Source organism: Nuphar pumila, chromosome 11 (genome assembly GCF_984573655.1).
Source record: "Nuphar pumila chromosome 11, dmNupPumi1.hap1.1, whole genome shotgun sequence".
Classification (NCBI taxonomy): Eukaryota; Viridiplantae; Streptophyta; class Magnoliopsida; order Nymphaeales; family Nymphaeaceae; genus Nuphar; species Nuphar pumila.
Genome location: NC_143259.1, coordinates 10680322 through 10752410, shown reverse-complemented (window position 1 = coordinate 10752410; position 72089 = coordinate 10680322). Strand labels below are relative to the sequence as shown.

Sequence of the window (72089 nt, the reverse complement as noted above, 5' to 3'; positions counted from 1 at the left end):
TAACTCAACACGGTTTTATCAACACTAATTGAGCTGGGCATTTTTTTTATGATGAGGAACCCTAGAACTCTGATCACTTGGTAAGCCTGCCCCCCTTAAGGTGAACCCCCAGTGCGGTTACCGACACTTAAAGTTTGGGGGACAACGGGGCTCCACCCGCCTCACCCCGTTTGGACCGAGGATGAATTGCATGAAACGGGGATGAAGGTTAAAATCTATCCTCGTGTGGGGATGAAGGCGAGGATGGACTTACGCTTTCCCCCGCCTTGCTCCGTCCCCGTCTCAATCCCCGCCTTTCCCCACCCCACCCCGTTCCCAATCCTTTAAGGAATAACTATAGACCAAGGGGAAACGGACTCCACCTCACCTCACCCCCATTTGGACCGGGGATGGAGGACATAAAATGGGGATGGAGGCGGGGGTGGAGGTTAAAATCCATCCTCCGTGCGGGGATGGAGGCAGGGATGAAGGTTCAGATTTTGAAATGGGACGGGGGTAGAGACCTTGTCTCCCGTCCCTGCCTCGGTCCACTGCCATCCCTAACTTAAACCCTTGCAAAGCTCACCAGTTAAAGAAACCCACACACCTGTGTGGTTGGGAGTCAAACTTGGGACGAAAGCGTCAGCACCTGTGCGGTTGGGAGTTGAATTGCTGCCCCGTTCTTTTAAATCCAAAAAAAATATATCAAAAATCAAGCTGAGTCAAGTCTGGCGTTTCACACACTGACAAGGGCAAGCTAGATCTAGACAAGGAGATCCACCACAAAAGTTTTGAACCGCCCTAAAACGGTTTCTCTCTGTTATGGGTTTCAATTTTCAAACCACTTGCGGTCAATCCAGCAATCGTGAATGGAAGTTTTTTTTTCAAGGAGGGACGGGGAAACCACCCCAGAAAAGTGTAAACCCGGGCGCACCCTTTGGCCCAAGAGAGCCACCAGGCTTACCCAAAGGGAATAACGCCCGTGAGAATCGAACCCCGACTGTCCGTTTAAATCGTGAACGGAACACCTTAGCGTTAATCTCTCCCTCACACACAGAGAGGGTTGTAACCGTGGACCATCAGCAACCTATGGGACAGAGATTTTAATATAATGCAGAAACTCCCGAGTCCGGATCGGGTGCAATATGAATTTGTGCATTAAGCACCTCATCACCCTCCACCAGGGGTCTTGGGTCCCACACCTGATAGGCCCTGGAGGGTGATCAGGTGCTTAATGCACAAATATTTGTGCAATCATATTGCACCAGATCTTTTCAGGCCCTTTGGTGCACGCAAAGGTAAGAGTCAGGCAGGAGGGTCCTACCAACCACGTTCCCGCCTGCTGGTTGCCCAGAAACACACGGCTGTTGGCCGCAGAATAGTAACCAAAGGGCTCATTTCCTTCTTCCTACCATGTTTCTGCTTCAACCAATTCGAGAATCTTAAGCTTAAAATATAGGCCAAGACATATCACAGGTGGAGACAGTGCTATCCGAGGGGCACCCCAAGGGTGGGAAGCGCGAACTCGCTTTTCGTAAAATAGAAAAGCATACCTTTCACTTTTCAATTGTATATTAATATATATATTATTATTTTTTAACTATAAAAAGCTTTCGCAATCATCTTATATTGTTTCTTACTTGCCTTTCACGTCATTTTCTGCTTGTTTCCGTGTCTTTTCATATTTGCTTCCTACGCACACATTTTTTTACGCTTTTCATGAACTTCTACAATCACTTCATAATCGCATCCCGCTTCGCACTTCGTGCTATTTTCCTTACACTTACTTTTCCACCCTCGGATTCACCGCATAACTTTCCGTATCCATTTCGTAGGTTAACTATAAATGGGCATATTGTGACAATATTGCTTTACCGCCACTTTTATGCTTCAAAAATGATCATAATCAGAGCTTGTGCCTACTGCAATTTTAAGCGTTCATACCGTCATGGCTTCCATTTATCCCAATCTAGTAGCAGACAAAACGCAGCCAACAACCATCCAAAGTTTTTATATTTATATTTGCCATGTTAATTTTCAAAGCAGTCTGTTCGGTAATAGAAAATAACTGGATAAAATTTCATTTCACACCCAATACTTTCCCGCCTCGTCATGGGACCACAGAGATATATATGTCATAGTAACAACAATAAAGCCAATCAACGAACCTCCTGTGGTCATTATTATCATTTTCCTCTCCCCGACTCTTTTGGTGCAGACAGGACAAAATTAGCTGAAGACCACACCTACTATTTACAGATTCCCATAAATCTCACCACTGATCACAAGACATACATAATTAACAAGCCAATTGATTCCTATAAGGTGTGATTTCTTCAAAGATGGGCAATCTCTTAGACCTCGTGGGAACCCAGTCGTTAGTTAGCATGTCTAACCCACCAAGAATGATCTCTTCTAGATGATCGAACCCGTCTTGATAATCACAGCAACCAAGATCACTCAAACCTCCTAATCTTCTCAATTCTTTTAGCAATTCTTCAGCCCGAACAATCGACTTGCCATCTTCTGCTCCGCCGTATCTTCCCTTCATGACATCTTCCAGGATCGCCCCTGCTTCTTCGTATCTTGCTTGCCTAATGAGGCAGAGGCTCAAGTTGCAGGCCTTGTTAGAATCCGGCTCGATCACTTGTGCCTTCCTGTATACTATCTCTGCAGCTACGTAGTTCATTTGCTGCATGTATGCCCACCCCAAATTACCCTGTAAAAGATACAAGTTTAAAACATGGTGATCCAAAAAATCATCACCAAAAGCTCCTAGTTTCACTGCCACAGCGGCCTTGAGCGCTACATCATAAGAACAGATTATAAGAGTGGCCAAGTAATGCATGGATTCAATTCAAGTGATATGGAACCACCAACCAGCCTAAAGAACCTACCCACAAGCCTAGTTCCGGCCGCACTCCTGAGAGGAAAGAAAACAGCGAAAACTCATGCCACTCAGACCTGAATTTCAACTATTCCCACATCCCCATCTACCCGGCAACAAGAATGGGCGAGAAATTTACCAGCACTCTGGAGGTCTCCTGTCTGATAGAGACCTGGAACTTTTTGCCATGAGAGCGTGCGGTTTTGGTTGGCTTCCCGTTGAAGGCCTCGCCTTGGTGTATCATACGAAGCTTCTGCTTCAGTAATTCTATCTGCTCCTCTACTCTTCCACATTTCTGTTCCCAACAGAATTTTTGAACAAAAGTCAGACTAACCAGGTTATTTGTCACACTGTCAAAATCCAACTGCAGTTTGTGAAATTCAATTCAACGTTCTCTCACCTTGTAGAGATCAATGAGGACGTTGTCAAGGGATTCCTGAGCTTGCCTTGAGCATAGATGTCTGAATGACTTGATCGCTTCAATGGCTTCCTCTGATCTGTCCTGCTGCTTCATCACAACAGCCATATCTTTCAGAGCACTGTCGATGCGGTCCCCTGCATTGATGGCCTTCCAGAACAGAACGATGGCAGCTTCTGGGTCTTTCTCAACCAGCTACAGATAAAGAAATTTATTTGGAATTTAGAACATCTCATTCAAACGCAGGCAGCCATGCATATAAGATACTCTGAAGAAAGCATGCTAGACAGTACAATAAAGCTCTCTCTCTCAAGATGGCTGAAGAATGCACTCTACAGAATACAGCAGATCAGTGTTTGGTGAGCCCATCCCTCCAACTGAGGCATAAACTACGATGAATATTCAGGAAGGTCCGGTTGAGAAAACCTCAACAATTCTATCATGCGTGCCATTTTTCAAATAATTTAAAAATCGAAAAAATGCACATCATGTCCGTGTGCATGAGGTCGTTGCATTTGGGCTTACTTTTTTTATAGGCCTCTCAAAGTTTACTTTTCAACAAAAACCCAAACTCTATCAAAGTAGGAATTTTGGTCAGTTATATTTTATTATTCTGAGGTCAGACGACCTATCAAAGTAGGAACTGAGGAGATGAAGAGCGAACAGAATTTGGTCAGTTATATTTTATTATTCCGAAAAGCTCAGCTGGAGAATGGCCTTTCTTCAGAACAATTTTCGTATGACTAGGCAGCAACGCTGTACTTTTTGTTCTGAACCGATTCGTTTTGTGCAGTTTCATGCTGAAGGGTTACGAAACTACTGACACCGTCAGTATTGGGTTCACACTTCCACACAGACCAAGTTAGACACGCCAACCAAGTTCTACAAACGTAAGTGGACAAAACAAAGCAAAATGAAAACCAGTTCACAAATAGCTAGTTTGCTGTGCGACACCTGTTCCTTTAGGAAATGGACATGGGCTGTACCCATCAATTCATACTCGATGTTTGGACTTTAGACAACCATAGATATGAACAAACGCCTCTCCACTTTTCCAAACTTTAAATTTTCTCCATAGGTTGATATCCACAGTTGAAAATCAAGTTTCAAAATGTGTCAGTGTGTGTGTGTGCAGCTTTCAAGATTTTTTTGGCAAGGAAATCTTAGGTTCCTAACTTTTAAAAAACATCATGGAAAACTTATGAAGAATATAAATAAGAAGAAATCTTAACAAAATTATCATAAAAAAAATCATGAAACCATGAAGGGATAGATCTAGCCTTTGCTGGACAGATCAGAACGAGCAAAATACTGAAGTACGGCGGTTTAGAACCATGATGGTGGATTCATTTTGTTTTCATAGCTCTCTCTCTCTAAAGTTTTAATAGGACCAATTTCACAGGATTTCTCATTAGAAAAAACATGGATGATTAATTTTTGCTTCATTCTTAATTGCACATTCCCAACTACTTTTCCTCTTAAACTTCATCTACGTTTCTCTTTTCATATTCCCAAAAGGGTAAATCTCAATCTACCATGTCCATGTGCCACTAATGCCTCAGGTCACTAATGTATAAAATGAATTGATGTAGAATACTAACACAAATAGAAAAGTACAGTAGAAATTGACACCACCTAGCTAGAATACTTTCCCAAATAAGGAGAAGCCACAGATACGCTTAATTAGGGGAAAGAACAAACACGGCCTGAAGAAAGGAAATCCCATCTAAGATCAGCCGCAAGATAGAACACAAAAGATCTAGATCTCTGAAATTGTAGGTCAATCACGCATAAACAAATCCTATAATCCATCATTGGACAGACAGAATCACATGAGCTTAAACATGGGCAGATAAAGTAGAAAGCCTAACGAAAAACTAGTAACATCATGTTTGGAGCAAGACCCGTTTGGTTATCCAAAAAAATTACGTCTTCTTCGGACTTTGGACAGCAAGAACGCTCAATTTGACTGTATATACTGCAAATGGTTGCATTAACAAACAAAAAAGATAGAAAGCGAATAGAAGAAAACATTATACGTGAACAGAGAGAAACACAAAGTTTCTCGAACAATATCCCAAAGGATAATATCCAAAAACAAGACGAGAAAACGAAAGTTCCAGGAACGAAATCTGCAAAGAAATCTCCAACATCACAAAATCAAACTCGATTTCCGAATAGAGAAGTTCAAAATTTCGAACAAGCTCGACAATCTACACAAAAAAAAATCCACAAATCCTCTCGAAAAACGACTGAGATGAAAGATTCACAAAAAAAGAAGGAAAGAAACGGCTTAAAAGCAGAAAATTTCACGCATCAGAATCCTTGCAAACACAAAGTCTACGCTTCGAAATCCCCTTAACGGTAGAAATCCACAGAAACGGATCCTTATAACGTCAGGTTTCCGATCAAACAAGGGGAAAAGAGGGAAAGTCGACCGACCTGTACGTGTTTGGCGCGGACATAGGGGCTATCGCCTGCCGGAACCTTGTGGATAACGTGGAAGAAGTCCTTCCGGCCGCCTCCGTCCGTCGGACTTGCCGGTCCGGCCACGGATTTCCTCGGAGACGGGAGTTTTCCGGCTGGTGCTCCGTTCATCTTCGCCTCGCGCAACAAGGAAAATGGGCATCTCCCGCCCCTTCCCTACCCCTCTAATAAATCCTCGGGGAGGATGAACTTAGACAGGAAAGCAGCCAGGTTCACGTTGGCTCGTTAGAGATAGTCATGAAGCCCTTTCCTTCTGTGCCACGTCATTACGGGGCGAAGGGTTCGGCGCCAGCCCCACGTCTGGAGTGGAACGGAAGCTCGGAAATGGACGAAAATGGACAACTTTTCTATGGACGATTTTGCCTTTGACGGTTACGAGGGCAACTTCGTCTCTCCTGGGGCGGAGAAACAGTGGGTGGGCTCCTCAGGTTTCTTTCTCATTGACTAAAATGGCCTTTTAAAATTTTGGAATGACGTTTGCTTGCTAGTTGCTAATGCTTGTAGACAGATGATTGGGAAGGTACTGTGAATTAATTCAGGGGCAAGTGAGTAATTTCGTGTGAATAAGACCATGGGATGGGGAGCGTGCCCAGAGCGGCCAGCCTACGTCTGACCCGGGTTTGATTGGACCCTGTATCACAAAATAACGGCGAATGTTTTCAAATCCGTTATATTGCCCAAAAATGCGATATTTAGAAAGTATCCTTTATTTTGAACGTATAACGTTTTTATTACGATATTAACACGATAAAGCACTTCTGATACATATTTTCAAAGGACTTATGAGATATGTATTTGCTGGCATTGCTGCAATCAATTGTACCTAACAATAGGCTTAGCAAATCTAACCTGATCTACATGCCCCGTTTCATAACCAGCTACTTTTGGATCATCGAGATCTTACCGAGATGCGCGCACTAAAATTTTCTGACTAAAAAAATGTTTTATCATTGAAAAAAAAGGGTGGTTGGTAGGAGCTGTCATTGCACGTCTCCTTGTAATTTGACATTACAGGTTCAAACCCTAGTGGTAATCTAAATAATAACTGTTATGCCTACCCCCAGCTTACCTTTCAAAAAAAAAGCTTGCATCCTGAGATCCCAACTACATATTGTGTACAATCTATTGAAACAAAAAATTATCATAACTTATGATTGCTAAATATTTACATACCAATGACTGTGCATGTGTCTGTACTTTGTAGCTTTCGAAGGTAGATCGATTACTTAAGGGAGGGTGGTCATTGGCCTCATTGGAAAGATTGTAGGGGCGAGCTATATATATATATATATATATATATATATATATATATATATATATATATATATATATATATATATATATATATATATAAGGAAGTCCGACCAAAGAGAGGTCCAAAATCTACAACTGATCGATTATCAGTAGTGTTTCTTCTCTAACCATGATCAAACAACACGGATTGAATTTTTATCATTCATTTAGTAATCGACACACTTTAGATTATGAATTTTTTATATTTAGATGTATTTTTGAAAGTGCTAAAAATCAATGGCACACAATACTTTTTATTGTAAAGTATTAAATGCATTGTGATCCGTTGTTTTTTCATGTTTTAAAAAATGTCTAAATCTCTTAAAGTCTTTGCATAAAGTATATATGTCTTAGTAAATAGATTATAAAAAACAAATATATAAGGTCCAATTGATGAAACACTCAAACATTGCAAAAGGTTAGCCGTCAGATCATAGTCATTAGTTGTAGATTTTGGACCAATATATATATATATATATATATATATATATATATATATATATATATATATATATAGAGAGAGAGAGAGAGAGAGAGAGAGAGAGAGAGAGATATGCTATGGTGCTCTCAGAGTACCTACTCCCACCTCCTAAAAATCATAGTTGTAGGTTGCATCTTCTCAATCAGACCTTATAGATATATTCAACAAAGTTTATTTGATAGGAATCATGATTTGGATAATGTTTTTTAGACATAAAAATAGGATTTTTTAAGTCATGAAATTTTGATACATTGTAAGCCCTTGATTTTTAAAGGTCTTAAAATACCTACTTGTATGCTATAATCATATGATTCAAAACTTGTTTTCCACTAAATAATGCTTGTAGATCATAACTATAGGGTCTGATTAACAAATAAAGTTCAAAAATTTTTGAAAACTAAAGCTTTTATTAGGTGAGAGGAGGTACTCTGGGAGCACTGTATCATTACTAATATATATATATATATATATATATATATATATATAATGACTTGTATGTGTGTTGTTTTTCATGAAACTAATCTTAATGTGATCTACATGCTTTGGGTAGTTAGAATTGACTTTTGAATCTCTAATTATGATACATAAATATAAGTTTATGAGCTTTGAAAAATAGATGGATTATATTATGCCATATTTTCTTGGATCATAAAATCTCTTTTTTTTTTCTTCAAAAAAACATGATCCAAAAAGACTATGTCGAACCCATTAATGAGGCCTGATTGGGTCAATAGGACTGGCTAGTATGATTTCTAGCTCATTTGGATGGTCAAGTCGCCGCAACGAAATATTACCATTATTTAATTAGTTAGTTAATTATATGTGACAAAAATTAATTAGTTAATTAAATGGTCCATGCTTTTCAAGATGCAGGATGAATGACCAACAAAAAATCACTCAGTCAATTGAGGAAGATGTATGTTTGCAATGACCACCGGATGAGTTTGGGTAACAATGAAAAAGGTAAATGGAGAAGGTAAACCAGATAGACAACTTAACTTTTTCAGGAAACTAAGGCTACTCAATGGAAGCCTCTCTCTTTCCTTCTCAGAACATAATCTTTTTGTTTTTTTTTAGGGAGGTATAGACCAATGTTGTCAGTATCGGTGCTTACCAGCAGAAAATCTACTTACCTGAATCAGCTATTTTTTAATAAATATAAAAAATAATTAAAAATTTAATATTATTTTAATATTACTTTAATGGTTTTAAGGCTAGTCACATTATGATTGACACAAAAATAGTTTTTAATTATTTCTTAGCTGATTCAGAATCGACTGATTCACCTGAATTGTTGGCCAAACTATTCAGGGCTGATACCGATACTGACAACATTGGTCTAGACCCACATAATGTATATATGGGTAACTAAAATAAGTTTACTTGTATGAATCAAGTTTTTTCATAGGTTTTTTTACCTTTTTCAAAAATTTTACTGTACAGATGTGATCTAGACGCCCGGGTTTATAGAAAAAGACCCTTGGATCATCCAATTAAGATGTATAAGAATGATCTTTTAAGGGTTAAAAATCATGGGCTTTGAATTCTGTAAATATTTAAGCATAAAATATCATATTTTTTTATCTGATTACAATGATCCAACTGTCAATTCTTAGCAAAATGGACCAGGTTGAATGCATGTTCAGGGTTAGATTTACAAAAAAACTTATGAAAATCTTGATTCGTTCCAGTAAACATATTTTAGTTTCCCATATATATGTTATACGCCCACATAAGCTTTAAAAATGTATTTTTTAATTTTTGAGGGGGGCAGAGTCCTTGCCTGCCCCCTCTTGGTTCTGCCCTTGGGCTGGTCCATTAAGTCACCAGAGAGGATTCTTCATTATAAAAAAAAGGAGAATTTAGACCATGAGAGCAGTAATTAGATCTGGTAACAAGACCAATGAACCAAATACAGCCTGTTTGGGCTCATCTCGTTTCCCCACTGGATCACACTTGAGCTCGGGTCTAGGTCGAGCCGAATCTCAGACCTTCTCCACAACAACTACACATACTGACTAGGGGTGTCAACGGGTTGGGTATGGTTCAGACTCTTGTGAAACCAGACTTGAACCAGATTTTCAGGTATGGTATTGGGTCCTAAACAGGTCCACTATAAGAAAAACCATACCAGGACCTGATAAGAACTACATGAACCAAACCGGACCATACCTGGTAAAACCATATTTTTTTTATCATTTTTTATTAAAAATTTGTGGATTTTAATAGGTGGTCTATGTTCAAACGCCATCGGCAACACTCCTTATGCAAGCCAAAGTTGGTGACTCCCTAAAAGAAAGGAACGACTACCTACCAGGTTCCTATGCATTCTTATCCTATCTACTTACCATGTTCACGTGTATTCTTGTCCTATCACATTTGTTGTATTCTGTTTAATAAAATCATAGAAAAGAGAACCAGCTGATGTCCTGATATAAAATCAAGAAAATCAAGATATCAAACGATATCACACGGTTACTAAAATTGAAGAATTGAGGAGCAACTGGAATCAAGGATGATATCACACGGTTACTAAACTTGAGGAAACGAGGATCAGCTGAAATAAAGGAATATCAAACTTTTTCTCTTTCAAGAATATCAACTCTCTCTTTTCAAGATAGTTTCTAACAATATATGTATTGTCCTCTACTCACTCTGCTTTTTTCGACTAAGTGAGAATAAAAATATTCATTCTCTCATAATTCTCGATTCAAATTTTTTTCATGGTATTAGAGCACTCAAGTGACATTTCGATACTCTGGATAACAGAAATGAATTGGCATCAAGCTAAAATCTTGAATAAATGGATAGCCCATTTTTCCTTTATCACTCAGACAACCCTGACATGTCGCTAGTATCACAACCATTAACAAGTAACAATTATACCAAATGGTGTCGTTCTATGATTATGGCACTCTCAAACAAAAATAAATTTGGATTCGTAGATGGATCCATCAAAAGGCCGACTTCTCCCATCAAATCTGTTACAACTTGGGAGCGCTGGAACAACATGATCCTATCATGGCTTCTCAATTCGTTGCATTCAGATTTGTCCTCAAGTGACATCTACGCTGAAACTGTTGCTTAAGTATGGGCCGAATTCCCTGATCAATTTTCTTAATCAAATGCCTCACACATTTATCAGATCCAACAAGATATCACAAATCTCAATCAAATGCAAACCTTCGTAATAGCTTATTATGCAAAAAATGAAGGGCCTATGGGATGAGCTATTCATATACATGACTAGTCCTCCGTGTACATGCAAAGTCATGAAGGTCGTTCATGAGCAGCAGAACCTGAAAAGACTAATGCAATTTCTAATGAGCCTAAATAAAAGTTATAGTGTCATAATGAGTCAAGTTCTCTTGATGATGCCATTACCGAATATATCAAAAGCATTTGCATTGCTAGTGTAGGAAGAAAGATAACGTGATCTTAGGGTCACGACTAACCAAGAACCAATGACATCAATCATAAATGGGTCAAATACTCAAATCAACATGGATCCAAGCAGAAATCAAAAAAATTGTATTTGTCCAAAATGTGATCACTGCAAAAACCTTGGTCATGTAAATGCCAAATGTTTCAATCTCTATGGGTTCCCAAATCGATCTGGTACACCCTCTAATGCTCGTCAAAGGAGTCAAGCTAGCGCTAACTCTGTATCTTCTGAAGGCAACAAATCTTGTCCCATTCAAACCTCCCAACGACTTACTGAGGAACAACTTAATCAAATAGTCATTGCGATAAATCTAGGTAATTCTAAACCAACACATGTGGTTAATCTAACATGTAATTTTGCTACTCCTTTTGTCGGTTTCACATCGTTCAAAAATTGGATCATAGACACAGATGTGACATACCACATTACAAAATCTTTTTCAAATATGATACTTTCAATTCCTATTTTTTTTCCTATTGGATTGCCAAACGAATTCTCTACACATGCTACTCACATAAGTAGTGTCTGATTGACACCAAATATTTTTCTTTTGAGTGTTCTTTTTGCTCCAGAATTTAGATTCAATTTTATTTTTTAGAGTAAATTAATTCAAGATCTGAAATGTGATGTTTTCTTTTATGATGATCATTGTGTTTTTCAGGACCATCTCTTTCGAAGAAGATTGAGGTGGGTAAGCAACACGGTGAACTTTATGTTTTTGAGATCGATGATAATCTTTCTTTAAATAGTTCATTTTATGATTCTAATATTTGACACTTGAGACTTGAACATCTCTCAAATTTTAGATTACAAACTCTCATAAATTGTAATAGATTACATGGTTGTATTCCTCACAATCATTGTGATATTTGTCATATGGTCAAACAAACTCGCCTTCCCTTCCCAAGCGGAACGATTTCTTCGTCAAAACCTTTTTAATTAATCTACTATGATATATGGGGCAGATATCAAACCCCTTCATTATCTATAGCACAATATTTCTTGACCATAGAGGACAATTATTTTAGAAATACATGGACCATAGTTGACGACTACTTTAGAACTGCATGGGTTTATCTCATGCAACATAAATTAGAAACCATAGTTCAGATCAATTTTTTTTCTTGCTAGTTGAAAACCAATTCAATAGCAAAATTCTAGGTCTCAGATCTGACAATGGTACTGAATTTTTCTCAAATGATATGCAATTTTTTTTAAAAGAAATGGGAGTTGAATACCAACATAGCTGTGTTGCGACCCCTCAACAAAACAAAGTGGTTGAGCGCAAACATAGAGATTTACTTAATGTTGCGCGGGCCTTGAGATTTCAAGCCTCTTTATCTATTAAGTTTTGGGAAGAATGCATTCTTACAACTGCATATATCATTAGTCACATTCCTTACAAACCTTTAATAGGCAAGACATCATATGAGTTACTTCATGGTAAGAACCCTATTTATGATCACTTTTATGTTTTTAGATGTTTTTGCTATGCTCATAACATTCATTATTCTCATAAATTTGATAACTATGCCTGCAAAAGAGTTTTCATCGGTACCCATATGGTCAAGTTGGTTATCGTGTGTATAATCCTGAAACAAAAAAGTTATTTGTTAGTCGGGATATAAAGTTTTATGAAAATGTGTTTCAATTTCAAGATCATAATATTCCGGATAAAGAGGAAGGGTGAGTCCTTTCCATATCCATATTCGAGCCTCAAACTTATGAGACCCAAGAACCTATTGATGTTTAAGAAAATGAGATTCATAATCCAAATCACCATGATCCAATTTCTGAACTTATTAATCATGAAACCATTGAACCCACTCAAGTCCACATCCGAAGATCTGAAAGAATTTGACAACTACCATCGCACCTTAAAAACTATAGTTGTTACATGGTTGCCCCCATACTACAATCAACTGACTCGAGAGAGAAGGTTCACAACATGGATCATGAGTTATCCCAAGCCATATGTTATGGCTTCAGAGATTAGGGCGTTGAAAGAGAACCATACTTGATCGATTATGGATCTACCTATGGATAAATACCCTATTGGTTGTAAATGATTATATAAAATTAAATATCACTATGATATCTCCATTGAAAGATATAAATCTTGTCTAGTGGAAAATGACTACACTCAGATTGAAGGCCTGGATTACAATGAGACATTTGCCCCCATTGTCAAGTTAGTAACCATGCGATGCTTGATAGTCATCGCATCAATAAAGATTTGACATCTATATCAAATAGACATCAATAATGCCTTTCTTCATGAAGACCTGGATGGAAATGTGTATATGGATTTACCACCAAGTTTTTCAATTTAGGAGGAGCGCAAAGTTTGCCGGTTATACAAGTCATTATACGACCTCAAACAATCTTCTAAAAGTTGGTTTGCCAAGTTGTCAACTCATCTACTTCAAGAAGGATTCTCACAATCTAAAGTTGATTATTCATTTTTTTCAAAAGGCATTAATGGGACACATATTTTTGTTCTAGTTTACGTGGATGACATTGTCATTGTAGGAGATGATGTTGCATACATAGAGCAACTTAAGTCCCATATCAATCAACAATTCTGATTGAAGGACCTTGAATGACTCAAATATTTTCTTGTCATTGAAGTTGTAAGATCCCAAACTGATTTTTTTTTTATCTCAATGAACATATGCTCTCAATATTCTACAGTATATGGGATACCTTGGGTCAAAGCCAAACCAATTTCTATGGAACCACATATCAAACTCAACAATAAAGATCGAGATTTGTTAGAAGATCCAGGGTCGTATCAACGCCTAGTAGGTCGACTACTATATTTGACTATAACCCGACCTGATATTGTATTCGCGGTCAACATTTTAAGCCAGTTCACTAGCAAGCCATGACAACCTCATATGGATGTTGTCATGAGAGTTTGTCGATATATCAAGAGTTCTCCAGGACAAGACATTCTAATGTCATCAACCAGCAAGATTCAAGTCATTGGTTATTGTGATTCAGATTAGGCTTTTTGCCCAATGACCTATAGATTTATATCCAGTGATTGGGGACAACTCTGTTTTCTGAAAAACAAAAAAATAATCTATGGTATCAAGATCATCAATCGAAGCTGAATATCGATCCATGACTACTGCATGTTATGAACTCATATGTATCAAATATCTGTTGTTAGACCTTAGAATTGATCATTCCCAACCAATGAGACTACATTGTGACAACTAAAGAATACTTCATATTGTCGTTAATCTAGCTCAAAAGCGTACCAAACATATCAAGATTGATTGTCATCTCGTGCGGGAGAAGATTGAAAACAGAGTAATTCAAACACAATTTGTTCCTATGCATTCACAATATAATTTTGTTTTTTACAAAGACGCTTGGTACTGATTACTTTTCTCGTCTCAAAACCAAGTTGGGCGTACTCAACCCTCACGCTCTAACTTGAGGGGAGTAAAGGAAAGGAATAACTACTTACCAGGTTCGTATGTATTCTTATTCTATCTACGTACCATGTTCATATGTATTCTTATCCTATCACATTTGTTGTATTCTGTTACTAAAATCATGAAAAAAGAGAACCAACTGATGTCAAGAATTAAAATCAAGGAAATGGTGATATCAAATGATATCACACGGTTACTAAAATTGAGGAAATGAAGATCATCTAAAATCAAGAAATATCGAGCTTCTCTCTTTCAAGAATATCAACTTTCTCTTTTCAAGATAATTTGTAACAATATATGTATAGTCCTGTACTCTTCTTTTTTTACCAAGTGAGAATAAAATGTTCATTCTCTCGATTCAATTTTCTTTCACTCCCTTAGGAGCAAGGGGTAAGCTCATTGAGTTTTGCGTTGCCCGAACAACAACCTTAAGTACGGTAGCCAAAGCTAGCACAACTAGGTCTTTGATATTGAGGGTGCAGTTGTTTTTTCATGTAAATAAAAAAAAGAAACGTAGCCTTGTTATCAGTACTCCTCCCATGTCCATGAAAAATGGTTTCGACCTTGCAATCAGGAACACACCTGTGGTATCTAACTTTGTAGGTCCTTTAATTTGGATGTCTAAGCTAACCCACCTAGCCAAGTGCATGGAAGGTTAGTTCATGTTAGTTGGCTCACAATTGGGCCCAATTGCCTCAATTCGTTGTCAGGCCATGGGCCCCAATTATTCAAATTAGAGGCATGTTTAGATCTAGCAGCAAAAGGTAAATGCCATTTTGGAGAGAAATCGTTGAAAGCTTTGCAGGTGGCAGACTGAGGAGACCGCCCTTTAGGAACTCACTCTATGATCATAGTTTTGATAAATTGCAAAAACTGTCCAACAACTTATCAGATACATATTACATTCAATCACCTGCTTTTGTTGATGCATTTTAAATGCTACAAGTTTGCAAAAAATGTATATTTTTTCATTGGTAAAATAGGCCATCTTATATTCTTTTGTTAAAGAAATAAATATTAAGGTTATTTAAACTAATTTTTGACTAAAAGATGGTTGCATGACTTTGAGATAAAGACTGAAACAGGTGAACTAGTGTAATAACCGAAAAGTTAGGTGACTTGGGTTGCCTTTTGTAATTTAGTCAATTATTAAAGTTCTCTTTTTTTTAAAGGCAAGATGGGGTTAGGCAGATGCCCACCAGTAAGGGTAGGCAACAGGCCGGCAGATGGGTCAAGCCTACCCACCCCGCTATGGGTCGGATTTAGGCCAAGGTTTTAGGTCCGGGCCTGTTAGGTATTGGGCCCAAACCCGACGCATTGAGTTATTTATTACTTGTTTAATAATATAAAAATAAAAATAAAAATATTAACTATTGATAGTAACTTGGTAACTATTACTATTTACCTAATTAATTACATTATGAAAACTAGACAAATAATTAATTGAGCACCTTGGTTTAAGTTTTTACCTGAAAAAATCAAGAACCATGTAAGTCTTGCTAAAAAAATCAGGCACCATGATTTGGACCAAATACACTTGATACCTAACCATCCAGCTACCTCATTGGGTTGGGTTGGGTTGGGTTGGGTTGGCTTGGCTTGGAAAGTAAGTTCTTTCTTTGAATGGTCCTTTTCTCAATAAAAGAAACATGGAGAGGGGAATGCAGTGTTATGTTTGATTATGCCAAGTAATCATGGTTTTTTTTTTCTTTTCGAAATAATAACTGTAGGTAAAAAATGGAAATACTGAAGGGCATTTTAGACATTTTAAGATATGTACCAAGTTCTAATCCTGCCCTTAACTGCAATTGCTCTGTGAAACAAACGAAAATGATTTAGCTGCACTTATTGAGCATAATAGGAAAAGATGAATGGAGAAGGGAAAGCAATTGGTATTTTTGATGTTTTAAGATATTAACTCATACACGTACAGGCCAACTGGATGCAGTGGGATATTATTTGGTAATGGCACTACTAGATTTTTTTTTTGAGTTTTACTCAGAAATCGCCCCAGGTGCATAGACCTAGCTGCGCTGGCTCAGCCTGCCTTAATAAGGTTCGGGTCCATGTTGGCGTAAAACTTTGAGGGCATACCCCTTGACCTTAGGGAGTCGCTAAGCTTCAGTTTATGCAGGGGGGTGACGTCCATGGGATTTGAACCTAGACTGCCCGTCTAACAGTCTAAGCCCCATCCCACTATGCCAAACCCCTTCTCTGGATCTCTATGGCGTGGATTGTTTTGATCAATGTTATGGTGCATATCAGCCTGCTGATACACATTGTATAGGCAGAAAACTGATAGGCTTCACTCCTATTTTTAAATAAATACAAAAAAAATTTAAAAAAAAAATTATTATTATTATTTTAATGGTTTCAACAGGTGTCACATTATGATTGACACAAATTTTTTATTTTTATTTTCTGGCTGATACAAAATGATTCACTTGAGCATCGGTATCAACCCGATACAGCTGAATCGGTTGCCCAACGATTCAGGGCCGATACCGATACTGACAACATTGGTTTTGACACAATCTGACCTCATGAATAGATTCAGCATGTTCAATGTAGTAGGAATAAGCTTTTGGTTCGTGTATTGCACATTGTAGTGTGTTGATTTTTGAAGCCTTATAAAAATATATCTACAAATTGTAATCAGAATCTAATAGCTGATTTCTACTAAGTAAAACATGTAGATCACATCTATGAAAATGAAAAAAAAAAGCATTTGTACCTCATGTCGACATTACCAAATGTTACCCCTGATGCAAATAAAGATATGACTTAAGGACAACTTTGACCTGAATCCAAGTGTAAGTAATTCATTTATATGATTCATGTCATATACTTCACTTAAAACTCAGAGGTGCACATCTTTTGCTGTGATGCCGAAGGTAAACTCCCTTGTGGGTAGTAAGGGAGACCCAGAGTTTTATGCAAATGAATTCGGTGAGTAAGGCAGTTTTTTCTTGACTATGGAAAAAAAAAACAGCTGATTGCCCATGGATCTTTTTTTAAGAGACAGAGAAAGCTGAGGTTAGGCAGACCCCTACCGGTTATACAAGCTGAGCCCCAGTTGTGAATGTCTATGGATCTTGTTACACACAAAAGTGGATACAATTTAATGACATAAAATAGTCCACTGGATCATATGGATGTGGTACAAAGCAGAAGTGGATGTGGTACAGGTTGACCAACAGCGGCGCTCCGAATGGTTGGTAGGAGCTGTCAGTATACGTTTCCTTGCGGTTGGACGTTGCAGGTTCAATCCCGGATGAATAATAACTGGTGGGGTCCCCTAACCCCAGCTTGCCTTTCAAAAAAAAAAAAAAAGTGGATACAGGTTGACCTTGATGATGTACTCTCCTCACAAGTAAACCATATCCACATCCACTTAGATTGATGTAGATGTGGACTAATGCCAAAGAGAACCATATCCACTTAGATTGATGTAGAAGGCAAATTTGAGACACCTGCATGTCCAGAGAAAGGCATAAACTGGGACATTCCATTGCATTGTGGTGTATTATTCCTTTATCCCTTCTTTTGCCAAAGTGGCTTTTGGAACAACCCCTTTAAAGTGTGTTCAGTCCAAGAGTGTATATGCTGGAGAATATGCTTCCCCAAGTAATATCCATGTTAGATGGAGAGGAATACTTATCACAAGGCTTTCCAAACCCTGGCATCCCTTTTGTGACAGGGTTTTCATCTTTTAATCTATAAGATAACTTATATTTATAGGTTGATTTGTTCTAAAGAATTGATCAATGAAGTGGAAATTTCCAAGCTTCCATCTCTGAGTCTGAACTTCAGTGTTCTACTAGTAGGTCAAATTCCTATTTTAACTCACAGATTGTGTTTTTCCATATACTTGAAAGAAGGTAAAGGCGAACTTTATGTTTTCAAAATTGTGGGAGCTGAGTGGAGTTCAAACTCATAGCAAGTCTGAGCTAAACAAACCCAGCATGATTTGGCTTCTTTTCAAAAAGAGAAAAAAAAAATAGAGCTAGAAGTAATAGAATTTCAAAAAAGTACATTGTTTCAGACTTAGAAGCAATAAGTTTTCTCTCTAAATTATCGTATTGCTTGCAAACCAACTTCTTCAACCATTTGTTGCATGCCACACTATGTGATGTCAAATATATTTATTACTACTTAACAAGCCTATACATACCAGCTGAGCCAAGCCAACAACTATTGTTCATGTTCGATCGAGCCTATTTTATGAGTTTGAACAAATTAGTTACGAGTCGGGTCGCGAGCAGCTCGTCTCATTTTCTAGCCCTAGGTAAGAGCAATGTCGATTGAAGACCTTAACAGGGTTCAATCTTTTTGAAAGAAAACTCTTCTTCACTAAATACTTCCCATCATTCAATTCAGAATTTAATAGTTTCGTGAGAGAAGAAACTAGTGGGAGAAGCATAGAGTGCTGTGATGATTCTGTATCAGCCTGGAAGAATAAAATAAAATAAAATAAAGGAATCCATCTTTTCTAGGTGAGTGGGTTTCCATATTTTCTTTGATAATTTATCACTACTTACCTCTGTTTTAGTTGGCTTATAATGCTTCCATTACAAACCCAGATCTATAGCATCAAAGGAGCATACCCTTGGTATTTCTCCCCCTTTATCTTGATAAGTTTTCTATGACAAAATCACCTTTTGTTATGTGATGTGACTTTTCCTCTTCACTTTCTTCTTTGTTTCTACACTTCTACTAGATGCCTATTCTCAGTCACATATAATGGGAGCAGTGGGACTTGGTGGCTTGTTAGTTCAATATTCTCAAACAACAGAGAACCTATGATGACATACAATGCACATTTTAACGACATTGTCCACCTTGGTAGTAGGAAGAGGAAAGCGTCCATCCACTTTTGGGAAATGCAGGAAAAGGAAAATTAAAGATGCCATATGTGTCAGAACAGGAGCAAAAAAAAATAAAAATCTTCCAATGCCAATGCTTTAGAACGTACTATCTTCTCATAGTTTATTTGCTTCTTTCAAAAAATGCTTAAAAACTTAATTCATGCCACACCACAGACACATTAGTTATCAATGTTATGAAATCATCACAAATAGCTAAAACAGATGCCAAGGAACAGAATTTCCATTGGTAACAAGACATCTTTTCCCACATTAACTAGATTATCTCCAAAAGGAATATTGATTAGGATGATGGTGCTGATTAGCAAGTTTTCCAAGATGCCAAGGTGACAATCCTTTGTAAATCCTCTTTTTAAGCAATAATGGTTATTAGGTGCACTTCAATGGATGGATTCTGTAACTTTTTCTCAGTGGAGATTACTAATTATCATTGTACTAACGTACTACTGACTTTGTAGTACCACCAAAGAGAATATATAGGGAAATTAATGGTTGGCGAGTGCAGATAGCAATCACTCAACATCAGCACCAAGCCAGCATATATATCTCTTATTAAGAATCAAATTGGGACAACTTTGTTAGTATACTAATTGCTTTGTCATCACATGATTTCTTTTCCCACTTGATTTTTGGCATTTGTATGTTGCTTATCTGTGACGTCACATTTGGGAAGCCAAGATTTTGTAAATAAGGATGCAACCCTGCATTCCCTGCTGTGGCATCTTTTATTTTAGTTGGGTCGCGTGAAATAACATGTAAACAACAAGGGGATGGTCCTGTCTCATTTTTTGTTAGAACCTTCCAAAAATCATACTTTCAAGTATTTTTTCTTGATCTGAACAATTAGATGTGTTTATTGTTGTTTACTCAATAGAGAACAAGTATTTGATTAAGATTTTTTTTATACTCAAGTGGGCCATCTAATAATTGGTATTTGGTGAGACTATTGCATTATACATACTAGAGAAAAGAAAGAAATCAACAAAGTTTTTCCTTTGAAAAAAAAATTTACTGATATTTTTTGGGTTGAAATCTATCAGGCCGTTACAATGCCATTTGTGTTTTGAATGGACGGCATCTCTGAATGGTTTAAAATGAACGGCTCACAATAAGCCTTATTCTCTGTTTGATGGGCACCATTCATTTTCAAGATGAACTGCATCTAAGAAGCCTATGACGATGTTACCCTCATAGGTGCCTCTAACCTGATCCTCTCTCTCTCTCTCTCTCTCTCTCTCTCTCTCTCTCTCTCTATATATATATATATATATATATATATATATATATATATATATAGTAATGGGTCAGTGCTAAATTCATTTGGTACTAAATTGTGTGCTAAATAGTTTTTTCAGGCTTTTTTCATTTTATTTTTAAATTCTGACCATACAGTTGTGATCTATGTACTTGATTTTATAGGGATCAGCTCTTGAAGCGTTTGATTCCAACACATGGGTGGGTTTTTATAAAGTTCAAAAAATCAACGATACAAAATCTTTGTAAAATTTTTAGGCTCCAAACATCATTTTTTTCATCGAAAAACACATGATTCATGTATGAATTCTTAGTAAATCGACTATGCCCAACACATTTATAGGGTCAGAACCGCATAAAAAGCACCGGAGAAGCTGAAAAACCCATTTAGCACATGGTTTAGCATCAAATAGTTTTACCACGAACCCATTACTCTCTCTCTCTCTCTCTCTCTCTCTCTATATATATATATATATATATATATATATATATAAGTTGAGTCATTGACGAGATACAGCTAAAGATGAGTCTTCAAAACTTTCATAAATAGACTGATAATTGAGCAAAGGGGCAAAGAAAATTGGTACATTTGGATGTTTGGAGAACCACGTAAATGCTTGCATGTTATAGGAAAACCGATGCTCGAGCAGAGCACAAGAAGAGGAAAAGAACATATACAGTATTAAAGAGGACCATATGCCCGGTGGCATAATGCTTTAACCAATTCAAGCTCGGAAGGGGGTGAATACATGGGCTTTCATTAAGTTTTTTTTTTTTTATATAACCTGAAGAAACCATACTCAACATGAAGACTTGGGCCACGCTGGCTCAGCCTACGGTCATCCTGCTGGCCATATAAATCCTAAGGCTAGGACCCCCGGGGCCTATGCTGGGCATCAGCTTGCGCAGAGGGGAGATGCCCATGGGAATTGAGCCTTAACCACCCGTCTAGTAGCCAGGGCCCCACCCCACTACACCAAGCTTTCATCAAGTTAATATACAAAGAGGGTGCTTAAATCTCAAAAACCAGTGGGTTTCCGCAGAAATGCACAGAAAATATCACATTTTTCATAAAGAAAGTTCAGCAGATTTCACCAACATTTTCTTGAAAATACAAAAGAATGCAAGAGAAGGATGAGTCAAATGGCCGGAAGGCATGTAAACTGACTCCATGGAATAGTGGAAGAAGGCTGCGCCAGGAGCCCTCTTTGGCAAGACTCAAACGCACCCTTACTGGACCTTGTGGTGCCTAAGGAAACCCATTCAGCTTGCAATGTTAGCAGTTGGTCTGGCTAGGTGGGTCTGCTTAAGGTGTTCATTTTTTTTAGGACGAGGAACCTTCACCGAGAACAGAGTGACTTAATGGACCTGAACCCCAGCAAGGCAAACCCTGGGTGGAGCTCTCCACTGCCTTACGTAGCCCACCTTCGAAAGCTATGGACACACCTAAGATGAGTGTCAGCTGGGTGGGTCGGATTAAGGTGTTCAAGTTTAAGACTATCAAGAGTTACCTACGATTGAGTGACCCTGACTTAAGCCTAGGCCCCCTTCCACTGCGCCAAACCCCACTTTGGGGCATGGACTTCGTTATTTTCATGGCACCATATGCATCCTATGACATGCATCTCAGAGGAGAAACAACATACATAGCATAAGATGCATGTCAAACTAAGCTCTCTCTCTCTCTAACAAAAAAAAACCAACTAAAGAATTGCACCATGAAGCGTGAAGATGTACCCCCCTTACAAACACTGCGGAAATGAAACAGCATTTCAAAAAACTATTCACTGCGAAAAATTGATATAAATACATGGCGCTGGGGGAAGTAGAGATCAGAACAAAAAAAGAGCATTACATAATGACCAATTTCTCAACCAGAAAGATAGCCTGCTGTTCATAATAACAGAGAATCACAAAAACTGCTCATCTCACATTTAAAGTTCACACATAATTCTCGCTAATAAAACCAAGCAAGCATTAAAGTACCATCTGCATTTGACGATCAATTCCCCCTTCCCCATCCACCCATCCTTCCCCGACCTCTAGCAAAACCCCGGCCCCCTCTTCCTCTTTCATACCCATAACCTCCACCGCCACCACCTCCACCTCCACCTGTCAATTTACAGACACAAAAACCAGTAACCATATAGAGCATAAAAGCATTAGTTTTGTCAACACAGAATTATCTTCAAGTGCATCAAATAAGCTGTCAACAATTACCACGGTATCCCCAACTTCGTCCACGTCCACCATGGCCCCAATTCCAGCCACCATTTTCTGTCATACAGAAGTATTATTGCATCACTTATAATAAATACACGACAAAAAATATAACAATAAGCAATGTACCTTGATTGCTGCTATAGCTTCTGCCCCAACCCCTTCCTCTCCCCCTACCCCGCCCACGTCCTCGCCCATATGAATCTGAACCTCGTCCATATGAATCTGCAGTTGAACATGGATATATAGCATTGACAAAAAGGGATTGACCAAACGATAAATTATCTTCACTCAATGTGGAACATGGATACACAACAAAGCTGCAGTTTATAGCATTGACAAAAAGGGCTGAAGCAAACAAATGAATTACCTTCTCCGGCAGGAGCAGTCATTGTGGATGCAGGTGCTTGCTTTTGTTGCTGCTGTGGCTGTTGTTGCTGCCTTTGTTGCTGTTGCCTATTCCCTAAGGATGCAGGAGCTTGATATCTACAAAGGCAAAAATAGATATCAGACATTACACTGACAACCACATGCTAAAAGCTATGTCACAAAAATTCATGGACACAAGGACAAGTGACGCGGATTTGACACGCAAGTTTGATTTTTTTTTTTTTTTTGAAAAATAGGACATGAGGACACCGAATTTTTTATTTTTTAATAAAAAAATTAATTTTTGATATTTTAATATTAAAAAATAGGGTTTTAATTTCATTAAAACAATACTTAAAATTATTTTAAAAATATTAAAAAAATATCCTGATCGTGTCATAGGGATGCCACCAAAATGACATGTCCCTGTGCCATAGGCTAAAAGTGATGCATGTATTTACCCTGGAGAATTCTTGTTCAGCTCTTTCGTTGAAAGTGTGATAGATATCATCGAGACATGCCGAGTCATCTCCAAACTGTGTCAGGCTTCCAAAGCATCAGCTAAAGCTTTTGCATTATGCAGGAGGGAAAATAAATCAAAAACTAAATAAATGATAATATGGATGGAACGTACGGCACAAGGCCCTCTTCAATTGGTTCCCAAACATCCGTTATGCTGGTGGAGCTGATAGCAGTATCTTGATCTAACCCAGGAATCCTTTTCTGAAGGTACAATTAAAACTCACAAGAATTAGCTGTAATAAGTTGAGAATAGATGAAAAAATAACATATTGATATATGTAATCAACCTTCATAATCTCTGCAATCGCCACAGTCTTGCTGATAGCCTGCCCCATGGCCTTCAACACAATCTCTTTAACCCTCTTATCCTGAATTCGTAAAATAAGACCAATTAGATACTCTTACCATTTCTCGGAGTTTGCCGCAAATGTGCACCCAATACAAACAAGCAAACTTGACCAACCAGAGAATGCTCTGAATGTTAAATATATTTCAATGTTGAGTACTTTCTTTCCCCTAGAATTTTTCACCAAAAGATCACAATCATGGACCTTGCAATGCAAATTGGACAGGACAAGGCTGTTTTGCATTGCAGATGACTAAGGTGACAAAAGTTGATCATCTCGACAAGAGTTGGCAGCATTCACCCAAGTGAATGCAAGTGACATCGACTTTGATATAATCCAGAGTAGACCATCCATAGTCCACAAACATTTACAATCACATTAATCCCACCTGCCAAGTTGACCTTCAGAAGGAGAATCAGATCTTCCTCCTTTTATTTCCCCTTCCAATTAAGGAAAAAAGGAAAAAGAACTTGCTGAAATGATATGCACGTCATACTTGAGTTTGACATTAAATACTTGGTTTCCCTTCCTATACATCTGCTTTTTGCTGGAAGAACGGCGTTTTAGGTTGCCAGCACTTGGAAATGATGTCTAGAGTCTAAACACATGGCTGCACACACACACAAGTTTTCTGTCTAGAGTTGCAGCATGCTTATGGTGCAACGCATGGCAGCTTTGAGAACAATTGGCACCAACACAGAATGAAACCTACACAGTTATGCAATAACCTACATGCAATTGAAGCATAATATTATAGCTTGAGAACATCTGTTGTTGGATATACCTACCCACTGTCATCCCACCGTGTTCATTGATCTTGCAATCAATCTTTCACATCATAAAAATGAAACAATAGCTAATGATCTAGGGCCTGGACACATTTTTTCCTATAAATTATGAAAAGGAAACATACTGCACATTTTCAGGCATCAAATCCATCCAAGCATGGCATGACAACAGCATGTTAAGAAAATTAATATTGCTCCCGAAACATACATTAGTGAAAGTCTAAACCTAAATAAGCAGAGTAGTTACACCACCTATCACTCAAAAGGAAAAGGATTAACAACAGTAATGTAATGTCCAGTAGTTTATCGGCTGCTCAATGAAAAGCTAACACCTAACATCTAACACATCCAAAAAGTGGACACCCACTAAGAAGCTACACTGCCTTTCCATCTCAAAAGAACACCTAACACCTCCAAAATACACCACTAGTATCAAATATCAACACCCTTGATTCTACATATATAGGTGACTTCCATTCAAGTGCATATGTAGATATTTCACAAGTGCATGACAAATGGAGCACTAAACTGACATCTTAATGAAAAAGTTGATCACTTGTGGGAAACCTAAAGAAAAAGGAAACAAACGGTAAACTAATAGCAACTAACATGCCCCTAAGGATTAAAATTGATAAGAAAGAAACAAGGGGTCTAGGATCAAATCATTAAGAAGTGTAAATATTGGCCAGATAATGATCAAGCTTTTGTTGGGAAGCTAACAGCAACCAATAAAGAACAAAGAAATTCTTCCCACACATTTGACAACAATATTGCAAGCTCTAAAATGCTTACTATGTGGCAAATATCATCTTACAATGGCTAAACATCACCAATGCCACCAGAAGGGAGGATCTTTTAAATAAATCAGTAAATTGATGCAAATAAATCATCACAAGAAATGTATAGCAAAAGCTAGCAGAATGCCTCATGCATTTGAAATGAAGCAACCATGTTCAGCTTCTCTCAATGGCTTCAGTTTGAAATCCTATCGTTGCACTTCATAACCAGTCCCCCATTTTTATTAAAAGATTCAAAAACTAAGATAAGTGGACATTAGTGGCATAAACAACTTGAAAAACATGATGAGTAAAAATGAATTAGCCTGAGTTCGTGCTCCACCGAATATCTACATTGACAATCAAATGTAAATGAGCAATGCAACACCGATAAAACCAAACAACAAGCACAGAAACACATCAGATTTGTGTGGTTTAGAAGTATGCCCACCCATGGTGAGATAAGAAGATTGCACTATCTATGGGAAATAAAACTGGAACACATGTCAACAGTACCTATGGGAAATAAAACTGGAACCCATGTCAACGGTATCTTTGAAAATAGGGCCAGATTATCATAGAAAAATAAATCCAGTAACGACCAGATTATCATAGAAAATTTTACATAACAAAGATCAAGAGAAAAAGAATTGATCACATTACCTTCACAACTAGTTTAATGATATGATGAACAGAGATGCACACAACTAACCAGCTTTCTTTTGATTTACATTAAAGTTCTTGTAAAACGAAAATAAAATTGTGCCATTTAACTGTGTTAGACTGGCATACAGTAAGAGGTTCATAGTTCCAGATAAAATGGATTATATTGTCATTTTTACAAGCCGGCTTTCTCTACCCTTTCTGTAAGCTTTCTTTTATTTGATATTCTTAGATTTGTATTCTTAAAACCCACCTAGATTCCCCCCAACCTCCCCTCCCCAAACAAACCCGCTACCCACCACCCCCACACCCCAACAAAAATAAAAAGAACCTTCTAAAGTATTCCATCTTATCCTTTTGCTGGGAAGTATCCTAAAGTAATTTTTATGACACAGATAAGCAGAAAATCGCCCCACATAACACGTAAAAATAGCTAGGTTTTAATAGATCTTGCTTAAGAAATTGGTGGTAATCCCACTGTACCTACCTCTCATCTTCTCTATGATGAATTCAGATAAATGACTACTTACCAAGAAGACCATAAGCAGAAGGCAGCATGGTATGCCAATTTAAATTGTAGACGATAAAAAAGAAACAGGCTAAAATTCTCAGTTAATAACAAAAACACAAGCCACAACCTAAAACATGCCAGACAAAGCTTGAAGAGAATACAAGCACCACTACTTTTTTTCTTTTCAAAGGCATTATAAAGTATAAAATCATAGCACCGATATCGCTGATATTATGAAAATATCTTGATATCTATGTCACATAGACTCTTAATAAGGGTCACCGCACCCACGTCAACGCGGGTGCGGCTACCATAAGAATCAGCAGCACCAAATGCTATCAACTCGCACCCAAGGTTAAAAATGTTCAGAAATGGACTCGGTCAGCTAATGCCGAGTTCATTTCAGTCCAAGTAAAAAAAATGAAATGTGTAACCCCCCCTCCTCCTCTGCCTCCCATCCCCACTCCTCTTCCTACGTCAGCGGTGGCAACACCGGTAAGCTTCTCTCTTCCTCTCTTCTTTCTCCTCTTCTGCCTCCTTTTCTCTTTCTTCTACTTCTACTTCTCCTTCTTCTGCCTCCTCCTCCCTTCTTTTCCTCCCTCCACCGCCTCTCTCTCTCTCTCTCTCTTCTACCTTCTCCTCTCCTCATTGTCGCAAGGGCCAAACCCAAGGTTGTGACGACTCCAGGGTTCAATTCTGTTGGGTTCAGTAAAACCTAAACCCATGGTTGCTGGGTTCATCTATGCTAAACCCAGGGTTAGTGGGTTCAACAGAACCTGAACCTAGATATGGGTTCGGCTTGTTAGGTTCAGAAAAACCGAACTAAGGCTTGCTGGGTTCGACAGAACCAGAACCCAGACCTAGGTTCAACATAACCGAAACCCAGACCTGGGTTTAGTAGAACCAAACCCAGCCTGAGCCTGGGTTCGGCAGAACTTGAACCCAGCATAGGTTCAATAGAACCGAATCCAAGTTTGGGTTGGATTTTATAATTCTATTCTAAATTTAGCCAGCTATTTTTAAGAATTGTATTTTAATAAAATATTATTTTTTTTAAGGATGAGAATGGCAGACAAAGGCAAAGGACTAGGGAACAAAATGAAAGGAATTGAGTAGTGCTAGTGTTGTTGGTAGTGGTAGTGTTGGTTCTCGTTCTTCAGTTGTATCATGTCATGATGGGCCACTAATGAGCACATGTGGAGAGACTTGAAAAAGCTGGAGAGGGTGGTGAAAATGCGAGTTTTCGATGCAATTTTTGTGAAGTAAGTTTTGTTGGGTCTTACACAAGAGTTAAGATTCATTTGTTGAAGATATCGGAACATGGGATTTATGGATGTAAAAGAGTTGCTGAGGGAATGCGAAGACAATACAAGATGAATATGAGAAAAATAAGACCATGACTAGATCTTGTGCAATCAATGTACCCTTTTTTAGTCGTCAAGAAGATGCTAAAAAAATGATTCTAAGAGGTAGATGAACAATACAAACATCATTCAATATACATGGAAGAGAGGAGATAGATAGAAAAGGAGGCACTTTTTTTCTAGTTCACTCTCCTTTAATGCAGCTAGAAATCCTTATTGGAAGGATTTGGTTACTTCTCTAGCAAATTGTAACTTGAGTGGATATATAGCTCCAAGTTCAGAAAAACTACGAACAACAATTATTGCAGAAGAAATGACAAATGTTGAGAGGTTGCTAGAGATTAAGAAATTTTCATGGAAATAAAATAAAGTTTCTATTGTTTCTGATGGGTGGACGGATATTCAAAGGTATCCCCTGATTAATTTTATTTTTTCTTCACTTAGTGGGTCAATATTTTTGAAAGAATTGATGCATCTAAAGAATATAAAAATGCTGAGTATTTGAAGGGGTTGTTTATAGAAGTAATAAAAGAAGTGGGTGATGACATAGTGCAAATCATCAGAGACAATACTCAAGTTTAGTGAAGTGCATCATTAAGTTTGGAAAGTGAGCATCATCATATTTTTTTTACTCCCTGTAACACATAGCTTGAATATGGACCTCAAGAGCATCTGCAACCCAAAAGAGGTAGAAGATTTGTCAACATATGCTCTATGTTCATAGATTGAGAAATTGGAACAAGATGTCAAAAATATTAAAAATTTTATTGTCAACCACCATCATGCTAATACCATATTTAATAGGCATTTTGATTTAAAATTGTTAAAGGTTGTTAAAACATGTTTTGCATTTACCATTGTGATGGTGAAAAGAATCACGAAAGTCAAGAATGCTTTAACTAACATGGTGATCGGTAATAATTGGATATTATATCGTGTTGATGATGTTGTCAATGCCCAAGAAATTAAAAAATACATTATTGATGATGAATTTTGGGATAAAATCATGTATTTGTTGGAGTTTACACAACCTATTTAGAAAATACTAAGAGAAGTTGACAAGGATGAGCCCATGCCTCACAAAGTTTATGAAATGTGGGATAATATGATAGAAAAAATTCAAGTTGCAGTTTTTAAGCATAAAAGAAAATGATCATGCATTGTATGAGTCTGAATTTTTTAATTATATACATTTAATTTTAGTTAAAAGATGAGATAAGAGCAACACTCCTTTGCATTGCATGTCACATTCTCTCAATCCCAAATATTATGCAAAGAAATGACAAGAAGGTGGTGTTGGTCGTGTCCTTAGTTGTCATAGGCGTTAGGCGGAGCCTAAGTAGTGAGACCCTAGAAAAGCCTAGGCGGGGGCCTAGGCGGTATCCCAAATAAAAAATAAAAATAAAAAAAAAACATAATAAGAAACATGTATACAACATAAAATCAATCAACAATAAGCAATAGACAAATACTATGTTGTTGAACACTCTAAAGCAATTATAATACATAACCTTAACTTGCTCAAACAAATTAAGAATAAATTAACAATTGAATAAACAAACAATACAACCAACAATGTGAAGAACAATACACAAAAAATAAAATCAAGTATACAAAAAATTAACAACAATAAACATAATACAAGCAATAGACAAATAATGTCTTCTTCTTCTTCTCAACAATAGCCGTCATACAAGCAATAGACAAATAATGTCTTCTTCTTCTTCTCAACAATATACATAATACAAGCAATGGACAAATAACATGTCTTCTCCTTCTTCTCTCTTCCTTGAAGACGAAAACAAATGATGTCTTAAAAAAAATCTTTAAAAAAAAAGCCTAGGCTCTAAAAAAAGCCTAGGTGGTATTATAGGGCCCCGGTGGGGCTGCGCCTAGGTCACCTAAGCACCACCTTTGACAACTAAGGTCATGTCCTTCCAAATTTAGATCCAGAGCTATCAAGGTATATAAATATGTATATGACAAGACTTTATCGAGAACCACATATTATAAAGCAAGTCACACAAGAGTTTAGAAAATTTAACTCTAGAAGGTTATATGAACAAGCATTACTAGCAAGAGATGAGGAGGATATAGATCCTATCACATGATGGTCAACATATGGATCAAAAACACTTTTTTTCCAATGTCTTACATTGAGATTGCCTGCTCCATCATTATGTTATGAAAGAAATTGAATCACATATGCCCAAATCCACAACATCAACAGAAACAAACTTGCCAACAAGCGTGAAGAAGATTTAGTCTTTGTTCATTCAAATCTTCGATTACTTTCATGAACCAATAAGAAATACAAGTACTATTTTTAAAAATTTCTCTTAGCTATATGACTATTCCGTAATTCCTTCATTTAAGCATGCATGTATTTAACATTTTAAAATTTTAATTGTAATGCAGACAAGGATCATCCAAATTTTGGGATGTAAACCCAGATGAATGTGACTTTGTGGGGGAGCATAATTTCAACATCGTAAACATGGACTTAACTGAGCTTGCTCTTCCTTCTTATGATAAAATTGATGAAGAAGAAAATTATTAGGATCATCACCTCATCATCATATACATTGTGTATGATATACTTTTGGTATGCAATTATGCATTGTTTGCTTCTTTTGTTAGTATAATTTTCTTATTTTCTGCTTGACTCGTTTGAATGGTATGCAAACAGCTTGACTTGACTTGTACTTCGTAGTTAATTTGATTTATTGCATGAATTTATGCATGATGAATTGATGATAATGATAATTATTTTATGATATGATAACTATTTTTATTTCATTAGTAATGCTAACTTAAAATTGTTAATATATATATATATACACCCTCCTCCTTTTAAAGTGTCGCATTGTCGTTCCACACCCGTATCTGCACCGACACCTATGTGACATAGCTTGATATTATCGGTATTTCAAGGTCAGTCTTGCTTAAGCAATTGGCGGTAATCCCACTGTATCTACTTCTTTGTGATGAATTCAGGAAAACGACTAGTTATTAAGAAGACCATAAGCACGTAGCATGGCATTGCAATTAAAATTCTACTTGATAAAAAGAAACAGGATAAAATTCCTGGTCTCAATACTCTCAGTTAATAACAAAAACACAACCCACAACCTAAAACATGACAAACAAAGCTTGAATAGAATACAAAAACCACTACTTTTTTTTCTTTTCAAAAGCAATATAAAGTATAGATCATAGCTAGTAACTGATATCCCTGAAATTATGAAAATATCTTGATATTATCGACATTTCAAGGTCAGCCAATATTTTCTTGATATATTCGAACATTGATATTATCACGATATTTTCCTGAGATTTTCAAGCAAATATCTTTTTTGTACATTTTAAGTACTTGTTTTCTGTTTTTGTTTCTTTTATATTTTTAAAAACTTTTTAAATTGTTTCCTTACATTTTTGCAAGAAAATAATATAAAACCTATTATTTCTTATCTTTTTTATTATTCTTTGTATTCTTTTTCTAATTTTAAACCTTTCATTATTTTCTCAAGACTTTTACAAGAAAAAAATTGAAAAAAAAAACGAGAAAAACATTGCTAAGAAAGTTATTGGTGACAATGGTATAAATATAAAAAATCACTTTAACATGAGACACATACTGTTACTAATTGCTGTTCATAATCAGGAAACTCCTCTTCAAGAATCATTGCCTTCTCCGTATAAATTTGCATGTAGGGACATAAAAAAAATGCAATCTTATCCAAACAGAAGAGTACAGAGAATAAGAACAGCACTCCTTGTGTTGACAGAAACCAAAAAAAAAAAAGAATAAACAAATAAATAAAAATTCTTAGACATTACATAATTTGAAGTCTCATTATGCAGCCAGAAAAGGCAAGGGAAAAAAATGAAACGAGTGACAGAATCACTTTTGGTCAAAGTTAAGCACTCTCATGAACATATAAAATTTGACAACAAATCAATTACGTGTTGATAAGCCAATAAAGGAATATGAATTCAATAGTTCATCCAGCTTAATATAAAGAAGAAGGTTTTATGCAGTATCCGTGAAACTTTCTCAAGCAGTCAATATAAACCAGTGCCAGGAACTCCAAACTAACAAAAACTCAAACTGACAAAATAAAAGAAGACAATAGGTTTCAAGCACTTAAATGTAGATTCAAGCAGTAATATTTACAGGGGCTGTTTTGCAATATTGTCACCTTGTGAATCTAAGTCAGACAACTAGCATCTAAAACATCGGTTAATATACAGAGGGAATTTGTGTGTGTGAGAAAGAGGACCCTAAACCTGATTCGAAGAATCGACGAGGCATGGAAAAATATCGAAAAAAAAACTACAAACAAGTGAAAAGGAAAAGAAGAAGAAGCAACTTCTAAAAGTCCATAGGATGGACATGCAAATGACAATGAGGCCCAAATTCTGAAGCCTGGGAAAAATGAGCACTGGAACACAACGAACACCATCCATCCACTAGCCCAACATAAAACCAAACGGAAAAAGAAAAAGAAAAAACGAAACATAAAAAAGGAGTACCCTTCTTAACATGATTAACAAAAAAGGCGCAATAGTAAGTCCCTAACAACATACACACAATTTTCACACAGATCCAACAACACCCAACTCCCCAAATCAAACAACCCCCAAAACAACAAACCACCCACAAAATTAGATTCAACCCCCCAAACACCCACATCCAAAATCACATAGAAAACCAATATAATAACGAAAAACAACGACTACCAACATCATATTTCCAAAAACCCACATTCAAAATCACATAGAAAACTAATATAACAACGAAAAACAACCGCTACCAACATCATATTTCAGAAAACCCAACAAGAACAACACAAAAGAAACGATGGAACCAACGAGTTCTCTACAGAAGCCACCTGCAGAAGACTCGTTGCATAGCTCGTGTAGTTCCTGATGAGGCCTTGGGTGGTAATCCTGATCTCATTCTCGCTGATGGCAGATTGGGTCCTAGGCTTCTCCACCCTTTGGTATCTGTCCATGGCTCCTCAAAGATTAGGGTTGCTCTTCCAGTCCCCACACGCCACTGCCCCTGCCTCCAAAACCCTTAGATAAACCCTAAAGTCGTTCCAGAAAGAACCTCTAAAATTAGGGGCACATTTAAACATCCTCAGCACCAAAATCCACACGACTTTAGACTAAATTACTACGGCTTGCATATTTGTTTCAGCAGTTACCCATATGGGAACAATCTAATTAAACATGGTCAACACCAAAACTGACATAGTTTGGGGCCTTGGGCCTAAAGATTACTATATGAGCATATTTTTAAAGCAGTGACCTATATGGGAATATTGGTCTATGCTAAAGAAAGGGCAGGACTGGACTCCAACAGATTAGCGGTTTTGGATCTCAACCTTTTACGAGATTATTTTTTAGTAGAAATGTGAATGGGTCGGATATGCGCATTATTGAACTGTGAAAACTAACCTTGTTGGATCCAACTTAACTGAATTTTGGGTCAGATGAAAAAAAAGAAAGATAATATCATATCCAAATTTGATTGTATAATCAGACATAGTTTTTCACTACAAGAAAATAGGTTGTTAGCGACGGACGTTAGCGACGGAAAGATTCCGTCGCTAGTTAGCGACGGATTGGCGAGCGACAAATATTCGTCGCTATTATCACTGAATCTTAAGAAAGTAGCGACGGAAGATAGTCCGTCGCCTAGTCCGTCGCTAATTAGCGACGGATGTTGCGACAGATTGTTTTGTCGGTACGATCGCACCATTTACCGACGACGTTAGCGACGGAAACTAGTCCGTCGCTAACTAGCGACGGATGTAGCGACAGAATATAATCCGTCGCTATTTTCGTGAATTTGATTTTACGTTGGCTTAGCGACGGAATTAATCCGTCGCTAAGCCGTCGCTAACTTTCGAATAACCCTAATCCCAACCAGGTTTTCCTTTTCTTCTTTCGCTGCTCCTGCGCCGGTCCCGCTCCCGCCGTTCGCCGGTCCCGCTCCCGCCGTTCGCCGGTCCCGCCGTTCGCCGGTCCCACCGTCCGCCGGTCCCACCGTCCGCTGGTCCCACCGTTCGCCGCCCGGAGAAAGGTAACGCCCTCCCCCTCCCGTTTCCGGCAAGGGGTTAACCCCCTGCGTGCCGTTTCCGGCAGGGGGTTAACCCCCTCCCGGTTCACACAGGGGGTTAACCCCCTGCCGTTTCCGGCAGGGGGTTAACCCCCGTTTTCACACAGGGGGTTAACCCCCTACCGTTTCTGGCAGGGGGTTAACCCCCTCCCGGTTCACATAGGGGGTTAACCCCCTGCCGTTTCCGGCAGGGGGTTAACCCCCATTTTCATGCAGAGGGTTAACCCCCTGCCGTTTCTGGCAGGGGGTTAACCTCCTCCCGGTTCACACAGGGGGTTAACCCCCTGTCGTTTCCGGCAGGGGGTTAACCCCCGTTTTGACGTAAGGGGTTAACCCCCTGCCGTTTTCGGCAGGGGGTTAACCCCCTTCCGGTTCACGCAGGGGGTTAACCCCCATTTTCACGCAGGGGGTTAACCCCCTGCCATTTCCGGCAGGGGGTTAACCCCCTCCCGGTTCACAGGGGGTTAACCCCCTCCCGTTTCCGGCAGGGGGTTAACCCCCTTCCGGAAAACGGAGGGGGTTAACCCCCGCGTTTTTCGGCAGAGGGTTAACCCCCGCGTTTTCCGGAAGGGGGTTAACCCCCTGCATTTTTCGGCAGAGGACCCTTGCCCCTTGCCTTTCCGGTAGGGGGTCGACCCGGGCAGGGGGTCGACCCCCTGTCGGAACAGCAGGGGAGTCGACCCCTTGTCAGAACAGTTTTTTTTCCGTGGTGACTTCATTTTAAAAAATTGTTTTTTTGTGCAGATTTCTCAACGGAACCAACTCGTGCTCGGCCACCTGTGGTAAGTAAATGACAAAAACAATGCAAATCGGGTAAATACCCGTGGTGAGTAAGTGATGCAAACGTATCACATGTTATTTAATTTATTGAATGCAGCACTTTATTGTTCACACACTCACTTAGTTGTTGATATCTAGGACTGCTTTGTTGGAGTTCGGAGATCATGCTGAGCATGATTTTAATGTAGAAATATGGAAGTGTTCTTATTTTTGGAGTACGGAGTCCATGCTAAGCATGGTAGTAGTTAGTGAGATATTGAAGTGTGTTTGCTGCAGGTACATGTTTGCCATTTATTTGATATGAATGATTATGATGTATTGCAATATTTGATGTAATTGTATCCATGCTTGCATGTAGTTACTTTCAATTTGATTTTGACTTCCATGTTAAATTTTATAATAAAAGCATGCTTCAAATGATTGTATCATGTCATTAATAGTTTGCACATGAAAATATTAAGTTATCAATGCATGCATCAAAATTCTTGTTATTGTTTGACATAGTATATTGCATGATAAATTTGATATTTTCTTCATCGTCGCATTCTGATTGTTTTTTTCTTAATTCGTTAGGATACTATTCGTAACATCATACGACAGAATGACTGCAAACCGTGAATGGATGTACCGTAGGATAGTGGACAATGAGTTATCGCATGAATATATGGATGGTGTCGATAGTTTTATTGAATTTGCAACGGCGAGTGTCAGTACGGTAGATCCCACAGGTCGGATTAGCTGTCCCTGCAAGATTTGTAAGAATAATCGATTTGTAGAACCTCATGGCGTTAGACATCACCTATACAGGAAGGGTTTTGTGAGTGATTATCAGAACTGGGCGTTTCATGGAGAAGAATTTAGAAACGATTTTGATGCACGGGTGAATGTGGTGCACGATAATCCATATACGAATTTGATATTTGATGCTGCAGGAACAGAACTGGGTTCTGCTATGAGTTCTAGTGATGTAAGAACTGTCGTAGATGAAGAATCACCAAACGATGCAGCTAGTAGATTTTATGATTTACTTAAAGATGCTGATGAGCCACTTTGGAACGGTTGTGAGAGTCACACTATCTTGTCTGCAGTTCTTCAACTAATGAATTTGAAGTCCGAGTATAATTTGAGTCAATCATGTTTTGACCGTTTGTGCATGATTGTGAAGAGTATGTTGCCTAAAGATGAGAAATTGCCACAAAATTTCTATCGTGCGAAAGTTATGGTCAACGCTCTAGGTATGGGTTACAAAAAGATTGATGCTTGTCCAAATCACTGCATGTTGTATTTTAAGGAGCAGGAAAACGACATATCATGCCCGTCATGTGGGCATCCTCGGTTCAAGCCAAAGACAAGAGGCAATGGTAGCACGAGATCAAAGGAAGTTTCATACAAGTCGCTCCGCTACTTTCCTATCACTCCTAGATTGCAGCGATTGTATATGTCTTCAAAGACAGCTAAACACATGAGATGGCATGCAAATAAAGTTCGACACGATGAAAACAAGATCACGCATCCTGTTGACGCTGAAGCTTGGAAGCACTTTGATCGTACTCATCAGAACTTCGCAATGGAAGTGCGAAATGTTAGACTCGGTCTATGTACAGATGGATTTAATCCATTTGGGGGTAGATCAACTCCATACTCATGCTGGCCAGTATTTGTAACTCCATACAACCTTCCACCAAGCTTGTGTATGAAACGTCCAAATCTTTTCTTGTCTCTGTTGATCCCTGGTCCGACCTCACCTGGCCAAAATCTTGATGTATATCTAAGGCCATTGATTGATGAATTAAAAGTACTGTGGGATGACGGTGTTACCACGTATGATGCCCACAAAAAACAAAATTTCAACATGAAGGCCGCTGTTCTATGGACAATCAGTGACTTCCCTGCATATGGTATGTTATCTGGTTGGAGCACACATGGGAGGTTGGCTTGTCCGTACTGCATGGAGGATTCCAAAGCTTTTAGATTGAGGCATGGAAGGAAGCCTTGCTGGTTTGATTGCCATCGTCGATTTCTACCCAGCGATCATCCGTTCCGACGTCAAAAGAATGCATTTACAGCAGGCACAACTGAAATGGAAGGTCCATCCTCAAGATTGTCTGGCATAGAGATTTTAAGAAGATTGCGATACTTTCCAAATGTATTAACAGATGTCCGCAGTCCTACACCCTTCCGTGGATTTGGGAAGGAACACAATTGGACGAAAAAATCTATTTTTTGGGAACTACCGTATTGGCCGACCCTATTGATACGACATAATTTGGATGTGATGCATGTAGAGAAAAATGTGTTTGATAATGTGTTCAATACAGTAATGAATATTAAAGGAAAAACGAAGGATAATCCGAAGGCCCTGTGCAATATCGATGGATGTACCCATTTGAAAGGTATATGTTTTTTTATATTTGTCTCTTTAATGACAGATATTTAAAATTTGAAATGTATATTCTTGTCAGATGCATGTTCGACCTAAAAAAAAAGGTTCGTAATAAAGCAAGAGTAGAAGGCTCTATTTGTGAGGCGTACACTTTAGAAGAGATTTCAAATTTCTCATCTATGTACTTCGAACCTCATATTTCAACACGTTACACATGCCCGCCCCGTAACGATGATGGAGAACAAGTAACTGTAGCTGACAAGCTGTCGATATTTCAACGACTTGGGCATGCATTTGGTAGTTGCCGATCAAGGCTATTGACAGATCGAGAGCAAGATGCAGCACACATCTATATTCTTTTTAATTGTTCAGCGATCGACCCATACATCGAGTAAGTATATGTATATGCAACTCAATTATAAATCCTTTTATGTTCTATATGTGGATACATGGCTCGGTAATATAAGTATTTGTGGTTTGCAGACGATTTGATCTGGAGTTGCAAAGCAAAGTTTCACATCTCACTAATGCAGAAGTACAAAAAGAACGTGAAACTAAGTTTGTGGAGTGGTTGAAACAGTTGGTAAAGAAGCTAACATAAATTTTGTACTTATAAACAACACTAAGTTACTTAATTGATCGTGATCACAATAATTGTTTATGTCTGTGCGTAGGTTCGCCATGGTGATGTTAAAGATCAAGGAATATGTGATTTAGAAAATGGTCCGACCAAAGTTGTGCAATGCTACAACGGGTATATCGTAAATGGTTATCGATTCCATACAAAAGACTACGGTATAAACAAATCAACGATAAATAGTGGCGTGTGTGTCAAGGGTAGCAGCTACGGTGAAAATGAACATGATTACTACGGTGTTATAGAGGAAATAATGGAGTTGACTTACTTAGGCATGAATAACAGGGTTACGGTATTCAAGTGTCATTGGTTTGATCCAACTGCAACAAGACTCGACAAAGCTTCAGGCATTGTGGAGGTGAATCATAAATCCAGGTTTGGAACATATGAACCATTCATATTAGCCTCGCAAGCTCAACAAGTTTATTATACTTCATATCCGAGTATAAAAAAGTCAGATAGAAATGAATGGTGGGCAGTTTGCAAGGTGAAATCCAAACTATACCCCGAGTATGATCAGTTACAAGAAGATGAGTTAGCTGAAGACAGTGATTACTATCAATCAGATGATGTCTGTGACTTCGCTTATGGTCACGATGTTGCGCATGATATGCATGTCATATCTCCATTGGCTGATGAAACATTCATAGAGGAATGTGATCCAAATGATGTACCAAGTGGATGGGCAAACAATGAAGAAGAAGAAGAAGAAGAAGAAGAAGAAGAAGAAGAAGAAGAAGAAGAAGAAGAAGAAGAAAGTCAAACTAGTGACGAGGAAGAATTCTCAAGCTAGTGAAAAAAATCTTATACTACAAACCTCTATTTAAATGCATTGTAATACTTGATGTGAGTTGTATTGCAATACTTGGTGTGAATGATTAAAAATTTTATTTCAATGTATTGTAATACTTGATACGAATGATTCGAATGCATTGTAATTTATCTGAATGTATTATAATTTATGCAATTAACGAATGATTTGAATTAGTGCAATACTTGATGTCAATGATTTGAATTATTTGAATGCATTGCAATGCTTGATGTGAATGACTTGAATGCATTGTAATACTTGATGTGAATTATTTGAATGTATTGTATGACATATGTTATTTGTTAGAATATGGTTCGTGGAGATTATAGTGGTCGCTCATCCAGTAGTAGCCAGGCTCAACCTTCATCTTCACGGGCTCCTGTGATAGGTATATCATATAACTAATTAGATGCTTGATTAGTTCAAATGCACATTCTGAGAACTTGGTGTGTATTTTTTTACAGATGATGTTGCGCCTGTATACGACCCACCTACACCAGTTGATCGCACAAGTCAACAGCCAACACAGGAAACAGGGTCTTCACAGGCTGGCACAAGAAGACTCATTCGAATAGTGTATATATCGATAATCGACCGTAAGTATTTTGTTTTCAATTATTGCATATCTTTTAAATATTTTATATTGATATTTACTGTGTAACAATTCATGTGCAGGACGAGGTTTGAGCCACAAGAAGTAGTACGGGAGATTAGGAATTCACTTCTTCAACATCTACCAGGACCAGTTGCTCAATGGAAAGAGTACCCAAAGGAGGTATTAGACAGATTGTGGTCCTCATTCATGGTATACAGTTGTTCCTCATAGTTAATGTGTTTCATATTTAATTTATTTAAGCAATGTCTACTAACTTTCTGAAAATATTTGTAGGCTTCGAATCGCTTTGCAACTACGGTGGAAGAAAATGATGCAAGGAAGGTGTGGCAGAAGGTGGCTGCCAATCGATTTGCAGACATGCTGCACACTATGAAGACTGCAGCAAAAAAAGCATCTGGCGTAGTAGATGATCCATTACTGTGGAAGGGCCATGGTCCTATTACTATCAGGAGAGATTACTGGGATGAAATGTGCGATATGTGGGCGGGAGATGCATTTAAAAATCGCTCTGCGAAGGCTTCACAAAATCGATCGAAGATGCCCGAAGCCCATCTACACACAGGTGGATCTAAGACATTTGGGAGCCACCTAAAGAAAATGGTAACTCATCAATATATAATATTAATTTTATAAGTATAGTTGCAAATTTGTGTACTAAATCTTTTGTCATTTAACTTCGCAGGAAGCAGAAAAAGGAGGCAGTGTACCATATAAGGATGTGTTTGTAGAAACACATAAACGGAAGACCACGGGAGTCTTCGTATCAGAGAAGGCGAGAACGACAACGGTATGTATTAATTCTATTAATAATCATTGCAATATATATGCAAGTCATCATAATGTTATCATTAATTATTAATGAATACTTTAAACATTATTTTGTAGGAGGCATATGAGCAACAAATGGTAGAGCGATATGGTGAAGACGCTACTCAGCATCCATCATTTGATCCTACAGCATGGGTGACTGCAGCAGGTGAACCCAAAAAAGGTCGCGTGTTCGGGTTTGGGAGTAATATGAACACTTCACCAGTTATTGGTTCTTCCAGTTACGGCTCACCAACTTCTTGCGCCGACATAAGCTCCAAGCAGCCGACTATTCTTTCCGGTGATGATGTACGCGAGATCATTAATGAATCACTGAATAACTACTTCCAATACACCGTCGCCCCCTTTCTCCGAAATGAGATCAAGGCCGCTGTTCAGGATAGGGGATCTTCGATTCCAGGTCCCTCTCAGGTATAATCACATATATAGTTTTTTTGACTATCTTAAAGCACATCTGAGCATGGTAGAATCACATATAGAGTTTTTCTAGATGCCTTAGAACACATATGAACATGCTATAATCACATATTCAATTTTTTTACTGCCTTAGCACACATATGAGCATGATAGAATCACATATATATATATTTAACTTTTTGTCTGTCTTAGAGCACATATGAGCATGATAGAATCACATATAAAGTTTTTTTGATTGCATTAGAACACATAAGCATGCTATAATCACATATTCAGTTTTTTTACTGCCTAAGAACACATATGAGCATATTATAATCACATATTCTGTTTTTTGACTGCCTTAGCACACATATGAACATGCTATAATAACATATAGAGTTTTTTAACTGCCTTAGAACACATATGAACATGTTATATATCATTTATGATAGAATCACATATAAAATTTTTGGCTTTGCCTGCCTTAGAGCACATATGAGCATGCTATATTCACATATTCAATTTTTTTACTGCCTTAGCACACATACGAGCATGATCGAATCACATATATAGTTTTTTGCTTGCCTTAAAGCACATCTGAGCATGGTAGAATCACATATAGAGTTTTTTTATATGCCTTAGAACACATATGAACATGCTATAATCACATATTCAATTTTTTGACTGCCTTAGCACACATATGAGCATGATAGAATCACATATAGAGTTTTTTTATTGCCTTAGATCACACATGAGCACATGATAGAATCACATATAGTGTGTAATTTATTTCATTATATTTTGTTTATCAATACTGACTGTTCTTTTCTTGTGTAGGCTGCTAGCGATAATCAGGGTAGTGGAGCTGAAGGGACAGATAAAGACAATGAACAAGAAGACGCACAAAATCTTGGCGATGATTAGAGGACTGTGTTGAAGAAGTTCTATTTTTTTTATTTTTCCTAATTGTAATTGTTGAATTGTAAATAATTAAACTTCTTAGTTTTAAGGTGGAACGATTAATTATTATAGATACTTGTTATATGAATTTTTTTGTGTGGTTTGTTTTTTATTTACAGGAAATATAAATTGTACAGGAAATATAAATTGTACAGTTCTCCGTAATTAATTTTTAAATAAATTTTTTTTGATTTTTTTTCGTTTTTGCGACGGATTAGCGACGGATGATTCCGTCGCTATTCATATTAATCTAGCGACGGCTTAGCGACGGAATTAAATCCGTCGCCACGCCGTGGTCGCCGTTTAGTACCGGCGGATTGGCGACGGAATATAGCGCTCGTTATTCCGTCGCAATTAGCGACGGACTTGGCGACGAAATAATTCCGTCGCCAGTTAGCGTCGAAATATTCGCGACGTAAGCATACTGTCGCCGCGTTGTCGCTAATCCGTCGCTAACATGGTTAGCGACGGATTAGCGACGAAAGGTGGTCGTCGCTAATCTACTACTCTGTTGTAGTGTTTATATAATCGGGTAAGATAACTTGTTGGATTCGAATGCAAATCTACATACTGAATCCAGATCCAATTATTGATCGATCTGATTTCTTTACTGAATCTAACTAATTGAATTTGGGTTCGATCAAATATTGGTTCCAAATCGGATCCATTTGTATCTTTGTTTAGTGGACTATTAGTCAAGTGTTTCCTATGATGAGTGCTCTTGGAGTTGGTTAAAGTTGGTCTAAGTGTTTGAGATTGCTATGCTTGTTGAGCTGCAGCTAAGGCTTCTGTTCTATTCTTACGAGATATGAGATTTGATTCCCATGTACTAAGAGACACTTATGGTTTTGGATAAAATAGTTGCATTAGTTATAACACCTACAAGGGAAGTGCTCCTATACTTCTCTATCAAACATTTCTCATTCTCGGCTAGACACCTTGCCAAACAAATTCTCACAGGCAAGAAACCTTTATCTTGATGGCGGTGGAGGAGACAACTGCAAAAAGGTAGCATCCAAAGGAGAGGAATGATCATGTGTAAGAACTTCATGGTTCACTCTTTTTAAGGTAGAGCATGAAGGACTATGGTGGAATCCACCATCTCCTGATCGGTATTAGCAGCATTATAACCTGGTATAAGGTCTGCCAACTTTTCTTTGGATCTCAGATAAAGGTTATTAATCCTCTTCTCCATGTTGATGGCTCAATGAGGCTCCCAACAAATGCTCTCTATCAAGGTCGGATGAAACCTGTTGGTTGGAAGGTATGAGAGACGACAATGAATAGAAAGTGAAAAGAGGTAAGTGGAAGTGAAACAAAATGTTCAGCCTTTCAGCACGTAATCAAACAGTTTTTTTCGACTCAAGCATCCAAGGGTGAAGTACAACATAAGGATCCTAACTATGTGTCTTTGCATCTTGACCGCTTATTGCTATGAGACTAGTAGGAGTGCCCTTTCTTCCAGTGAACTGGAATCTCCTATTGTCATATACCCCAATCCAATAAGGTGGCATCCTCCATGAATGTGGTATCTATATTGAAGAATGTGTTGTATGTATCAAGGAGTGAAAGTCCATGCCTCCCCACTAAGATGGAGGAGGCCACCGGGGTCGTACTTCATCTGTTCTTCTTCTCGCTGAAAAAACTCTTGGGCCCAACTTGAGTTAAAATCTCTCTAAAAGGTCAATAGAATAGCTTCAAAAAGTTTTTTTGCCGCTTTTTTCTGTAGTGCCTACAAGTGTTTACATAGAAAAAAGATTTGTTCATTCAGCATGGATTAACTCTGTATAATATAAAACATGCTCTAATTGTGTTCAATATTAGAGCTACTACATATTTGTGAGAACAAGAAGAAAAACCAATTAGTGGATGAATGCCTTTCCTCAAGTGGTGAAGAATGAATCACAAAGAATATACTTTTTTTCTAATACGATCAAAGAAAGACTCGGCTTAACCATAGAAAGAAAAGACTTTTACTTCTTATATAAAATGAAAAAGACATTTTTTCTACTTTCTATATGGAAATAGAAAGACAATACATTATTATTTCCTTTATCATAAAAAGAAACAAACTTTTCTTGACTCCATATGACCAAGAGATTCATATTGCATGTAGCATCAAAAGAAGGAAGATGATAGCTCCACCTATAGAACCATTTTAATTGAAAATAAAGGCCTATAGACTCGAATAAATTAAGTAAAGATCAGGCTACACAACACAAAGAAGAGAGCCCTTTCAAGCTAGTTATTACACCTTCCCACTAGCTATTCTTTTTTTCCCTCTTCCTAATAGTTTATTTCAAGAAAGCAAAAGTTCAAACTAGTACATGAAGACTGAACCAGAATCGATTAGAAGGCTTTATACATCATATTTGCTTTCTAGCTTTTGAACCTCAACTTTAATTACATCATGCAGGTCTTGTTTCTAGCTAACATGAGAAGCTTACAAGACTACATTTAGAAATGTTTAGGTGTTTTACAACTGGCATTCATAAAGATATGGAATCCACTAAAGCGAGAGTTTTTTTATGTATAGTAATCAGAGAACTTAATAAATGACATTTTGACGGTTTTCAAACATTTACTTTTGTTAATTAGCTCTTTTGCTTTTTTAATAAACATTGGTTCTTCGATCAACCTTTTAATGACTATAGTCTAATCGACATCATAGTGGCAACTGACCTGAGGAGAAGGTGTTGACCCCTTTGTCACAGGATAGACTCCCACCAAGCATTAGGGTGTCTTTAACTGGTGGATTCTTTCAATACATACATAATATGAATGCAAATGCATAAACAAAAAGTGTACCAAATAAACTAATACATTGTTTTGCATCTCGTGAAACAGACAAGACCACTTAGGTGTTGATTATTCTTCTATGTGTTTTAAATTTTTTTTAGTGTTTGACTGAGTCGAACTCATCCGTTCATGACAGAGAGAAGCTTCCTTAAAAATACAAACAAAAAATGATCGATCTTACACTTCTATAGAAGGACTGGACATACCTCCTAAGATACGTATTTGTAGTTTGGCCCCATAACTCCAAGGACTTCAGGATCAACCAAGTTATTGTCACTCGAAGCATTTTTTATAATTCAATGGTCCAAAGAGTTTGTACCACCTACACTTTTCAAGGTACACCTGGGACTTTTAGTACAACATACCCTTGTGAGGTATACTTGGAATCCCGAATTACGGTTATCTTTATTAGGCCATAGGTCAATGTGACTATTTCACAGGGATAGGTGATTGTATTAGTTTGTCATAGTTCTCATTTGGAACCTCAACTCAATATGCAATTATGAGCAAACATGTGCACATGTGACTTTCACACTCTAATGCACAAATACATACATGACATATTGTATTGGCAATGAACTGTAAGCATTATAACATGATTATATTATGGTCACATGCTGAACAATACAACACTATGTGCATTTATAATCACATTTGCATCTCATACGCACACAGTGCATGTCATAACATTATATGCATTATTACATTGTATTCATATCATAAACATGTTATACATCATGAGCACAAGTTATCTGAACATTAAATCATAAAAAGCATGCATACATGACAAAATATTTATAATCACATGCATATTCACAAAAAATCGGTTTATTGAAAAAACCAAAATTCTCATAAATTCATACACCCATGACAAGGCAACCGTGCATCATTGAAATCGATTCTAGACCTGGAAATTTTTTTGTAGTCACTTTTGTATGTCTCAAATTACTTCTCCAAATCTCAAATATTTAGGATTTACCATTTCGGAGAAACAACTCATTCATTCGGGTCATTCAGAATAAAGTATCCCAAAACCGCACAAAGATTCGCTAGGCTTCACTAGGCAAACTTAGGAATTCATCCATCAAATTCCAGATGTACAAACATCACATGTACGGTTTTAAGTTTACATTTAAGGGCATTTAACATGTTATTCAAAAAATAAATTCGGATCATAATATCAATGCAACACCTGAATTTACCTGTATTTGGCAAAGAAAACCAAATTTTTCAAAAGAATACATCCCTAAGCCAAAACGATTTCTCATTAATGGTTTACAGATGTTCAGTCATTCGTACCCCCATAAACATGAGTTTAAACATGAAATAAAAATCAATTCATGATATTCATAAAATAAATCTTAAATCACATAAACACTATTTTTTTTCAAAACAAGGCTTCCAAATACCAAATTTGGGTTTCACTAATTGGAACTTATTTTTGAATGTTATATCAGTCATGCTCATATGATATCAGACCTAATCTAAGCATAAATTAGTACAATAAAAACAAATCAATTTAACAAAAACATAAATAAAAGCATGTAATACGTTTTTCTCAAAAAAAACTCCTATAAACCCTAATCGATTTTAGCGAGCATGAACTTATTTATGTATATCTAACTCAACCATGATTATCAATATCAGATTAGATATGAATCTGATCCAAATCATATTATACATGAACCTCAACTCATGTCATAAAAGCATAAACCCATAAAAAACAAAAATCATTTTTCCAAAAAGAAACTCCAAACCCAAAAATTGTTTTTGCATGTTCAAGGTTTTATTTATTTATTTTTTTGAATATCTGTCAAGTGCGTACCACAACTATCAATTTTAACAAAATTCTAACATCATACATGCTAATCATGTTCACAATAACATCAATCATAAAGTTAGAATAATCAAACACAATTTTCACAAGACATAATTTAATTTGTAGGGTTTTCTCAAAGTAGTTTTTAACAAAATGTAATTGGAGTTTCTCGAAACCTCCAATCACAACATTATATCAATCCTTGCATAAAGCAAAGGCTGATAACACATAAATATCACTTTTGAAATCTTATCCAATAGACACATGCACGATAACTAGAGTGCAATTACCCCATACACAGACTTATTAAAAAAGAAATCACTAATATATGCATTAAATTAATTTTTTGATTAATCATATGCATACACATAACAATTAAGCATGTTGAGTTTATAAAACAATCTCATAACAGGGATTAATACATGATACACACCCCAAATCAATAATTTCATAAAACCTGATTTTCTAAAAATAAGCCTTTAAGAATCCAAAAATTGGTTTTGTGGCAAAACCATGTTTTAGAGATTGGATCAGGCATCCACTTCAGTTTAAACATTGATCTGATGTCAAAATACAGATCACACATGCATCAATGCATGTTAAATATACAACCCAAAACCAATTCCAAGAACAAGACATGAATCTCTCTAAAAACCATTTTTTTAAAAGCATTTTTAGAGATTTTTTATTTCAAGATCACTATGATATCATCCTCACCATTATGCATGATTGATGTTCGTATGTTGCTAAGCATCTGTAGACCATACCACAATATGCACATGCAACTTAATACCATATACACAAGCCATATTAAGTGTACCTACCTCGAAAAACCAAAAAAATATAACCAAACGAGATCTGTTGTCATGAAGAGTCTCTCCTCTTTGTTGCATACCTTCTTCTGATGTCTGCACCTCTATAGGAGCACCTTCAACCCATAGTCCAGGCCTCAGATGGGGCGTGAGATATAGAAGAAGAGAGAAAGAAAGCAAATAAATAAGAATGGGGGGGGGCATGAATGCCTCTTTTTATATGTTGTATGGGATTTTCAAGTCCTAACTTAAAATCCCAATTGGCTTAGGAAAGTCCCAGCCAATTGGAATTCCCAACCCCTTAGGATTATAAATAGGTATATCTTTTATTTATTTATTTTAATGGGTAGGTGGGGTCATACCACATCCTTTGGGATTTGGTTTACATATGGGTAGAGTCCATTCCATATGGACTCCCTCCTATGTAAGTGGGCCCACCTAAGGGAGCATCCCACCAAGGAGTCCAAATTCCATAAAAATGCTAAAACTCCTAATTACATAATCTCTCTCAAATAGGCAACTATTGACTTTTTATTCAAGATGGAACACTAGGTGAATTAGGAACTTAAAAAATAGAAAAATTCAACCAAGTAGGAGGGGTCCGCATGGGTATGGGGGCGCTTTCCACCCTCTTGGGATTCCTTCATACTTAATTAGCTTAATTAACTAATTCAATTTATATCAATTTCCTATTATAAATCTCAAATCCAATCTAGATCCAATTAAGTTCACATTTTAAATCTAAATCCATCTTACTTCTAAATTCATTTCATATCCAAATTCAAATGTTAAATCCATATTCATATCAAATTTTAATTTTTGTCTTAATTAAATCCAATTTCAATTTTAGGTTAAATTAAATCTAAACTCAATTCAAATTCTAAATTCATGTTGACAGTTAAATTCAATTGAAATTCAATTCACTTAAGATTCAAATGCAAATTAACATGCACATGAAATTCTAATTTATCAAATTAAATCCATATTTGAGACATAAAAAATTAATTTTATTAATTTAATAATTATAAAAAATTCACAAGTATTACAGTTGATCGCATGCATGACCAACAATGCAAAATATTTTTTTGCACAAAACAGACTTTTAGCGATGATTATAAACTTTGATAAAAAACCCTTTTTATTCAAGCTAGCCCAAAAGCAGGGTTCAAGTCAAACCAAGACCAAATTTAAGGTATAAGGCTCGGCCCATGGTGGGTTGGGCAGGGCCGGCCCGACCAACAAGCCGCCTGACCTATTGCCCACCTCTAATCTTTGACACTGAAAAAGCTTGTGGGACCCATCTAGGTGGAGACCTACCATTAGGTGGGTTTTTGGATATCATTCATCTTAGCAATGGATGAGAGATCCTTGTATCTTGGACATTTTTTCTCTCCTTGGATTTGATCCTCTCTCATGGTTCATTTTATCAAAACCACTCCTGCGAGGCAAATGAGGAGTTTTGGTATGAGCACGAGAGCATCTTGATGCTCCCGACGAAGAAATTTGCGGATTTGGTGGCGCTCATTGCCAGAAGGGAGATGGAGCAAAGCTTGGCCACAAAGTGGACCAGATTCGGGGTCACTGCAGCGGCCTCACTAAGTGCTCCTCCCTCATCTGCCTCCTCATCGCCACCCCTTCCTCTTAACCGCACAAGACCTCTCCTTGCTGCCCACGTCAGCAGTCTAGCGAAGGAGTCGCCAACAGTGATGGAGGTGCAAAAAATGAGGAGAAGATCATCAGTGAGATTGATGGTGGGTGGTGGTGGTAGTGGTGAGATGGGTGGTGGGGAATGGACCTGACCATTTTCTTTTGTTAGAAAACATTCTTTCACCTCCCTCAGGATAAATGTTTCTTATCAAAAAGTGTACTTTTTAGAAAAATTCTTTTAGAGAAAAATTCTCTCTTGTTTGAAAAGGTCAAAAAAACCATACGGGTTTCCATCTCACATCACTTTTCCTACATCTTTCTCACTTTCAAACATACCGTAAATGATAAAGGTAAATGGTAAATGGTGGTGGCAGGTGGGTTTAATCTATCTTATTTTGAATGAAGGCAACAATCATACATATGTGAATCACACCAAAGTATCTTAAAAAAAATTTAAATAACCTTCCAAACGAGAGAAATTTTTTCTCCGAGAGAGTTTTTCTAAAAAGTATACTTTTTGATATATAGGAAACATTCCTTCAGGAAGAGTGATGGTAGAATGTTTCATAACAAAAGAAAATTGTGATGTGCACTCCACACCACCCATCTCATCACCATCCACCTTCTCACCACCATCACCACCATCTATCTCCCACCCACCACCATCTCACCATCACCACCACCTACCATCTCACAACCACCCACCACCATCCATCTCACCACCCACCAACATCATCAAATGCTCCATCGATGACCTCACCTTCGACGAGCTGCCAGATCCGGCCACCCAACACCCATTGATGACCTTTGTCCTCTCCTCTAATGCCTTTGCTCTTTCTCCTTCTCCCCTATATTCTTCTATCATGGTTCACATCTCTAAGGATGGTGCGACCTCGATCTAGCGAACCCATAGACTCCAACACATTGTCTCACCATTCTCGATTGCACCACCTTTGGTATGCCATCATATTTGGTGACCCAACAGATCCCCTCTCATTTGTCCTCTCTCTGTCTTTCCCATATGTTTCAATCCTGCAACCCAACAAAGCCTATTCTGTGTTTAACACCCATACATTCACCCTACGACACCACAACCATTGTCTTTGAAGGTGTTGTTAGAGAACGATGCTTTGACCTATTAATCGATCAAGAAAAAACAACCACACACAAAATTGAGGATTTTACGTGGTTCAACAAAAATTGTCTGCGTTAGAGCCTTTTTTTTTATTGATTAAGATATACAATACAGAGGAGGATCTCTTCTTAAATAGGAGTCTACAAATTTTACATGGAATCTACTAGTATTGCTGGATACAACAAGAAGTCTAAGGTAAAACCACAAAACTACCTTAAAAAAAATCGCCTCAGGGATAACTTCCCCGAACCTCCACCTTACAAGCAAGGGGGCCAAACTCCATGCAAACCCCATCAACTTGCCGCGAAGTTAGATCTGCGAAAATTATGGATTTATGTTCAAGTAGGTAATAGGCTCCACAATCCAACAAGTGTCAAGTGTCACACACAGCCATTGCGAGCAAGAGGTGAGGGGTCAGGTAGAGGAAGAGTTTTTCTCGTACACAAACAAGTTAATTTTTTTTATTTTAGAAAAATTATCATATCAAAACTTCTCATAGGCACAATTTTCACTTCCTATCATATTTTTTCTCACTTACAAACGTGCCCTAAAGGTTGTTTATAAAAGGAAGGGAGCCCTAATTCCCCAGCTTTGTTATAAAAAAAAACTCAAGTTAAGGGTAGGTTTTGTATGATAAGATGATTTAACTACAATAATGGGGGGGGGGGGGGGTCTGCTCATCTGGGAGAAGCCGTGGCAGAGCTTGGTAGGGCCCACCCTAACCCAAAAAATCCCCTGGAGTTTGGGCCAGGGTGGGCGGTGCCCACCTTACCTAAAACGTTGTGCCTTGCATCTTGTTGTTGGGTAAAAATTTTGAGGGAGAGATGGAGTTTTTTTTTTGCCATTGACAGTAAAACATTGGTGTATATCAGAAAATCCATAAAAGTAGTAGCTGACATAAAATTCCAGGTAAAAGGTGGGCTTCATTTGTACCCACCCTAGCTCGACTATCGAGTAAAAGTAATCAGTACACATCACTATGTGATCGATGGGATGTCGCAAGTTCGAAACCTACTGGTATTAGGTGCTTGCAAACTGTTATGGAAAAGAGTAAGGAGGAAGCCTTAATTCCCCAAGCGCCGCTTATGCAAAAAAGAAAAAAGATCACTTTAACTGCCCTTGTTGCATGACAAAATAGCAAAAGCACACATTTTCACATCAAAGGTTAAAAATGCTATTTTTACCAATCTTACCCATTCTCATTGACTTTAGGTCTCTGTTTGAGAGTTTAGGTGAAAAGTTGGGTTGATAAAGTCTTTAGAAAAAACATGAGACCTTTGGAATATCAGAAGCAAAATGGTTTTTTGAATGGAAATGTTTCATTCTTTTTTTCCAAGTATAATATGTGCTCAACTTACCATCACATTAACTTTAGGTCCCTGTTTGAGAGCTTTGATGAAAAATTGGGTTGAGAAAGCCTTTAAGAAAACAAGAGTTGTTTTTGGAATATCAGGCGCGAAGTGGGTCTCTGAATGAAAATTTCCATTAATTTTTTTCCAAGCATAATCAATGTTCAACTTCTAAAAGTTGGCTGCCATTCAGCTGTGGCATAAATGCCTACTATGTTGAGAGAGAGAGAGAGAGAGAGAGAGATCAGTTGAGATTAAGAAATCCCTTAACTAATATGTTATGTGCTACCAATCACATGTTTGAATTTGGAGTGGGGGTATGAATGCAGTGTTGCCATTATCCTTGCGAATTGACGACTCGATTCAACTTATTTTTAAATAAATTTTAAAATTAGTTTTTAAAATTTTAATATATTTTTAATATTTTCTGACACGTGTCAGATAATTGTTAAAACCTTCCAATTCCACTGTTCAAAATCAGAATCAGCTGGTTCCCTGAGAATCGATCAAGGGTCCAAGACGATTGATTCTAACGACATTGGTTGTGGGACATACAAGTGATTGGTTGGTGCCACGTAAGTGATCAGTGAAGAGATCCATGGATCTCCTGTAGGGCTGTCAACGGGTCCAGTTTGTATCAGGTACCCAGATCGACTCGAATTTGAATTTTCGGGTATGAGCATGAAAAGTGCCCACCTGGATAATATTCGGGTTGACTTGAACCTGACTTGAGCAATATGAAGTTCGGGTTTGGGTCATGATTTTTGTTGGGTATCCGACCTGCTTGTTCGCAAGGTACCTGACCCGACCCAAGTAGCTTATATATGTTTTAAATAAAACTAAATTTTGATGGAATGGAAGAAATGCACAAACACTAAACAATAAAGAGCGGAACTTATTGCATTAAATCATAGCATGTGCACATATCCATTTCACAAAGATTAAGTTAGAAAAAAAATGTGTTGGTTGAACCGGTTTGGATTGAACCAGTTCATACCAACAAGTTCTGATTGAACCGGGTCAAGTGGAGTCGGTTCAGACCGAACCGGTCTGAACTGATCTGGATCAACCCGAGTCAGCCCGAACCAATTCAGTATGACTGGGTCTCAGTTCTTGTTTGGATCCAGTCTGATCTAGACCAAACCAAATTTGGATCTAGACTGACTGTTCTGGATCTGATTGGATCAGTCTTGGATTCATATCAGAACTGGGTCTGGATCCAGTCAGATTGTTCTGAATGCAGTCAAACTGTTCTGGATCCAGATGAGTAATGGATCTGGATTTAGTTAGACAATGTTAGTTCCAGATTATAAATAGATCTGGATTGGGTAATGAGTTAGTATCGAATTGTACATATATCTAAAATAACCAAAATACCCTTTTAGGTACCCGAGATCCAACTTGGTAAAATCAACATAACTTTGCACCCTAAACTTGGAATTGAGTGAAATTTAGTGCGTTGGACTCGTATTGTAGAGAAAAATCTACTGATCTATTGGTTTAAGCCAAATCAGTGATACCTAAATTGAGGTTTCATGAGTAAATTCAGGAGAAGTATTTTGGTAATTCTATAAGAGGTTTTGTGCATTAATGCGAGTATGTTTGTGTAATGACCAGATCATACAGTTAGAGCATCTTGAGACTTGATTTCGACTAGAGCATAATGCTCGCACTCAAGGTAAGGGATATTATGAGTAATTTTTAGATGTGATTAAATATTTTTATATTGCATGTTATTGTAATATTGTAAATGAATAGGATTAGCATGATAGTTTCGAGTGAGACCATAACATGCATAAAATTTCCATTCTTGACATTGTGAGTTGATTTCATATACTTGTTTAGTGTGATATGTTGTTAGTTATGGTATGTCATGCATATTAGAAAGAGATTATATTTGTGATAACATGTCTATGTGATTATCATGCATTATGATGAGTTTATGTAGATTAGAGTCTCATTTATTCTATTTATGTTGTGTGAATGAATATAATAAAATCAATATGCATAACTTCTTAAATCTTGAAAGTAGTGACCTATGACAAGGGCTACCTGGTTCGCGGCTAGAGTACAACCACCATAGAGAGTGAGCCGACGGTGATTTAAAGATGTAAAGACACTACATTATTGCGTGCTTAGTGAGAGATAGTGTGAGTCTTAATGTCATCATGAGATTAAAGAGAGATCTATCGTGATCAGTGTATGACATCACTCCTGAGAGAACGGGTGAATTATGAGTTTGAGAATATGGTTTAATGTGTTGAACTCAGTTATAACTTAGGTTACACTCACACAGGGTTTGAGACTCTAGAAGACCATGAATGTTTGATAACCATCATGGTTAGGATGTAGCATGAACCATACCGAGATTAAGAGTCTGACCTCCCGACTAGCTACCGGTGGGGTCCCCATGGTGGTTTCACGGTAGTGCCTGGTGGTTCGGAGACCATTGAGAGTGTATGATTTATTGTTTGACCAACATTGTAGAATTGGAGTGTTCTACGCAAGTTGCTATGCCCATAGATGACTATCGGTATAGCCGACCTAGTGATAGTTGGTTGTGAGAGAGTGTTTGAAATGTTAATGGGGGTAATTAAAATATACAAACTTGTGTGGTATGTCAAAAACTAAACTAAGACTAGGGGCTTAGAGCTCACTACAATTGTAGGTTTAAGTGTTTGTTTGCTTATAATTATTTCTTACTAGGTTGTAGACTCACCCTCAATGTTTAATTACAACTGTAAGTTGCAGGCCCACTAGCACGGGCAAGACTTGATCAACTCCTTCTTCGACAGAGCATTTGGTAGTTTTATTTTTATGTCATTGACAATAATGTATTGGTTATTTCCTTTTTGTTATAAATGATGAACATTATGGAAGAAAGTGAATTATTGAATAATAAAGAAGGAAAAAAAAATTAGCCATGTTTCTCTGTGTGAACTTTGAACTATTCCCTTTGAAAAGTAATACCAACCGAACTCAGACTCTCAAGGTTTTAGATCGGGGTGTTAAACAGCGACACAACTCAACCACTTCCAAAGCCTTGTCCATTACTACAATCAAAAGTAGAGCCATTACCTGCACAATTTCCTCCTCTTCCTCCTCCACCGCTACTACTACCACCACCGATGCCATTTCCACCTCCATTGTCGTAAGTTGAGCTGCTATTGGCCGTACACTGACCTCCTACTCCACCACCACCACTAAAAGCAGAAGGTGGTGGTGGTGATAAAGGTGGCAGTGGTGTTGATGGTGAAGGAGGTGATGATGATAATGGCGGCGGTGGTGGGCATGATGAAGATGGTCGCGCCCGCAATGGAAATGGCTTAAACTTGTTGCCCTGTGCGAGGGCTAGGAGAAGTGAGAAAAGCAAACGGAAGAGACGAGAGCAGCGAGCCATACCGAATGCCATGAGACTCGGTTGTATTGCAAAAGAAGATGGGTGCTGAGGGGTATTTATATAGGTTCATGAGGCATATACTGTGAATGCAAGCAAAGCTTTGGTGCCTGCTTATGCATGTGAATCCCTTCGATTAAATTGTTTGTTACCATTCAAAAATGCTCTCAAAAGAGGAGAATCTCTTCTAAAATGTGTAATCATATAAGAGCTATTAATATAGAGTGGTCTCTCACAAAGAAATTATTGAGAATGAGAATAGACAATAGTGGATGTAGATCTAACAATCAAACCATGTTAAACTCGTGTGTTCTTGGTGTGACTAGTACTTTCACATGGTATCAAAACCATCATCACCACCATCGAGTTTTTATTGTGAGATTGTTAAGAGGCTGTCATGGTGTCACCATAGAATCAGTCAGGCAAAACAACGATAAGTTCCCTTTTTTCATGATTACCAATTCCTAACACTTTCCAATATTTCCTGAGTATCAAACTTACTACTAAAAATTATTCGTTATGGGCCTCTTGTTGAGATAACATTAAGAAAAAAAAGTTTTTTTATCCTTCAATTATCTTCAACTCTTCAACAACAACGTCTCCATTCAATGTATGTCTGTACATTAGGAAGGATCGTTAATAACACATCCTTAAAATTTGGAAATTAGTTTTTTAGTATTATTTCTTAACTTAGCTTGTAATTCTAAATCTCACATAATATGCAATCTATTTATACATGTTGTATCTTATTGTATCTCAGAAAGTTATATGAGTGAAAAGTTTTCTCTCTACGCGAGTTTCCTCTTTTTGCTGCTCTGTTCTCTCACGGTATCATAGATAGAGGGGTTCCTCTGATTCACGTTGCTAAATTTGATCATCATCATCATTGTTTGGTTCATGTGTTGATCTTGGCTCAACTATCTGTTATCATGAGTTATATTGTTCTGTTGATCAAAGTAAGACTGATCATATTAATCAGTTTGCCTTTCCCATAAGCCCTTATTAGAGACAGTCATAGTTGCTATTGTCGAGCTTCTGATCTCTTAGTTCAGCTAGTGATAAGTTTGCTCATAGTTCTTATATATCATGGTCAGCTTCATCTTGATTACGTGTTCTCCCTCTGTTGCAGATTGCCATCTTGACAGCCAATGTTCTTGATCTCTCGTTCTTGCCTTATCCAACAGTGGTATCTCTGTAGCTTTTGTGTCATTTTAACTGTAGTTCTCAAGATATAGATTTAGACAAGTATTTAGTTAACTCCTATGATTATTTTTTAATGGTTGAATCGGGTTCAACCCCTTTGAGTTCTTCAAATGAAGGCATAAGTCCTTTTTTTATGCACCATTCTGATTGTTCCCTTGCGACTTACATTATACAGTTGTACATAGAGTCTGTTTTGCTTTTGTTGAGTCTGATGTAAGCTGCCCGGTTCAGGTGAATCAATACTCTGAAGGGGCAGCCCATATACTTGAACTGTAATCGCCTGCACGCAAAATTGTGAATGAAGTAAATGCGTTGAGCTTTCTTTTGTTCACCATCATTGTGATTGCAATTTCTCTTCCTCTATTCTCTCTTGCTCTCTTGCACTCTGATTACAAGCTTCTACGACCGGCAAGCGAGCTGACAAGTAAGCTTGCGACGGTGAGGAGAGGCTGTCGCACCACACTGGCCCATTGAAAGAAATAGGTCCATGACAAGTGGTACCAGAGCCCGTTCACGTGCTAGGGAAGGGACTCCAGAGTCGCTGTCGACAGACACGTCGACAGGCTACGACTTGTGAGCAAGACATCGTGCCACCTTATCAAAACTTGTGCAACACCAAAGGCAAGACAATTGTCGAAGCTGAGGAGATGAGTTCACCTCAGGGCCAAGAAGAGTTGACTGCAACTGTTAACAAGCTGGTGGAAGATGTGACTTTGTATGAGAAAGCGATTTCACGCGCATGTGAATCATTCAGTGGACTGAATGATGTGGTGGCGAGCCTGCAAGAGCAGATAAACTTACTAATGGGGCAGGTCACTTTGTTGATGACTACAGTGGCTGACTTGCAGACTGAAATAGGGGAGCTTCAGTTGAAGAACTGTATGTTGCAGCGGACAGTGACTCTAAATGGCGAAAATGATGAGAGGCCATCAAGGATTGATGTGACAAGACCCACGAAAGTCAATGGTTCTCGTGATAGCAAGGCCATTGAGAACTTCTTGTTCCAAGTAGAAGACTACTTGGATATCCAGAATGTGATCATTGAGGATCTGAGGATTAAGGCTGCAGCAGCCTTACTTGATGAAGATGCTATCGCTTGGTGGAGGCAGAAACACAATGACATGAAGAGAGTTCAATGTGTGATAAACACCTTTGACCACTTCAAAATAGAGTTGCACAACTATTTCATGCTAAGAAATGCACAGAGACAGGCATACCAGATGGTTCGTGAGCTCAAACACTCTGGTTCGTTGCAAGACTATGTCAGAACGTTCTATAAGCTTATGCTGGAGACACCTAACATGCTAGAAGACGACAAGCTCAACTGGTTCATTGTGGGACTTCAGCCATGGGCATAGTCTGAAGTGGAAAGGAGCAACCCCCGTATTTTGGAAGATGCATATGTGGCGGCCGAGCGCTTAGTTGACACTCAACGCAAGCCTTTCACTCCATCAACCAAAGTCGGAAAGAAGCCTGCCCATGGAGGCAAGAAGGACGAGCGGCGCTATGATAAGGTGAGGCATCAACACGCCATCAATCTGAAATGAAATAGAACTTCACAAAGCATAACAACAGCAACAAGGGTGCGGTTGTGACATGCTGGTTCTATGGCGATAGACATATCGCCAGGACCCAAAGCGCCTCGTGAAGGATAACGGGCAAGCCAATGCTGCACAAGAAGAATGCAACGATACTGAATGCAGTGACACTGAGATGATACAATCAAAGCTGGGGGCCATGCGATCGATTAACACAGCTAGAAGTTGCGCGACTAAAAACATATAGGTCAGTAAGGAACTTATGTACTTGAAAGTCATTATGAATAAAAAGTCTACTTCAGCAATGATAAACTCTGGGGCCATACACAACTTTGTCTCGTGGGAAGAGGCAGAGCGATTGAGCTTGAAGCCTAGGCCAAAGCAGAGGACCATCAAAATGGTAAACTCTGAGGCCAAACTCATCCTTGGTGAAGCAAGAGATGTGGCTATTCAAGTGGGGAGTTGGGTCGGTAAAGCCAACTTCTCTGTGGTGCCCATGAATGATTTCAAGGTGATTTTGGGTATGGAGTTTCTGCGAAGCCAAAATGTTCTGATACTACCAAAGGTTAACATGTTGACGATCATGGGGTCAGACCTGTCCCACACAGTGCAGTGCCTTATGCAGAAAGGCAAGTCTTCAGTGTTATCGACAATGCAGCTGAAGAAGGGTGTCAAGCATGTGGAACAGACATTCTTAGTTGCAGTGCGCGCAAAAGAAGAGAAGGTAGAAGCAACAATGCCGTCGACCCTAGCCCCACTATTGGAGGAGTTTCAGGGGGTGATGCCTCCGGAATTGCCGAAGTGTCTTCCACCAAGACGTGAGGTCCACCACAAGATTGAGTTGACCCCAGGAGCGAAGCCTCTCGCAATGGTTTCATACCATATGGGGCCAACTGAGCTGAAGAAGTTGCGCAGGCAGCTAGATGAGATATTGGATGCAGACATTGTTCGTCCATCGAAAGCTTCATTTGGCACCCCAGTCCCTTTTCAGATAAAACATGATGGCTCCAAACGGTTATGTGTGGATTACCGCACTTTGAACAAGGTCACAGTAAAGAATAAATACTCATTTTCCCTAATAGCAGACTTGTTCAATCAGTTGGACAATGCTCGATTCTTTTCAAAACTAGACTTGAGATCGGGTTATTGGCAGGTGAGGATTATAGATGGCGATGAGTCGAAGATAACTTGTGTCACCCGCTATGGTGCTTACGAGTTCTTAGTAATGCCATTCGGGTTGACGAATGCTCCAGCTATGTTTACGACCCTAATGAATCAGATTTTCTACCCGTATTTAGACAAGTTCGTGATAGTCTACTTGGATGACATCGTGATCTACAACAGCAACATGGAAGAACATGTCGGGCACTTGCAAACACTGTTTCAGGTGCTGAAGGAGAAAAACCTCTATGTTAAGCGAGAGAAGTGTCTCTTTAGGCAGGAAGAGACCAGCTTTCTTGGCCACATTGTGGGGCGTGGTGTGCTGCGCATGGATGGGCAAAAGATAAGAGCCATCCAAGAATGGGTTCCGCCTTGCAAAGTACCAGAGTTGTGGTAATTTCTTGGTTTGGCAAACTACTATCGGTGTTTCATCGAAGGCTATTCCCTCATTGTTGCGCCCCTCATCGATTTGCTAAAGAAGAATCATGTATGACTCTGGACAGAAGCGTGCCAAGATGCTTTCAACGACTTAAAGAAAGCTTTAGTGAGGGAGCCAGTGCTGTGACTGACTGATCATTTGAGACTCTTCGAAGTCCACACAAATGCATCAGACTTTGTCATTGGCAGAGTTATTATGCAAGATGGTCATCCAATTGCATATGAGAGTCGTAAGCTAAAGGATGCAGAAAGACATTACACGGTGCATGAATGTGAGATGATAACCATCGTGTATTGCCTTAGGACTTGACGGCACTATCTTCTGGGTGCCAAGTTCATCGTCAAGACAGACAATGTGGCCATGAGCTATTTTTAGACACAAAAGAAGCTGACACCTAAACAAGCTTGGTGGCAGATGTTTTTGGCTGAGTTCGACTTTGCCCTAGAGTACAAGGTTTGAAAGACCAACGTTGTGGCGGATGCCTTGAGCCGCAAGGCTGAATTGGCAGCTGCACATGTGGAGCCTTCTGAAGTGCATTTGGAGGGCACATTGCTGAGCCGCATCAGCGAAGGTATGTAGCAGGATCCGACAGCATAACACCTTGTTTCTCTGACACAAGCAGGGAAGACTCGATGATTTTGGCTACAGGATGGCCTCCTCGTGACAAAAGGGGGACACATCTTCGTGCTGCGGTGGGGAAGCCTCCGTTGAGAATTGCTTAAAGAGTGCCATGATACACTATGAGCTGACCATCCTAGTCATGAGCGGACCTTAGCACTCCTTGAGTGCGGTTACTATTGGTTGCAGATGAGGGACGACGTGGAGGGGTATGTGCGAACATACCTCATCTGTCAACAAGATAAGGAGACAAACCAGAAGGTTGCAGGTCTCCTTGAGCCTCTACCAATTCCAAAACGACCTTAGGATAGCATCTCCATGGACTTTATTGTTAGTCTGCCAAAGGTAGAGAGCCTCAGTTCCATCCTAGTTGTGGTGGATCATTTTTCAAAGTATGCCACCTTCATCCCAGCTTCGAAGGAGTTCCCTGCAGAGAAGACTGCAAAGTTGTTTGTAAAGCATGTGGTGAAGCACTGGGGCATACCAAAGAGCATTTTGAGTGATCACAATGTTCGCTTCATGGGCAAGTTTTGGTGTGAAGTATTTCTACTACTTGGCTCTGATTTACTATTTTCAACAAGCTTCCGTCCGTAGACAGATCTGCAAACAGAGCGCATCAACAGGATACTTGAGCAGTACCTTAGGCACTTTGTTAGTGTCAATCAATAAAATTGGGTAAAGCTCCTTGACATGACATAATTTTGTTATAATCTGCAAAAGAGCGAGTCTTTAGGCTACAACCCGTTTGAGATAGCCATGTGGCAGCAACCACTGACCCTGCACACTCTTTCCACACAAGAAAAGGGAAGACCATCCTTTGCCTATCAGTTTGTTCGCGACTGGCACGAGCAAAATGAGTTGGCAAAGACATTCTTATACAAGGCCACAAAGAGAATGAAGAAATGGGTGGACAAGCATCGTCGGCCCGCAGGGTTCCAAGTTGGGACCAAGTGTTGGTGAAGCTATATCTTGGTCGCACAGGCATCCTCCATGGGCGGCACCACAGACTGCTCAAAAATTATGAAGGACCCTTCACTATCACAAAGAAGGTGGGCAAGCTGGTATACAAGCTGGAGTTGCCTCCAGACTTCAAGGTGTACCTAGTGTTCCACGTGTGCAACCTCAAGCAGTTCCATCCAGATGATGGAGACCAAGAACGTAGTGTGCCACAGCGCGCTTCTATCATGCAGAGGGCCCCGACAGCACAACGGGCCAAAAAGCACCTTAGTCAGATCCTTCGCCACAAGGTCAACTACTTGGGTGAAGCAAAAAAATACTTGGTGCAGTGGGAGAAAACAACGAAACCAACGTGAGAGCCTACATTTCGAATGAACAGTCGCTACCCGGCTAAAGCCAGGGCTTACCACGAAGCAGATGGCACCGAGGATGGCACATGATTTGAAGGGGGGGGGGGGGGGGGCATGTTCCCTTACAACTTACATTGCACAGTTGCACTTAGAGTCTATTTTGCTTTTGTTGAGTCTGATATAAGTTGCCCAGTTCAGGTGAATCAATACCCCGAAGGGGCAGCCCATATACTTGAACTGTAATCGTTTGCGGGCAAAATTGTGAATGAAGTAAATGCGTCGAGCTTTCTTTTGTTCACCCTCATTGTGATTGCCTTTTGTGATTGCAATTTCTCTCCCTCTATTCTCTCTTGCTCTCTTGCACTCTGATTACAAGCTTCCGCGACCGGCAAGCGAGCTGACAAGTAGGCTTGCGACAGTGAGGAGGGATCATCGCGTCGTGCTGGCCCATTGAAGAAAATAGGCCCGTGACACTGACAACCCAGGCACTAACTTTTGGATGGTGACAATTATGCCACTTGGAGTCGGGCCATGATTATGGCCCTTAGTGTTAAGAATAAAATCAATTGATGGATTAGTCCCAAAACCCCACATTGGGTCATCAGATTATCCAAAGTAAGTAAGATGTAACAACATGATCTTGTCATGGTTGTTAAATTCAATCTTTCGAGACTTAGCCAACATGTCATTTATGCTACAATTGCTTATGAAATATTTTTAGACTTGCATGAGTGTTTTTCGCAAAGTGTTGCTCCTTGAATCTATCAAATTCAATGTGCCATTGTCCAACTTTGTCAGGATACTATATTTGTAGCTTCATACTTTTTTAAGCTTAAAGGTTTTTGAGATGAATTGTCATCATATAGCGCTTTACTCACATGCACATGTGGTGCAACCAAACTGTTAAAAGAACAAAAAGAGTGCGAGAGAAAGTTTTAATTTCTCATGGGCCTTAATGACTCATATGATACTTTAATGGGTCAGATCCTCCTTAAGGATTCTCTACCATCGGTTGAGAAGATATATGGTCTTGTAATTCAGGATGAACAAAGCAGAGAAGCCCGAGCCATACCGATGATGAGTCCTAACAAATCGGCTTTGTGTTCAAATTCAATTCATGTTAATAGGTCAGACTCATTCGTAAATGCAATTGGATTTGGTGCAAATAATCAGAATAAGAGCTTCAGGCGAGAACACCCCTCATGTTCACATTGTGGCAAAGCTAGATACACTAAAGAAAAATGTTTTAAACTTCACGAGTACCCATCAAGACACCAGTTACATAAAGGAGGATAAAGCAGTTCTACTCTATCGATCAATGCAACTTCATCTCATGGAAGTGAGGCAAAAGGAGGAGCAGATGAGTTTATTGCGCTCACTCGAAGTGAGTACAATCAGCTCATGTCATTCATTAAAGGAAAATCTTCAGTAGCCAACTTTATAGGTCTGTTTTGTCATTCTCCTTCTCACACATCCTAGATCATTAACTTAGGAGCCAGTGATCACATAGTTTTTTCCTCTAATGTTTTTTAAAAATCTAAAAAATCTAACATCCATGTTAAACATCCAAATAGGTCATTCGTGGGTGCATCACATCAAAGTTTGGTTCAAATTTCAGATAATCTCCTTAAAAAATGTCTTGGTATTCCGTCATTTAAATTCAATTTCATATTTGTTAGTCAGTTGACTGAGTTCTTAAATTTCTCAGTTACATTCTTTCCTAACTCTTGCATTATTTAGGACTTTGCATCAAAGATGAAGATTGGAGTGGGTAAAGAAAAAGATGGGTTGTACATGTTAGACGTCTCACAACCCATTGTTGCATCCCTAACTTCTCCTGTAGACCGTCCTAGTATATGGTACAAGCATCTTGGTCACCCTTCATCAAATTGTATGAAACTTTTTATGAAATATGACTCAAATAATTGCTGAAAATTTATGTCATTGTGATTTGTGTCATCAATCTAAACAAACTAAATTGTCGTTTGGTTCTAGTGAAATTTCTACTTTCAATATTTTTTATTTGGTTCATGTTGATATTTGAGGACCTTATTCTCAAAGTTCCTTAAGCTGAGCTCATTACTTTCTCACTTTGGTAGATGATTTTTCTAGGTGTGTTTGGGTTTATCTGATGTGACATAAAAATGAAGTAAAATACCTTATTCAATTTTTTTTCATATGGTTAGAAATTAGTTTCAACATCAAGTGAAGTCCATTAGATCTAACAATGGATCTGAATTTTTCTCTCATGAAGTACAAAGTTTTTTTTTGAAAATAATAATATACATTATCAACACAACTGTGTGTACACACCCCAACAAAATGGTGTAGTTGAGGAAGTGGCACAATCTCTAATGTTTCAAGCTAATCTACCGTTCAAATTTTGAAGAGATTGTGTTCTAACAACTGCCTACTTGATAAATAGAACTCCTATTTCTCGACTTGAAGGGAAAACACCATGTGAGATTCTATTCAATAAAAAACCAACATATAACACCTTAAAGTTTTGGATGTATGTGCTATGCTACTAACACGGTTTAAAGTAAATCTAGATTTGATCCAAGAGCTAAGACATGCATTTTTATTGGTTATCTATTCGAGCAAAAAATATATAAAGTTTATGATTTAGAATCTCATGAATGTTTTGTGAGTCGTGATATCATTTTTCATGAATCTATATTCCCATTCCATACGATAAATAAGGGTGATAATGATGCAATGTTGCCAATCCCTTCGCCCATGTGTGACTCTTCTATTAAAGTTGAACCTATCCATCATGCAACCTCAACACCTACCCCTCTCGAAAATAACATTGTGTCTTTCGTTCCCGAAGCATCAGTTGTTGAAAATGATTGTAGAAGATCTAGTCGAGAAAAATGACCCTCCGTTATGTTCAGAGATTTTTACTATATAGCCACTTAATCTGAATCTGCTCCACTCATCTCTTTCAGCAAGGGATCAAAAGGTACACAATTCCCGTTGGTTAACCGTGTCTCTTTCAATAAATTCTCTCCATCACAAAAAAAACTTGCTAGCCATCTCTTCTATAGGTGAACCTCAATTGTTCTATCAGGCTGTTTAGGACACTTGTTGGAGTGATGCTATGAGTGTAAAAATACAAGCTCTGGATGAGAACAACACCTGGTTTGTTACTCCTTTTCTAGATAGAGTAAAATCTGTGGGATATAAATGAATCTATAAGGTGAAGAATGGTTCTGATGGGTTTGTCGAGCGATACAAGACCACATTAGTAGCTAAAGGTTACTCTCAACAGGAGGGATTAGACTACCATGAAACTTTTTCTCTAATTGCCAAGTTGGTTTCAGTTAGATTTCTTCTTGCCATTATTGCTGTAAAAAACTAGACCCTCCATCAAATGGATATCCACAATGTTTTCTTACATGGCGATTTGGATGAAGAAGTTTACATGAAAATGCCTCCTGGGATTGGCATACAGGGAGAAAATATGGTATGTAAACTCAACAAGTCTCTCTATGGTCACAGGCTCCCAAAAATTGGTTTTCAAAATTGTTGACACATTGATTTAATATGGTTTTATCCAATCCAAGGCATACTATTCTTTATTCACATATTTCAAGAATAATGCATTTGTGGCCATTTTAGTATATGTGGATGATCTGATGATTGCTTTGATGAGCTAAAAGATTGTTTAAGTAAGAATTTTTGTATGAAAGACTTGGGTCCACTGAAATATTTTTTGGGTATAGAGGTCTCTAGATCCAAAACTAGGATATGTCTAACCCAAAGAAAGTATGCCCTGTACATTCTAAATGAAACATGATTGTTAGAGGCCAAGCCAGCAGATTTTTTATTGGATTAAAAGTTGTCATTGACTTCTTCTGATGGAGAGGACCTTTAAGATTTGTCCTTATATCATAGGTTAGTTGGGCATCTAATATACTTAACCATCATTCGCCCGAATATCATTTAAGTAGTTCATATCCAGTCACCAAGGAAACCTCATCTAGAAGCTGCCCTACGAGTGATACATTACTTGAAAAAAAGCCCAGGTCATGGTATTGTCCTTTTAGCTACATTTGAACTTCGTATTAATGTTTACTATAACTCAGACTGGGTAGGGTGTTGGGAGTCTCGAAAGTCAATCATTGGCTATTGCATATTTTTAGGTAAAAGCCCAATATCATGGAAGACCAAGAAGCAAGACATGGTTTTAAGATCATCTGCAGAAGCATAATACCATGCTATGGCAAATGCAACTGAAAATGGCTCTGTTTGAAAAAGAAAGGCATGATTGTTTAGCCAAAAAACAAATTGAGCATATTCTATCAAATTTGCAAGAATTCAATTTATTAGAATTAATGAGATACTGAAAATGGAAACTTGAAATATGCTTGAATCACCAAAGACGAGCAAGGCTGAAATTAGAAAGAGCGACTTCACTCTGGATTTCAATATTATAAAGTCCATTTTGCATCTTACCCACTCCATTCGTCTGTTTTGAGCAACAACCTTGAAAAGTACAAGATTTATTAGTGAAAACAATATCCCATTGTAAATCTTTGTTCAATTTGCTAACAAATATCAAATTATATTTAAAACTAAGAACACATAAGACATCAATGAGGGATATTTGTTAAATTATGTTTGTACTGCCAATGTGAGTGATTGGAGTAGATAGTCCAGTGAGTAATCCCATTGGTGGACAAACAATGGATTGTGGAGAATGTAATAAATCCAGGCTAGAAGTTATGAGGTCAGTAGACCCAGTGTCTATTATCCAATAGGAAGAGTAAGAAAAAAAGCTAAAGTTTTACTTGCTAAATTGACTTGGAGTTCTAATTTTCCTTGTGATATAAGGGTTATAAGATGTTTATATTGTTCACGTGTGATATGTGATAAGGCAACCCCCTCACTTGCCTTGGTCGAATTCACCCTTTCATTTGTATTGCTTGAATTAGGGTAACCATGAAGTTGGTAGCATTTAGCCTTGACGTGACCCAACTTACTACAATGGTCACACTTGGGCCTTGGGCGATTTGGACATGATCTTGATTAAGAAAATCTTGGATTCATGCCCTTATCGTCTTTACGCTCAATAGTGGTAGCCAACATTTTGTGTTCATTTGATAACGGCGGAAGAACTCGCATCTCATTTTGCCTCTCTTCCTAAATGATGAGGGCATATGATTTCAAGACAAAAGAAATTGGTTCGATCAATAGGATCTGACTTTAGATAGAGCTATAACTATCATTAAGCTCCAACAAAAATTGCATCAGACAGTCTCTTTGTTGCATGTCTTGGATTGCTTTTACTGCTCTATAAGTGCAATTCATATATGAGGCATACAAAACTAACTTATCCCACATTCCTTAAAGCTTTATATAATAAACGATGATGGACGAATGGTGTTGCTTATGATTGATTATATCAAATTGGAATTGATAAATGTGTAGTGTATTTGATTGAGAGAATCACTCGTGAAGCTCATTCCAAACATCAAATGCAATTTTAGAATATATAACACTTGAAGATATGTTCTTATAAATCGAGTTCAAGATCCATAAAAGAACCTTGTCATTGCATCTTTGCCATCCTACAAATGAGGTAGAGTTTTGGAACCGTTCCATCAATGAAATTGAGCTTATTCTTGGCACTTACGGCCATGCACATAGTCTGTTTCCACGTAAAATAATTTTCTTCAGTTAAAACTTGGGATACCATCATCGTACCTAGGTTGTCAGAGCGATGTAAAAAATATGGGCTAATGATAGACACCATCGACAAATCCCCTTCTGTGTTGGTGGATTTTGCGGGTTATGCAACCATGGGTATTGTGCAAAAGTTGATTTAGGTGGCAAGAAGGTGCGTGCTGATTGGAATGTATGGACTGTGGATCTGATATGGATAGAAGCGGCAATCCGCCTGGCCTGCCTAACCTAACTGACACAGCAGACCGATTTCGGCCACGTTAGTGAGCACAGAAAGTATGCGTGTAGCAACATACGTTGGGAGTCTGATGAAGAGCAGAACCTAACGTTTGTGAGCACAGAAAGTGTGTGTGCAGCAGACATTGAGAACAACAAAGGGCATCGGCAGGATATCAGACATCGAGCAAACGTTAAGGATCTGTTAACAGCAAAGGGCGTCGGAGAAGCTAAGCGGCTGATGAAGAAGACCGAGCTTGGTCTCGATCTGCACAAGCATAGGCATTGAATGCGGTGAAAAAAAAAAAAACTAAGTCGATCAGGATATCGACTACTCTGATGCCATATTAAGAATATGGTCACGCAGGCTGAGAACAACGACTGAGAAAAAGGGTTTACACAGATTGAGAAATAGAATTCTATTTTCTGAATACTTTCACAAATACACAGGTGATATATATATATATATATATATATATATATATATATATATATATATATATATATATATATATATATATATATATATATATATATATATATATATATATATATATAAAAGATAAGATACACGTCTTGTGTATCTCCACCAAAATAGTTGGGATATAACGATAAGGTTATCGTTATCCCAAGCTGTCACACTAATCTGTGATCTGCTACAATATCGCTCTAACATTAATCTCTATCGTGATTTGCTACAATATCACTCTAACACCACCCGATCTTCCCTTGTCACTTTTGATTGTATATGATCCATTTACAGCCTTGTAGCATTATGTCCCTTCAACTTGGTGAGACACCTACCAGATGAGCGGAGCTCCCATGACACTCTTTTATTTTACCTAATAGGTCAAACTTTATGCAATAATTCTGTATTATGTTATCACCCCTTGCTAATCAATCACAAAGTCAGCATTTGGTTACTTTTTTTTTTTGTCAACAGCTAAAGCATAACACTGTGGGATTTGAACTCGGAGCTCCTCCATTAGTGCGACCTCACCTTCCATCTATCACGTTCGAACCATCCTTCTTCCTTTAAAATTATTTACTAAGAGCAGATCAATCGCTATGGTATATAACTGATTCATGATTTATATCTAATCCCACCACACATCTCACTTGATGGAGATCTGAGGGGGGGGCATTGATGGAGTTCTCAAGTGATGCATGACTCCTAAGTGAGATGTGCTGAGGATTGAGTACAACCAGTGATAGGTCGTATACATGTTTGACCTCATCGCTTGTCATTAGGAGACACCTGCTATATGCTTTATGTTGAGTAAGAGAGAGATAGGCAGCTGAATAAAACACTGAAACCAGTGATATATATTTTTTTGCAATGTTGTCAGTATGTATCGGCCAATACGATACATATCAGCAGAAAATTGATACATTTCATTCCTGAATCGGCTATTTTTAATAAATAAATAAAATACTTAAAATTATTTTTTAATATTATTTTAATGGATTTAACACGTGTCACATTTTGATTGACACATAATATTTTTTAATTATTGTTTGGCCGATTCACAATGGCACTTGAGTACCAGTATTGGTCGATTCACCTGAATCTTTGGCCAAACGATACAGGGCATATACTGATACAACATTTTTTTTTACTCTACCTAGAAATGCAAATGGGTGAGATCCATAATGAGGGTTTTGCAAGTTTTGACTGTCCCTTATGTTAGACAATCACGGCTCATCATGGGTCCCCAGAAAAAGGCGGAGACACATTGAGGTTAGGGTAAGCATGTGGCCATCCTGACCCAAAATTTCCTAGTAAGGGGGTCCACACTGCCCACCCTAACCCATTTGGGTGGGTAGTTGGTGCCCACCCTAACTCTGTGTGGTCGGGGCAGGGTGAGCACCCTAGACATGACCCATGTCCTCCTCCATATCCTTGATCCCAAGTCCCAACCTCTCTCTCTCTCTCTCTCTCTCTCTCTCTCTCTCTCTCTCTCTCTCTCTCTCTCTCTCTCTCTCTCTGTATGTCAGACATTCTGGTGGCCCATCCGTTGTTCGACGACATCATCAACGGGTAACACAACCCCAAGGTTTTTTTTCTCTCCCTCTCTCTCAATTTGGTCAGCGGCACGACCCTAACCTTCCTAGCTGAGACACTAAGTCTCCTTGTCCTTTTTCTTCTTCTTTTCAAACCTTTTCTTTGAGAAAGCTTGATGGGGTTCTAATTTCAGGGGTTTATTTTTTTCAATTAATTAACATAATATAATGTTAGGGTTTAGGCTTTTTATGTAATTTTTTTATTCAAAATATTATGAATGTTTAATTAAGGTTTTAGGGTTTTTTATGGTTTTTCTTTAAATTAGCATTAGTAATGATCAATGAATGCTTCATTTTGGTTAGGATATTAGGGATTTTTTTTTTCAATTAGCTTAAATCTATGATTTTTTTTAGACTTTGGGTGTTGATTTGTGTTTTTTCAAATGACATGAATATGTATGTAATTAGGGTTTTAGGGTTTTTTGTGATATTTTCTTTTCAATTATATAAAGCATGATTCTATCAATGAATGCTTAGTTTTAGTTATTAAACCCCTAAATCTTTGATATTTCTTAGAATTTAAGTTTTTTATTTTGGTTTGTCAAATGACATAATTTAGAGTTTGGCTTTTTTTAATTAACGTATTTATGAATGATGTTTGTTAGGATTTAAGGTTTGAATGTGGTATTTATAGAATGACATAAATGGTTAATATATTTATTTTAAAGTTTTTTTAATTAACATATTTATGAATGATGTTTGTTAGGATTTAGGGTTTTGATGTGGTATTTATAGAATGACATAAATGGTTAGTTTATGGTTTCAAGTTTTTTTTGTGTTTTTTAATTGCCATTAACCATGAATTGATGAATATTATGCAATTTTATTTTGGTAATTAGAATATTAAAGTGTTTTTATTAATTAACATAAACACAATTTTTTATGTTTATTGTATTTAGGATTTTTCCATATTTTTTTTTCTAATTATCGTTAGGCATGAATCCATGAATATTGTGTGATTTTTTTTGTTAGAATATTAAGAGTTTTTTTTTTATCAATTAGCATAAATACATAATTGTGGTGTTTGTAGAAATTAGGTTTTGATTTGATTTTTCTAGAATAACATAAATGTTTAATTATGGTTTTAGTTTTTTTTTTGTGTTTTTTAATTTACTATTAGGCATGAATCAATAAATATTGTGTGGTTTGATTTTGATTAGAACATTAGGTTTTTTTTTATCAATTAACATAAATGCATAATCTATAATATTTGTAAGAATTAGGATTTTGATTTTGTTTTTTTAGATTAACATAAATGTTTAGTTGTGGTTTTAGGATTTATTTTTTGTGTTTTTTTCTAATTGTCATTAGGCATGAATCCACAAATATTTGTTTAATTTGATTTTGGTTAGAATATTAGGTTTTTTATCAGTTAGCATAAATACATAATTTATGAAGCGTGTAGGATTAAAGATTTCATTTGATTTTTTTTAATGTTGTGAATTTGTATAATTTATTAGTAATTATTTTTTTACTTTGCATTTGTGCCCACCTTAGTTTAGAATCCTGGCTCAGCCCCTGGTCCCACACGTGAGCTAAATAAAGAAGATGAGAAAAAGAATGAATTGTGTAAAGAGAAGGTATTGGAAGGCTCTGGTATGACTCGTTGCATAGGCAAGCAAGGAGACTTGGGAAGCAAGTTGTCTAATGAGACAAACTGTTTTTGTAAAGACAAGTTCCTTGGTGAACAAGGAGTCTCTAGCTTTGAAGATCAAGTTGTGAATCAATTAGAAAGTGTCCATAAATCTGTAATATGTTTTCAAAAGAGGAGAGTCTTCTCCACAATGTGTAATGAGCTAAGATATATTAATATAAAGCCTTTCTCACAAAGAAATTGTTGAGAGTGAGAAGAGACAATCATGGATGTAGATCTAACGATCAAACCATGTTAAACTTGTGTGTTCTTGTTTGCATTCTTGGTTTTTGGTGTGGTGGGTACTTTCACATGGTATCAGAACCATCATCATCACCATCGAGTTTTTTACTCTGAGATTGTGAAGAGGCTGTCATGGCATCACTAGAGAATCAGTCAGAAAAAATTAATGGTAAGTTCCCTTGTTCTGTGACTACCAGTTCCTAATACTTTCCAATATTTCTTGAGTATCATACTTACTATTGAAAACTATTCATTATGGGCCTCTCAGTTGAAACACTTTCTCATCTCTTATGATATCGACGGTTACATTGATGGGTCTAAGCCAAAGCCCAAGGAAACCATTACCAAAGATGGTAAATAGGTCCTTAATCCAAACTATATTGTTGGCACATACATGGCCAACTATTGCTAAGTTAGATTATATCCTTTTTAATAGAGGTTGTCCATACTCAGGTGGTTGATCTTGATACGTCTCATGAAGTGTGAAAGACGTTAAACGAATCTTATGCTGCTCACTTTAGGGCCAGAGTGATGCAGCTCAAGGAACAACTTCAAAAGAATAGGTAAGAGCATATATGCGTATGTTCAGAAAGCCAAGTTGTTGGGTCATCAACTCGCAAAAGCTGCCAAACCTTCTAAAGAAGATGACTGATATTGTAAGTGCTTCGTGGTTTGTCTGGTGAATATGATTTTCTTAGAGTGTCTATCTGTAGTAATCCTTTCACTGTGTCTCAAATTCATGTCTTGCTTATGAATCATGCAGCTTGCCTGTCTGAATCTGATGGGAATAAAATTGATAATGGTGTTTATGAAGTAAACTTTGTTCAGATCAACAATCGGATCTGTTACCCAAGAGGGAATTATAGAGGTGGTCAATCTGGTTGGTTGACAGGTCGTGAAAGAGGAGGTCCATTTTATGGCAAATCCCAAAACTCAAGTGAAGGAGGTCGATTTGATAGGGAGAGTGGGCAGCAGGTCACCTGCCAGTTATGGGACAAAATCGGGCATACTGTCAAGACATGCAAGCTTATCTTTAGTGAGGCTCAAGTTGATCAATCGCCTTATGCGTATTTTGTAGCTCCCATTGTTAGCAAGGGATAAATCATGGTATCTTGATTCAGGTGTCTCATATCATCTTTCTTTGGATCGTAAAACAGTGATGCTCTGCACCCCTTTTATTTTTTTATTTATTTTGAGTGTGGGTCTGCAGAGAATCGTTGTCGCCTCATGGGGACAGTCGCTGAAGTTCCGGCTACTATTTACAGAACACATACGAGCTACGTCGCCCCATGGTGACGGGCTGCCGAAGAACACTGTTGTCCCACGACGACAGTCTCA

At 37.9% G+C, this 72089-nt stretch overlaps 2 protein-coding genes across 2 annotated transcripts; both read right to left on the bottom strand.

Annotated features, from left to right (window-relative positions):
- Window positions 1-2032: 2032 nt before the first annotated feature.
- LOC149821944 (protein SULFUR DEFICIENCY-INDUCED 1-like) lies at window positions 2033-5976 on the bottom strand. Its single transcript, XM_089980999.1, has 4 exons — window positions 5727-5976; window positions 3267-3479; window positions 3006-3161; window positions 2033-2698 (listed from the first exon to the last, which is right to left on the bottom strand). Exons 1-4 carry the CDS (start codon window positions 5880-5882, stop codon window positions 2279-2281), a joined length of 945 nt encoding a protein of 314 aa, XP_089837125.1. The 5' UTR covers window positions 5883-5976; the 3' UTR covers window positions 2033-2278.
- Window positions 5977-22581: 16605 nt separating this feature from the next.
- LOC149821943 (uncharacterized) lies at window positions 22582-33233 on the bottom strand. Its single transcript, XM_089980197.1, has 8 exons — window positions 33035-33233; window positions 23978-24058; window positions 23803-23891; window positions 23630-23704; window positions 23170-23285; window positions 22929-23024; window positions 22800-22856; window positions 22582-22691 (listed from the first exon to the last, which is right to left on the bottom strand). The coding sequence occupies exons 1-8, from the start codon at window positions 33155-33157 to the stop codon at window positions 22582-22584; spliced, it is 747 nt and encodes a 248-aa protein (XP_089836323.1). The 5' UTR covers window positions 33158-33233.
- Between the last annotated feature and the right edge of the window lie 38856 nt (window positions 33234-72089).

Coding starts and splice junctions, on each gene's coding strand:
- LOC149821944 (XM_089980999.1), bottom strand. CDS start 5,882: ATGAACGGAGCACCAGCCGGAAAACTCCCGTCTCCGAGGAAATCCGTG. Junction 3,162..3,266: donor TCCTCATTGATCTCTACAAG/GTGAGAGAACGT, acceptor TGTTGGGAACAG/AAATGTGGAAGAGTAGAGGA. Junction 2,699..3,005: donor AGGAGACCTCCAGAGTGCTG/GTAAATTTCTCG, acceptor TATCTTTTACAG/GGTAATTTGGGGTGGGCATA.
- LOC149821943 (XM_089980197.1), bottom strand. CDS start 33,157: ATGGACAGATACCAAAGGGTGGAGAAGCCTAGGACCCAATCTGCCATC. Junction 23,705..23,802: donor ATTGAAGAGGGCCTTGTGCC/GTACGTTCCATC, acceptor AGCCTGACACAG/TTTGGAGATGACTCGGCATG. Junction 23,025..23,169: donor GACTGCTCCTGCCGGAGAAG/GTAATTCATTTG, acceptor GTTCAACTGCAG/ATTCATATGGACGAGGTTCA.